General features: G+C 45.1%; 1 long non-coding RNA gene across 1 annotated transcript; it reads left to right on the top strand.

Annotated features, from left to right (window-relative positions):
• Positions 1 to 38161: 38161 nt before the first annotated feature.
• On the top strand, positions 38162 to 39897 carry LOC134477524 (uncharacterized). Its single transcript, XR_010049548.1, has 2 exons — positions 38162 to 38795; positions 39516 to 39897. It is a non-coding gene; the product is annotated as an uncharacterized LOC134477524 (long non-coding RNA).
• Positions 39898 to 72089: the final 32192 nt, after the last annotated feature.

The raw sequence follows: 72089 nt of genomic DNA, 5'->3' as shown, positions 1-72089 counted from the left end.
TGTACCAGGAGTCCTGGTAAGACCCATGACTTACTTGTTCTGGGGCTTCTCTTGAGGCATCCAGAAAGCACGTTCAATACGTCTACCGTGTCGTTCCCTCACACATTTGAGTTCCGCTGTGAAGCGCATCAGGTTTCTTTTCCTCACTCCAACAATCCCGGATTCTCCTTCTCAATACTTACATAATTCTCACTCCATGGCGGCTTGTGAGTCCATAGACTGCACAGCCAGTGCCCAGCAGAGTTCTGGCACATGGGAGACAGTTAATCAATATTTGTGGGATGGATTAAAGACATGGTTTGAATTCTCTTATTTTTCTTCTCTTCGGCCTCTGAGAACCCTGTTTCTCTGTTTACCTCTTAAAGTTGCGTTGATCAGTCGCCCTATTGCCTCTCATGCTTTAAACCAGGTTGGCAAGCTTTTTACTCTAAAGGATCAGGCAATAAATATTTATAGTCTCATCAGTTCTAATTACTGAACTCTGTCCTTACCTTGTGAAATAGCCATAGGTACAAGAAAGATGAATGTGGCCATGTTCCAATAAAACTTTCTTTACAATGTGGTTGGCCACATTTGTCCTGCAAGCCATCGTTTGCTCCTGTGGACATCGAAGTGTGGGGAATTCAGACTGGAATTGGATTTGCTTTTGAAAATAACCTTGTCAAAGAACCTCTGGGGTCAACACCCAAACAAGGAGCGGTGAGCAGGAAAGAGCCCTCGGGCCTTTTATGGCAATAGCAACCAACCTCTGCAAGAAGCAGAGTAGTTTCCTGCAGGACCCAGCACTGGCGGGAGGTCAGGCTGAGGGCAGTGCTGCAATGCTGGTGGGAGATGGCTCAGTGCACCTGAGGGCCTGTTTCTGCTGAGCTAGGTACTCCATGTGCAGCCTGGCACTATGGCGGTTGTGCTCACGGGTGCTTTCTTCTGGTACCGAATCCCACACACCGAATCTCTTGTTAGCTGCCTTCTTGTCCTTTTTTCTTCTGAGACAGGGAATATCTTGAGGGCAAAGGCTGCTTTTTAAAAATCTGCTTCTTTATAGCACTTAGCGCAGGGCTTGATACTTGGTAAGGGCATAATGCTTTAGTTTAGGTTTAATTAAATTGTTAAGTTTAAACCAAATTGCGCATGGACATTTAATACAGCCATGGGGTTTTTAGTGGGGATTGTGCATGGCTGTGTTTACACACAGAGATGGCTGGTGTGGGTGTGCGTCTCTGCATTAGGACGTACACGAACAGATATGGAGTTATTGCACAGCATATACCCATGCACATGTAAAATGGGGCTTTAGGGTGCTCATTTGAGATGTGCAGACAGAAGGGAAGACATTGAATTATGATCATGGAGTCAGATTGGGATCTTCTATGGTGTGACTATTCAGGTAAATTATTATGATGTATTGACATGTGATATACACAAAGATAGGAGATTAAGAACTTGTGTACATGGGATATAAATATGTAGAATGGGCTGCAGTGTGTGTGTGTACATGAGTAGTCTAGAAATGCATCTAAAGCCTGAATTAAAAATCTGCCCTCAGAGAGGCGAGAGGCTGGTGAAAGTGATGCTTTATGTGTGTAACACACACAGGGACTTGGGGAATACACATAGGGAGCGTGTACATAGGTGCTACATATGCAGACAAGGGCTGGCTATGGCGTTTGCATATGCAAGAGTGTGCATCATAGGCGTGCGTTGTTGAGACTGAGTCTATCTGGAGTGTGTGCATGCAGGTGTGGCCTGATGGAGGTGCACACACATTGGAAGTATGCAGGCAGGCTTTGGTTGTTGGTGGTGTGTATAAATATTGGGGTGTGTGTACAGTAGGGGGCAGTTTTGAGGGTATATGTAGGATCATGAATGTTAACATTCACACTCAAGGTACATATCGATGAGAACACACCCAAATAATGGCCTTTTGGAGATGTAGTGTCTGAAGGGGATGAATACAGTTAGGGCCTAAACAGGGTGAGCATAAAGAGCCGCACTGTTGAGATTACAAAAGTCCGAGATGTGTCTTGCAGGCTTGAGAGTGCATTTTAAGAGGGCCCAGAGAGGGTTGTATTGTGGACTAAGTATGCAGCTGTGAGATCCCTCGAGTGCAAATATTCCGAGCACCCAGTTTGAATGTGATTTAGGGAGTCTGTTTGAAGGCTCCCTGTGGCTGCCAAGTGTGTGCACAGAGATGCAGGGCTTGGGAAGATGTGTGCAGCTGGGTGGGGTGCAGTCACACAGGCTGTTGAGGGTGGTGCACACTGGCAGGCACCAGGCTGGGCAGTGGAACAAGGGTGGACACCTCAGAGTGTGTCCACTCACATAGTGGAACCCACACTTGGCAAGTGCTGTCAAGCGACCTGCTTCCTCTTTCCTCAAGAAGCAGCTCTCTCTCTCTCTCTCTCTCTCTCTCTCTCTCTCTCTCTCTCTCTCTCTCTCTGGGTTGCTACTGTTGTGAACCTTGGATTCTGGCAGAGACAGAGGACAAAGTCCCAGCTCACCAAAGGCAGATGAGTGTTCAAGGCAGAGACATCTCCAGGTGTGACTTACCAGGACAGTAATTCAGAATAAACAAATAAACATATTCTCTGTAACCCTTTAGCCATGGGGAAGCAAGAAGGTATAGGCTGAGGGGGGAGAGAGGGACTTTAACGAAAAAAAATACAAGGGAGGAAAGGAGAGGGGGGGCAGAGCGAACGGATGAGCAATTTAGTTGAGCCCGAGGCGGGAGAGCCGTTGTGGCGGTGGCAGCAGCTAGCGGGCTGACAAGTTGTGTGTATTTTACATGCCCATTAGCTCACTCACGCCATAAAAAATGCATAGTTCTCACCGCCTGGATGTGCCACTGCTGGCAGAGGCCTGCCCAAGCCACTTGCCTCCAGTCTGTGGTCCTAGGGATAGCTGAGGCTGGATCAGGGACCGTCAGACATTTGGGAATAAGTCCCCAACCAGCAAATGAGAAAAAAATTAGGCAGGTCCCAGGGGAAATCGGTCCCCAGTGTTGCAAAAGTTTCCATTGGCCCTAGCTCTCTGCAATAGTGCAATATTAACTTCTTAAGGGCACCATTGTGGGCTAAGAACATGCAATATTCTGATGCTTTAAGTCCAGAAGTGCTGAGGACCAGGGGAAGACATCCTTTGGTAAACCAATCTTATTTACAGAAGGAACTCACTGGATTTTCAGAGCAATCTGCAGCCTTGGTGGATTCAGTGGAAAAGTGGGGGCTGCTGGATCCATGATCTCTGCAAGGGCCAGGGAGAAGAGGAGGAGGTATTGCACCAGCGTGGAACTAGACAGGCTGGAAGCACTCACAGCTGCTGGAAGCGAGGCCTCTTTGTCTGCAACACTAGCAAAAACGGGTCCTGGATTAGTAATACTTAGCTCTCTGTGCTCCCAGAGTGACAACCTGTCCGACCCTCTTGTTATTTACCTGGGTACTTAGGCAACTGTTAGGAAAGCCAGCCCTGTGGGGAAGGGGAAGCAATTATCACACCCCATGCCTCAATAGGAGGATAGAACAAATCATCACAATAATGTTACCAGTGATGGTGAAATCACGTGCACTTCGTGTTTAGTATGGGCCAGCCTCAGTCTCTTAAATACTTTAAATACGGAAATCCTTACACTAACCCTGACATCAGTACCATTATCATCTTTTTTTGTGTTTGTGCAAATGGAGGCCCAAGCATTAGGGAAGGTGCCCTGATATCCCAGGAAATCATGAGCTAGAATCTCTCCTTCCTCCATGCAGGAGTCTTTTACAGGCAAAAACCTATCTTCATGTCCCTGGTACAAGTCCAAGGACAAAGCCCTAATTCATACTTTAAAGGAAAATAAAATGTTGGAAGAAAACACATTCAGATATTACCATTGGTTGATGCAGGTTATAGTGCCCCCTTCGACTTCTGTATATTGCCTATATTTTCTCAAGTAAATAGGTGTGTTTGGAATATGAAAGAATGAAAGTAAGTTTTATTGAAAGAGTAGAATCACCTCGCAGCCTTCACACAGGCATCCAGGACGATCAAGACAGAAGGGAAGCTGGGCCGGCAGGAAGGCCCTTGGCCCTGCTGCTCTGCCCTGCATTAAACAGCTCCAGTCAGTCTAGGTTGCTGTCTGAAGTCAGAGGCCAAACTTGAGACTGAGCCTGCTGTCACCCGAGGGAGTTTGCTGGGAGCTTCAGGCAGAAGCTGCCACGGAGCGGATACTGCAGCCTCCTGGCCTGCTTTCTGTACAGAGCAAAGCCCCGAGAGCCGTCCCGCACCTGGCTCCTACCCACCTGGAAGGCTCAGAGGCAGATCTGGAGGAAGATGTATGGGTCTCCTCCCACCTTGGATTTGCCTGCTCTGTGTGCCTCTCTGATCTAGTCTCAAGGCCACCACTCACGGGAGCCTCCAAGGACGTAACAGACCTGGAAAGGTCTCGGAATAGAGGGGAGCAAGGGAGCTGCAGAGGAAGTCCAAGCAGGCTGGGTTTGGGGAGCTAAGAGGAACACAGCTGACCCCCAGGTCCCCTGTTTCTTCCCCTGACTGCTAGGCTCTCCCATCCAGACTCAGCCTTCTCCTGGAGAGAAGGGAGCTGTCAGAAGCACAGAGACACCAGTGACACAGAAATAGGACGCAACCATCATAGAAGTGGGGCAGTGGGGAGCAATTAGCACCCAGGGCCTGCGGGGCTGGCAGCAGCTGGAGTCCTGCGGGGCTTGGGGGCAGCCTAGAAGCAGGCCCAGGCTCTGACTCTTCACCTCCTGCCCTGGCAGGCCCTCCCTGGGGATGTCCTGCTCCAAAGCCCGTCCTGCAGTGGGAGAAAAAGATGATTCCAGGACTGGGAGGGTTTCCTTTGTCCCTCTTGACCTCCCAAGTAGCTGCTCTCTCCAACGTGCAGTGTTTATTATGCCTGGCTAAAGATCATTAAAGCCTTTGTGGAGGGGGTGCTGACTGACAAGGAAACTGGATTAATATTAGAATACCCTGTCACAACCGGTGAAAAGGCGGGATTGATTTTATAGGGAGTTTAGTCAGAACTGCGTGTGAAACCCCTGGGGTTGCTCTGGAGTGTATCCATCTCCTCCATTAGGAAGGCCCTGTGGGAATATTCAGCTGCAGTGTTTATTACGACCAAAGCTGCGTATCATAGATACAGCATTAGACGCTTATTCAGCTCCCTTTCTCTCCACTGCCCAGGCTCCCAGGCACTCAGTCTTGTGGGCCAAGCAGCTGCCTGGCCAAAGGTGCCAGTTCTGGGCTGGACCATGAAGATGCGTGTGTGTGTATGTGTGTGTGCACGCGCAGGTGCGTGTGCAAGCTCAACCCTGTGCCTACCTGCATGACTGGCTGGCTTGCTCCTGGAGGAAGGAGTAACTCTGGAGCGCCCCCTTCTGGGAGACAGTTGGGAACATCCTTCACTGTTCTTGGGCTCAGTGGTTCTGCATGAGGCTGAGGACTGAGCTAGCAGAAGGAGGTTTATCCTCCTTGGACAAACTGAGCTGGAGTTTAGGAAACTTGCATCTCTAGGAAACTGTTTGCCCTAACGTTCACTGAGTGCTTCTTTGAAATAGATACCAGAGTAATGATTTTGGACTGGGTGATGGGACAGAAATCAGCTCTGCCCTTTGTTAACTGTGACCTTGGGAGAGTGTGTTAAATTCTCTGAGCTTAGCTTCTTCTTGAGAATAAAAAAACAGTACACACGTTAGTGAGATTTAATGATTACTGCAAGCAAAGTTTCTGGTAACTAAGAAATACTCAGTGTTAGTTAAAGCTATTGTATCATTAGCTGACAATTTCAATGTATTCTAAATGGGATTCGATTCACAAACTCTTAGTTTAGACAAAGACTTTTTGGAACACCTTTAGCGGAAAGCATGGCTACCTAAGGAAGCTGACGGATGAGGGAGGTGATGACTATCAGTTCTTGTTCCAACCAGGGGTCTCATAAAGAGTGAGGAAGATGCCCAGGGCCACTCTGTGGGCCACTCTGATGCCAGTTATGCCTTTGTGCACCCCACTCCCTGGGGGCAGTGAGCAGATACTTTACATCCTTGCTCTGAGGTGGCACAAGCAGCATCTGGGCCACCCCAGAGAGGGGACACAGGCAGTCATTTGGGCAGCTGAGTAGCACAAAGCAAGCTGGATGTATGTCTGGGTCTCATGCAAGTCGCCAAGAATCTGACCAAAGAAACTTATAACTCACTTTGCAGAGCTTCCACGGTTCCTGTATAAATAGCTATCACAGGGCTCAGCAGGTGGTTCTATTTTATTGTTTTTTCGTAGAACACAATGCTCAAGACTGATTACCTGGGTTCCAATTCCTGATCTGCCACTCGCTTTTTCGTTGCTCTTGAAGACTTTATTGTCTGTGCTTCAGTTTCCTATTTATTCAAATGGGCATAATAATACCACTCACATACAGGGTAACAGGGGTAAGTGAGATCATACATGCAAAGCATTTGAAATAGTGCTTGGCAGTAACAAACCTTCAGTGTTAGCTACCTTCACAGTAGCCAGCCCCAGTCTCCAGGGTAAGGACCCGGATTTGAGGTTTCCACAAGACCTGGCCCATGATGAGCTCTTAGTGGATGTCTTTTGAACAGTTGAATCGAGTGAGATAAAACACAGTCACACCTAATGTGTGGAGGAGACCAAACTAGAGCAGCCAAGTCAGAGATGAAAGAAAAACAAATATTAGCTGCCAGGTGGGGTATTGCTGGATTAACAGGGCTGAGATTAGGAGCCGAGCAGGTGCAGAACTTCTGTGTCTGGTGAGAGCTGAGAGGCAGAATCTGAAACTAAGGGGCAAATATAGGAAGACGGCAGAGACTAAAGCCTAGCAACACCTGGGGGCAGCCCAGGTAGGGAGGGGCACTTTGTACTCCATCCTCCGCAGTGGCTGGGAAGGCTGGTGTGGGATGGCCCTACATACAGGGTCTGAGGATGAAGATTTCTGTGGGTTTGCATCTGCCTAGACACCCCAAACCTGGCAGGTTTGGGGACAAAGGGGAAGCATAAAGGCAGGGAGAGTGCACCAGGTTGTAGTAGTTGATGGGAAAGATACAGAAAAAATCCAAGCTATCAGCTTATAAAGCCAGAACAACCCCACAGCACTTATGAGCCTTCCCTGATAACAGATACTACCGGATCGTTTTGTAAAATATTTAAATAAGAACCAGAAGTTCAAAGTAACCATTAAAACATTCCAAATCCCACCTATATGAGATAATCGCTGCTAACATTTTGGTGGCACCTGATGGCAGCTGGAGGTGTCCCTCCCTGTCATTCCACATGAACACCCATTCTGGGGTGCGGGGAGACTTGACGACTGGCTAGCAAATGCAGCTTTGAGTTGAGAACCCAATCCTTGTCCCCCTCTTCTAACCAGATTGCAACCTTTAAGCTCCTCCTATCTGAAGCCAACAATGCTTCAGGCATTTCGTTCTGTAAGACACACGCAGATTTGTGCATACGACTTTACATAAATGGGCTCAGACTTGCATGCTGTTCTGTTATCTGATTTTTTTTTCCCTTTTCACTCCACAAAATGTCAGAGACATCTTTCCAAGTCAATACGTATAGAGCTGCATTATCATTTTTAATGATCGCATGCTATTTTGCTGTTTGTGTGTCTTGTGATTTTCTTAACTGTTCTCACTGACTGACGGGCTGTCACTAAGATTTTGCTATTGTAAATAATGCTTCAACAAACATTCTTGCGCTTACAAGGATAGCTTTTCCTACTTTGGCAACCACCCCCAGAGCAAATTCTTAGAACTACTAAGTGAACAATTATACGTAGTTTATATTTTGCTACATAAAACTGTATAGGTTTTACCCTTTGGTCAGGTGAAAGATTCTATTTCTTGACCTAGGTAACATACTAGATTTTGCCAGTAAATCTGATGTGTAAAAAATATCTCCTTTTTTGTCTTTGATACTTTCTAAGGCTAAATGTTTTTCATGTTTATTGACCATTTGTATTTCTCATTTGTGGCTTGCTTACGTATTAGGAATCACGAGAAAAAATTATAAATATAAGAAAATGTCATTTGGAAGAAAAATGTTGCTGGAAGAAGATATTTACAATATATTCCAAAGTGTTTAAAGGACAGACTGCAGACTGTTGCTGCAGCATAATATATTTTTTAAAAAGTATAGATAGACAAAGATTAAAGATTTAACACATCCTAAAAGGTTAATAGACCCTTAAATATGTACAGTTAAAATAATAGTTAACAAAACAACCATACCAAGCTCCCACAGGTTAGTGGAGATTATCTGTGGGTTGTTTGAGAAGCAGTTATTTGTTTTTAAATGCTCCCTCTTGGTTTCCAAGATTTCTGGAATTAGAGTGATGACTTTTATAATTTAAAAAAAATCCCAAGATACATTAATGAAGCCATAAAATATCTTTTGTGTAACCTGCTGCTCTTTATCTGTAAACACTCATAAGGTAATAGATTCTTAAAGCTAAAAAGAACTTTGAATACAAACCTTCACCTTTCTTGTTTAAAGAATGAGTTAACTGCAGCCCACAGAGGTTAAATGACCCGCACTGTAGGCTGCAGTAGGGAGGGATGAAGATAACATCCCACAGGTCAACAACTGCTGAAGGTCACCCCACCCCCAGGCCGCCCCTCTTCTTCGGGGCCTCTTTGGAGGACCAGGACTATGTTTAAACTACATCAGGGTGGATTTGCCTGGGTTTTAGATGTGATCCCGGAGGAGCTGGTAGGATGGGTTGCAGAAATCTGGAATCTGGAATCCTTAGAGCTCAGGAGAGCAAGTGTCTGGTGAAGCCAGGAATAAAACCTGCCTCAGTGTAAGCGAGATGGAGAGGTGCTTTCTGGGTCCCGGGATTTGAAGTCCTGTACAACAAGGAGAGCTCAGAGAAACACTGCAGGGCCACCAGGTCCTTTAGTTCGGGCTCCGCTTGTCCTTTCCAGAGCACCCTGGTCCAATAGCAGAGTGGACACAAGTAGGGGTGCGGCCCCATCCAGGAGCCCAGCCCAGCACGCTCTTGCCAGTCTCCAGGGCTTCCAGGCTTCCGCTCCGCACTCCCTGGAGACCTCAGAACCTGGGTTTCATTTTGGGATTTGTGACTGGTTTCTTTTCCCTTCCCTTTCTTTCAGAAGGCTGCCTGGGATTCTGCTCCACGCAGAGGCTGGAAGGCACAGCACGACTGCCTCTGGAAATCTTGTTTCCCCTGCCACATGACATCAGTGGGTTATATTGCAACTTTCCACATGGCTGCCCAGACACAGACAGTTGTGTTTATGAAAATCCTCTTGGTACTGGCTCGAAGCTCCCTGCACTCAACACTCCTCTCAGACTGTGCCATGCACCGTGCAGAGCAGCAGCTGACAAAAGGTCCTGCAAGGCCAGCTTCTCTGCCAAGGTGCTGCGGGCTCCCCTTGTGTGTAGGAGCATCTGCTTACTCCCCAATATGGTTTACTCCTTCTCCATTTTCTTTTTTTTATTTTTTTATTTTATTTAAAGAAAGAATAAATAAAACAGAAAAAGGGTAGAAATACTACATAATTTCAAAGGAAAAATAAACAGTAAGAAATCACTAGTTGATAATTACATATTGTCCTCTTACGAATAGTTGTTCAAGATACAAAAGTGAAACATACAAAGTGGGGATTCAAACAGCGGCTGCAAACGGTTCTGTTCAACTATCCAACAAAAACTTAGTAATATGATTAGCAATCCTATACACTTAGACATACATGCAGTTATCCATATCTTCATGTATGTTAAGATTAAACAAACCAAAGCAGACTAAAGTCACTCTGAACAAAGAATAATAGTATTGCTGGATTTCATATCATGACACTACGGAATCAGCACTGGGTACTGTAGTGTCTCTTTTTCTTCAAAGTAGTTGTTCATTTCATCAAGCGTTATAAGATCAGTTCTTGTAAACTGTTTATAGGTTCTATGCATGCATGAGTCTCTACGTGTATTTCTATCCTTTCTGTATTAGAGGGAGAAACAAAACAAAGCAAGACAAAACAAAACACATTCCTATAAACACATGAAATGAGAAAGTCATATAAAACCACAGTACAAGGTATTCTACAGTGGTTACTGCGTTCTCTCTTGTTATTTTCAATAGAATTGTTTATATCATCAGGCATAGTATTATTGAATATAGCATTACATAACAATATTAATTAAAAAACATTGTAGATAGTGTAAAACTTCAAAAGCAGGTAATAATCAAACCAGAATGGGTATCATAGTGAATCTTGTCAGCTTTAGTGTAGTTACCTGTACTCTCAGACTTGATACATCAATCATAACAGTTTTGAATAAAATCCATCGATACCAAACAGCAATCCAACAAACCAGATTCAACTAAGATGAGTCATGGTAAAACAGTATCAGTTATACAGGGCTTCAGATTAAGTTAATATGGAATTAAGGATGATTACTGTACTATATCCTGCTATTTTGGGGATAGCTGTCTGTGCCCTCAGATGTAGTGCAAGTAGACAAATTGGGACAGAATATAATCCATTTAAACTGAGCAGTGTGAGTAATGTGGGTTTTAAATCCTGATACACTGTTAACAATATCCTCTGCCTTCTTTTTTTAGATTATTCCTCCCCTTTCACTCTCACAGGGACTACTGTGCATTTTTGGGTCCCACCAACTCCCTCAGTTTTTAGATTGAGAGGCAACCTGCTATTTACCTAAGTGGTTCCGAACCTTCTCCTTCCTGGACTTGATCTCAAGTTGTATTCCTTTACCTACAAAACCTGTCTTTCCAACCTACCTGCAGGTGCTAGTCGAGCTGCCCCTATTACTCTCTGGTTTCCTGTCACATAGAGTATTGTTTTCTCATATTTGATTTTCGGTCCATAAACACTTTTTCAGGTTAATTATATTTCCTATATGGAGCATCTTGGTGGACCCTGCCTCCTGATCTACTCTGCCTGTGTTTTTTTTTTTTAAGTGTATCAACGCCATCTATATTAGAGATTATAGCCAACCTTCTCTGCCTCACTTCTGTTGTGCTATTTTTCTGCCATTAGTTGTCTGCTTTTCTCCTTCATTCCACTTTCTGCTCCATTCACTGAGACCTGTCTGCCATTGTTCCTGAAATCCTGGTGCTTTTTCCTCTCTCTAGAATGTCCTTCAGTATTCTCTGTAGGGTTGGATTGGTGGTTGCAAGTTCCCCCGGTTCCTATTTGTCTTGGAAGCATCTTGTTTCTCCATTAATTTCTAGAGACAGTTTTTCAGGGTACATCAATCTAGGCTGGAGGTTATTTCCTTTCAGGGCTTGAACTACTTCTCTCCAACTCTTCTTGATTTGATGATCTGTGTGGAGAATTCTGCTGTGATTTTGATGGGTTTTTCTTTGTAGGTGATCTGTTTTTTTCTCTGACAGCTTTTAATATTCTGTTCTTATATTGAATTTCTGGGATCTTGATTATTATATGTCTGGATATAGCTCTGTTTTGGTTGTAGGTGACTGGAATTCTGTATGCCTCATACATCTGAATATCATTTCCTTTTCCTGTGCTTGGGAAGTTTTCCTTAATTATTTCTGTGAATAGCCTTTGTAGTTCCTTTGTTTTTACTCCTGCTTCTTCATTCATATTCTTTATTCTTAAGTTATAGATCCTCTTGTCATCTTCTAGCCTTTGTATTGTTACTGCCTGCTTCCTTGTTAATTTTTAAGAGATTTTTACTTTCATGATCACACATTGCAAAGCTGTCTTCAAGTTTTGATAGTCTATCCTTAGTTTCTTTCAAGCAGTTTTGCCAGCTTTCAATGGAGTTTTTTATTTCCTGGTAATCTCTTTGAACCTGCTTCATGTATACTATTTCTTTATATTCTTCATCAAACATTTCTCTCCTTTTTTTGTGTACCTTTATATTTTCTGTCTGTGTCTTCTTGAGAGGTGCTTAGCATTTCTTTTATTAATCTACTTATATCTTGCTTTACTTGATTAAATATTTCACTTTTAAGCTCATCTATGGGGTCCTGAAGATATCTCTTTATGTCCACTGATGCTGTGTCTGATATTGCATGTTTGCTGCCCTCAGTCTCTTTTGTATTTACCTCTCCTGGATCAATGTTCTCAGGGTTGGGGGCTGGAGGCTTTTTCTTTATCTTGTCATGTTTTTGGTTTCTTCCAAACAGGTGTGTAGAGGAGGTCCCAGCTCCTTTCCTTGTTGGTTATGGTTCTGTAACATGCTGGCTAGGGTTTTCTGCCCTCTCCAGTTTGCTATTGGTCACTGAGGTGCAAGCAGGGGCAGCATACGCTGGCTCCTCCCCTCCAGCTCAGTCAACCACGAGCAATGCAGGTCCCTTGCCAGCTGCATTCTCCGTTGGTCTCGCTGACCTCCAACTTCAGCACGACCAAGATGAACTCAATCTTTTCCATGAAAAAAAATTTTAAAAATATATCTGAATTTTAAAAGAAATCTGAGCATACTGACGGAATACATTCTTGGGGACAGAACTCCCTCTTTCCCCCACTCCCAGTGCCCACAAGGGCTGCCAGGATGCCTGCCATCATGGACAGCAGAGGATGGCAGTGGTTTGGCAGAGGTGGCCTCTGCATGGTGAAATCTTGGTGGAAGCAGAAGGTGAGGCCCCCTTCTCAATTTTCAGGCTCTGGGATCTGGGATTCCCTACAGCAGGATCAGTGGGGCGTGGTCAGAGCCCCAGCAGGGTTGGTTCTGTCTCTGACTGTAGTGTGGCTTTAGATAACCCATTTTACCCATCTAATGGTTGACACCTCTGATCCTGATGCTTCAAACTAGGAAAATTATCCCTGTTCCTCCCAAAAATGATGAGAGTGGGAACTCAGTGACAAGGTATAAATGAATATATTTGGTAAACTCAGGAAAGCCATTTCATCTCTCTGAGTTTCAGTTTTCTAGAAAACAAGGAGTTAATGCTACTTGCTTTCTAAAGCCTCTCCAGATCTGATAAATAAATAAACCAGCCATGGTTTTGTGACTTCTCTAATGGTTAGCCTCTCTCGCTCAAAGATCTTCTGGGTGATACCAATGATCAGAGTGCCCTAAGGAATCTTGACTATAAGTTGAAACTTAGAGGGTTAATTTAAAGTAAATTCATAGAACTGTGGTGCCCTCCTCTTTAACATGGGAATGCTGGGGACATCAGTGGTCCTCCACAGGCGCTGAAGGTTTGTGGGGTTAGAAGGCAGATGTCTGGCTCCTTCCTATCCTTCCTTGCCTGGCCCCTTCTTTCTCAGTGCTCTTAGTGCTCACCTGGGCTAGAACATGCTCTCTCTGTGACTGGTCTCTGGGCTCCTAACCAGGCTGTAAGTACTGTCATGTAAGAGCCAAATTTTGGGAGTCTTTGCATCCCACTCACTGTCATGCTCAGTGATGTTCATTCATTCATTCACGTATTCCTAGGCCTGTGGTGCATATGAATCACATTCAGCATTCTTTCAAAATCCTTCTCCCTCAGCCCTCTCCAGGTAATAACAATGAAATGAGAGCAGACGCTTGCACTGATTGATTTCAAACTGTGTACCAGTTCCTACTCTGAGATCCCTGTGGGTGTAATACTCACAGTGATTTTAGGAGGCTTGTGTGTCTCCTGTACTTTATTGTCAAGGAAACTGAGGCACAGGGAGGTGAGATACTTTGTGCGAGGACCGAGAACAAGAGATGGAATCTAGACAATCTGGCTTTAGGGCTCAGGGATTCGGCTGCTGCACTAAACTGTCAACTGACCCAAAGGCTAAGAGAACGAAGAGGCAGGGTGATCATTTTCCAGGGAGGACTGGAGAAGTTTCGAGGAGTAGGGGCTGTGAGTGAAGCCTGACAGTCTCTGGTGTAGACATCTATTCTACATTCTGCAAATACATTTGATCAAGGATTTTACCTCTGGCCAAGGGTCTGCTGGCGATGGAGTATCTGAGTTATTTTCTTATCACTGGACACAATAACCAACACTCATAAATTGAAGGAGGAGAGGTTTATTTGGGCTCATGTTTTTGGAGGATTCAGTTCATAGTCAGCTGGTCCAAGGTAGGAAGACATGGTGGAAAAGCAGAGCAGAGGAAAAGCTGTTCTTGTGATGGTGGCCAGGAAGCAGAGCACGAAGTAAGGAAGTGGGAAGGGAGATGCATCCTGCAAGTTGTGCCCCCGTGATCCGACCCTTCTGACCTGTTCCCTCCTCCTAACCGCACATTTAGCTATGGCACCCTCATGGTTCAATCACCTTCAAAATCCCTGCCTGTGCCTGTGAGTGCTTGTGGCTTTAAGGGGACCTCTAGACATAACCCCTAACAGGGAGTCAGCAGCTCGTTTGCTTCTCCAGTTTCCTTTGCCTCTGCCTTTCCCAGACAGTAAGAGGTGAGGTCACAGGAGGAGCATCCAGGAAACTCTGACCCTTTTTCAGAAGGACTGTAATCACTGCATTTTTACCCCGGAAGTTCCCATTCCCTACAACACATTGCATTTGAGGATGAACTTTTCTGAGTCCAGCAAAGGGAGGGAGAGAGGCTCTGCTGGGCCATGCTGGGAGAAGGGGAGGGAGTCTCCATGTTTCCTCACCTCCTGGCTGCTCTGTTTGCCTGCCAGCATCCCCACTGCAATGCAGCAACACTGTCCTCTGGGGTGATTTAGCAGGGGTGGTGCCGAGCAGTCATCCCTTCTTAATGGGCCTGAGTCATAATTCTCAGCAACCATCCTCCTCTCCTGCTCCCTCTCCCTCTCAGGGGCTACAGCTCTGAGACATTTAGGGCAGATTTAAGATCAAAATCAGAGCAGATTCACCAAACAAGGTGTCAGGCCAGGCAGGAGGGGCTGGGGCCTGGAGTTATAGCCTGGAAGGCCTCGCAGCTCCTTGGAGACTATTAAGTGAGTATATTTTATGGCCAGACACAATGCTGAGTGAACCGTCTATAAACCAATTACAGGAAAGCTCCCCACACATCTCTGGGATTCGTGGAGCACAGCACGGTGGTGATAGGGGAGCCCGTATTTGTACCCACCAGGCATTTCAGAAGGCCCTGCTTGCTGGGCAGGCTTTGCAGCTCTCTTGGGTGGGACATGGGTGGCACAGCACCCCAGGGTGTGGCAATGTGCTCTGTGTTTAGAGGCTTGCATTCTCAGGAAAAATGGGACTTGTCTCATTTAAGGAAAAACTGACTCACATGAAGAGTCCTTACTGCACTCCTGGCACACAGGACTCCTGACACACAGAGAACTGAGCTGGGGACTCCCGATGGTGCCAGACTCCAAGCTGAGCTTTCCCCTGGCTGCCAGTGCTTCCTGTGCAAAGCAGATTCCCACAGGCCTTGCCTGCCACTCAACTCAAAAAACTGTTTTCAGGAACCCACAGAATTCAGGCTAGGTGAGGTCACCCATGCTAAAGGAGGTCACATCTCCTTCCTGGCATCTTCCCTAGATACCTGCCACCCATTCATGTCCCTAAGAACTAAAGAATGCCCATCCACCTTACTAGAACACCCATCAAGTCACCTCTGTGCCATTTAACAGGGGACCTGGAACACAGGGAACAGTGAATTTTATAGATTTGTGCACTGAAACCACTGCCATCCGCACACACTGCAGCAAGAGTGACACACCAAAAACTGGGACCCACGTCTCTGTTGCCTATGCCCCTGCTGTCCCTCCTCCCCCAGCAAGGGCCCTTGGATCTGCACAAAATGATCTAGAGTGAATTCTCCATTCTTTTCTGCTATAGTTTGGCTGTTAATTGTCTCATATATTTGTGTGGTAAAGGCTTTGTCTCCAGGGTGGAACCATGGGGAGGGTACTGCAGACCTTTGGAAACTGGGCTTTGTGGAACTGGAGGCAGTTGGGTCACTGGGCACATGGTGTCAAGGGAAACTAGGGGGCCCCAACTCCTTTTTTTCTTCTCTTTTGCTTCCTTCCTAGTTGATGGGGTGAGTTGTTTACTCTGCCGTATCATCTTCACAGGGGGGGCCATCTTCAAAACTGAACCAAAGTGAACATTTTCTCTTCATAAGTTAATTATTTCAGGTATTTTATTGTAGGGTTAGAAAGCTGACTGTAACATCCTTCCACCAGGAATGGCCGCTTATTCCATCCATTCTGGCTAGAATAGGGGGCTGAGATTCCACTTTTGAATAAGTGAGTTTTTAGAGGAGGATGGAGCATACTGGAGTAAAGCTCTGGTGGGGACAGTGATCTCTTTCTCCCTTTGCAGTCGCAAGGACTTCCGCTAGCATCTCCTCACTCCCAGGCCCCCAGTCCTCCTGGAAAGTCAGTGCTGAGCTTGTGCAGGGAGAGGCTCAAGGGAAGCAAAACCCAGGGGACCAGGCTGCTTTCCTGACAGGTCCAGCTGCCCCGAGAGCTGACGGCTTGACAAGTGGCATTAGCATAAAAACCTCCATAGTGGCAGCTGCCGGCTCTGTGCCAGAGCCCTGGGCATTCCTGCTTGGTGCCATTCACTGTCACTGGGAGCGGGCATCTGCCAGCTGGAGGTGCCTGGTTATTTTCATCCTAGCTCTCCAGACTCTGGGCCTCTGCAGCCGGAGGATCTCTCAGTACCCCAACAGGCTGTTTGGGCACCTTCCTGCCTCTGCCCCTAGCTTTCACCTGTCCACCAAAGGGCCCCAGATTGCCTCAGTCCCCCACTCTACACTGACTGGACAGTTCTTATCTCTGTCCTATGTGCCATCTCTTCAAATTCTCCATTTTCTTTGACCTGGGATGTCCTGTCTCTACCTTTGCCTTTTTCCTAGAGCGGGGGCAAGAGAGGGCACAGTGCTGCTGGGGACGAGGACCTTGGTTTTGTTCATGGGCAAAGGAGCAGCCTTCTGGTGATTACTTGCTTGCCCAACACCTCTTCCGGTGATGTGAAAGGACAATTAAGTTTAATTTTTTCATATACAGAATGCAAAAATCGAATCATATCCTAAAGTTTTGTATGAAATCCATTAGATTCTGCTTATATCTCTTTTCATGCTCCAAAAACAACCACTTCCTGTTCATGGCTGTTACTTCCGGTAGCTAGACCCCTTCATTTAAATAACATATTTATACATCTACTTTCCCCTCAATACTTCATTGTAAAAAAATCCAAATACATAGAAAATGTATGAATGAATGAATTTGCAATGACTATCCATACACCCAGCACCTCAACTCTACAATTAACATTTTGCTGCATTTATTCCAATGACATATTTTTCTACTTTTCCATCTTTTTGTCCATCCACTCACCTATTTCATGTCCTCAAATACTTCATCATGGTCATCATCAAAGTCCAGTGTTTGCTTGTGGTCCCTTCTTTTTTTCTTTTGAAGTAAATTTTACATGTAGTAGAACATGCAAATATTAACTGTACCACCTGTGAGGTCAGAGAAGTGCGTATAACTACGTGATCAGATTGCTGACCAAAAGCAGAACTTACTATTTGGCAGGGCAGTTCCTTTACACACCTTCCCTGAAACACAGCTGCTACCCACAGAAGCAGGCGGCGGCTGCTCATTTTTCTTCTTTTTATCTTTCTTTCTCCCTCCTTCTCAGTTTTGATGGAAGAATTTTTGACCTTATCTACCGACTTCTTATTATGACACAACTCTTAGCTCAGAGCTTTGCTAACTTCCCTATAATGTACTTGCATTGCACTTTAAAAAATTGAATCAATATCTTCTTACACAACAATAAGTAAAACTGCTCACTCCTGAGACAGAACAATACAATAATTATGCTTCCTCTCCTGTACAACTTTATGCTCTTCCTCATTTCTGGTTTGCTTTCTTTTCTAAGCACTTCTCATAATTTTTCTTTGTGATTCGACAGAAGAGGAAAATTCCCATCAATCTTGTTTGTCCCATGAGCTAATACATCAAATAATCCATAATTTACTTCCCTCCTTCCCCAGGGAAACTGCTTTCTGATCAGCTGGGGTGGTTCTGCTTCTATCTACTCTTGAGGCTTTTTATGAGTTTCTCATTTCTGATGTCTGAGATATCATGATTGTATAGCTTAGAAGTTTAATAGCCTTTTCAGTCTGCAGATAGACATCTCTCAGTTCTGGGAAGTTTTCTTCTATTATTTCTTTGATAATTATCCCTTCCACTTTCTGTAAACCTTTCTAGAATTCCTATCAAAGGACCAACAACCCGTACTGATAATTTAGTTTTTTCATTTTCTCTGCCATGGTCTGTCTTTCTCTGTCTCTTATTCTTTTTCTTTCTGATCACTTTGGAAAATTTCATCTATTTCACCTTTAAGGCTTTAATTTAAAATTTTTGCTTATCATTTGTAATAGTCAAGACCTCTCTTTGGTGATTTGGCTGTTATATGTGACATTGTCTGTCTATCTGTCTGTTTCCCTAGTGCTTATAGGTGGAATTTCTGATTTTCTATCTGTACCAATATTTACAATATATACTTTCTAAGTTATCTCTGCCCTCAACTTTACCCCCATTTCTTCTGAGCTCCTTTTATCCTTTATCCTTTAGCCTCTGGGGTCATAATGGTGGGGATGTTTCTACATTGCTGACTGAGTCTTAGTTTCTACATTTAAGAGTGTGAGTCATCATAAAATCCTGATTGGCAGCTCTGTGGATGTAACCGAGTCTTGCTAGCTTGTGGACTTCATCATTAAGTATTCAGACCAGGAGTACTTTTTCTTGGGAAGATACATACCCCCAAATCACTAACTTTTCCACTGCTTCAGGCCATTCCGTTTTTCTAGGACAATTCTCGCACCAGTGTGGGGTGAGGATTGGGACTGTACCAACCTGGCTGTTACAATCTGAAAGCTCAGCTGAGTAAAGAAGCTGGGGACTCCTTGTCCAAGGCAGAAGTGCACCTCCTTGTCCTGTGTTATATGTTCGTATCTTCCTCCCGTTCTCAGTGGGCATGGAATTTTCCAGTTCTTCATTTGCTTTCTTTAAGGATGTGCCCTGCCCCTGTCTGGCCAGGTTGGGAGAAAGCGGCTAGCCCCACTACACGGGCCAGTAAGAGGACTTTGAGGTTCAGTCCCAATCCGTTCTATCTTTTGTCCACTCGGCCCATCTCACTTTCTGCCAAGCCTGGTGTCCCAAATTCCCCAGGATTCCTCGACATCACAGGGCCATGTCTTCCCTCTCAGGGACATCTCCTCTTGCAGGTACCTCAGCTTCTTCCTGTCTGTTGTTACAATATTTGTCCTTATGCATTTGCTTTTCATCTTCCTAGAATTCAAAGTCATTGTTCCTCTTCTTTTGTCATCTTTTAGCCTTTTTTTTTTTTCTGGTGTTTTTTATGAATTGTATTTCATGTGAGTGTGATTTCAGGAGGGAACTGAGATAAATGATTGCCATCAATCCCTCGTGTTTAATCTGAAGCCTTTTTCTTGAATGTCTGCCTGTCTTGTAGCCTCTAAGAGGCCCACGATGGGGCCCCTACCTGCTCTGTTTCATAGCTCTCTTAACACTTAGCAGAGCCCCTAACATCTACCAAGCTTTTAGGAAACAGGTGTTGACTCAATTCAAAGTTTGGAGGTGGAAAGGTTTTAGAGGCTTTCTTATCCAGCAGTGTCTACTTCTTTGGATATGGGGCCCTGTCTGCTCTGCGATATAAAGAGTCTGGATTGATAGGGGCTTAGCAGATTTGGTTGGTCATGCCTGCAGTTGCACAAAATCACAGGTGAATAATTTCTTGGTTCCATCAACTTGACTTCTAGAATTATAAATATTGGCTCCTCCCGCCCTCCCGGGGAGCTGGAGTAGCTGGAGAGCCTGGGATGACAGAGGAGAGCCTGACTCCAGCCCCGACCGACCGGAAGCCTCCTCCCCACAAGGCAAGAGAGAGAGAGAGGGAGGAAGACAAGGAGCCTCAACACTGCGCCCAGATGCTGGTTGATGAGCTAAAAATACAGCCCGAGGTTTCCTCCCCACCACTGTCTTAATGCGGTTTTTAAAATAAGGCAGCCTCTTTCTAGTTCCCCCTTTCCACTGTCATTTATTTCAGTTTTTATCTCCACAACAAAAATTCCTTCCAACTTTTTTTCCCCCACTCTCCCTCTAATGCTCTTCACTTTCAAATGCTAATAATCTCCAGCTGTAAAAGGCTTAGAAGTGGCTCTAGATTGTTTGATCTTTGGCCTGTGATCTGCTTTCATCTTTCTGCTTTCAAATGTTACTTTAGATTTACTTTAACCTATTAACATGCTTGGTATTCATAGGCACGCGCTCCAAACCAGCTTCCCGGCACCCCCACCGCAACCCTCCCCATTATAACCGCGCCAGGAAAGTGAAATTCCCAGCGCAGACAGGAACTTTGCAGCGTGGCTCTGGGTAGGAGGAGGCCTTGAAGACCGGGAAAGGTGGAGGGGAGCCAGAGGTGGGGAAGTGGGGGGAGAGCAGGAAGGGAGGGAAGCGGGAAGGCCAGGGAACAGGAGGAGAGGAGAGGGAGCACGCAGAGGCAGAGGATGAGAGAGGAAGGAAGAAAACAGGAAACAAAGGCAGAGAAATGAAGGGCATGGACGGAGAGAGGAGGACAAGGCTCCGGTGGACTCGCCGCCTCCTGGCTGTTAGACACCGTTAAATCTGCTCTCCCCGGAGCCAGGCTGAGGATGAAGGGACGTTGAATTAGTGCTTAAGATTTCTTGCTCCTGCCTTGTGCTGGAATGTCTGGCGTGCTCGTTTCCACAGGAAACGCGAAGCATGAATATGGATGAAACTCCTCACTGAGACCACAAGGGTACGGTTCAATTATTTGCCATATAAAGTAGCACATGAGGATTCTTTGCGCTTGATCATGCCCTCTGTGTATGGCTCTGTGTGTGTGTGTGTGTGTGTGTGTGTGTGTGTGTGTGCGTGCGCACGCGTGCATGGGTGTTACAGGGTGTGTGGAGGCGTAGAGAGGTGGCTGGGGAAGGGTCCCCAAGCCCACTCAGGAGGCGCCTTTGAAAGGCATCTTGTCATCTTGGCATTCAGATCCTTGCTGTGAGTTCCTTTTGTAGCTAAATGCTTGGAGGCAGTTTGGGAAAAGGAGCCCCCACTTTTCCTACCTGCTTGCTCCCAAAGACACACACACACACACACACACACACACACACACACACACACAGGGGCTCATACGCCTATACTGACCCTGTGGTGATTCCCCAGCCTCCAAACTGGTAAAGGACAGAGATTCAGAGGAGGGTCACCGTGCTCAGAGCACCTGGGAAACCCTGAGCAGGAGCCCTCCTGAGATGGCCAGCTCCTCCTTTTCCCTGAGGTTTCTCTTGTCCTTGGGGAAGGCTGACCAGCCTCCCGTCTGGAGGGTCACAGCTCCTTCATAAAGCAGGAAGGAGGGGCTATCTTGAACTGGTCACTGAGGACCACTAGAAGGCCAAAGTACTGGACAGATCTCCTGCAGAGGAAAAGCCTGAAAGCCACTGGGCAAGGGGACTGTGGAGCAAACTCACTTGGCTTCAGAAAGGAGTGAGCCCAAATGTTATGCTGGTGACTCAGCCCCTCTAACCTCAGTTTCCTGGTCTATGAAATGGAATAGCAGCACTGCTTATTTCAAAGGGTAGGGGTGGCAAGAATAATCCTAGTAAGGATTATAATTATAATTCACTGAGCACTCATCATGTAGCAGGTACTGTTCTAAGAGCCTTATAAATATTAACTTGCATAATCCTCTGTTAATCCTTGTTTAATCCTCATTTAACCCTATGAGGTGGATACTATTATCGGTCTCATTTCATAGATAAGGAAATGGAGACAGAGAAGGTTTAAGTAATTTCACAAGGTCACACAGCTAGGGCTAGGATGTTCATTTTTGACTAATGAGGCTACTGGGTCATGTGAATTCCTCAGTTATTCATTTAGTTCCTGTTGGGATGGAACCACTATGCCCTGTTTACACAAGAGGAATAGGCCAGCGATGCCCGGTGAATCTGGTCTGCCACCCAAACCCACTTGATCATGTTATACTACAGAGATTGCAAAAGGCTAAAAATGTCAGTGCAATGCACAGATATTGGGGTCTGCTGCTGAAGGGGTGAGGTGCTGCTCAAGCAGAAGCTTCCCTCTGGAAACACAATAGCTCAGGGAATGTGTGTGTGTGTGTGTGTGTGTGTGTGTGTGTGTGTGTCCCTCTTAACAGCTGCTGTCAGGGGAGGCTGAGGTCTCTATCACAGATCCTGGGACAGGCTGCTGTATTTGTGGTGCTAATAAATCTTTCTGCCTCCATCCATTGTCTCTGAATCTTAAATCAACCTCACAAAGGGTCCCCAGTAAAGGTGTTGCCACATCCAGGAGCCTGTTCATACTTCACTCCTACCCTGTGAGTCAGGCTTCCATCCACATCACCACTTTGCAGATGCTGAGATCTTTGAATGCGGTCAGACAGAGTCTTCTCAGTACACCCCACTGACCTCCTTGGTATTCTGAAGCTATAGATTGATAACATCTGAGTTTTAGGAAAGTGGCCCTGTGCACTGAAATGTTTATGGTATCACAGTCCCTCTGAAGGTCCCATTTTACCATGCACCTGGCTTCCTGGGGCTGGGCCTGGGTCTGTTCGTGACCTGTTAGAGCCTCAGCTTAACACACATCTGCTTCTTCCCTTCTGAATCCTTTCATCCTGGCTTGCTTGGGGTAGGGGTGAATCCTGCATAGCTTTTGCCTCTGGGCTGAGACAGGCGCCAGCAAAGTTTGAACTTGGCTCTTCTGCTTATGGAGTATGTGCCCTAGACAATCAATTTATCCTCTTTGAGCCAAAGTGTCCCCCTCTGCCCAATAGTGGGGTGGTCCTAATGAACTATGGCTCTTGAATGATGTGGCCCTCGAAATGCAGTTCCCTTATAGGGGTCTCTCTCTAAGTGCTATCTTTCTGCATGGCCCCCTGGATCATGCTGGGAGGTAGGGGAGGGATCCATAGAGAGCAGCGAACTTTGGGGCTTAGGGAAGGCCTGTGCTTTGCCATCAGAAAGAATATTTTTATCTTGTTTTGCCAGGTCCAGGTGTCTGCCACCATCTGTGGAGCACACAGTCTTGACCACTAGGGGCAGTTTCCAGATCCACTGGACCTGAGAGCTTGAATCCTGAGCATCTGCTGAGAGGCCTCCCACTTGGATTTAGGAACCTTTTCTTCTAGGTTGCCATGGGGTGAGGGGTGAAAGGCGAGGGTGAGGGATCAGGGTTCTTTGTAGCTTCTCTGTGCCAGGCTCAGCAGGATCCCAGGGAAGCTGGGAGGGGCCGTGGGCCCTGAGTAAGAGTCCCCCCTTCTTCACACCACCCACCAGTCCTTAGTTACTGGAAAGAGCAAATGCAAATGGACCCAAAGCACAATACTCAGAATACACTGCCATGCTTCCTAGGGGCTCACTCAAAGTTAAAGCTGGGCTCCTCCTGGGGGCTGACATTTTCCCTGGTTCAGACAACATCTGCGCCTCGCCTAGCTTGGCTAAAGGTGAAAGAGCCAGTTACTGCCACTGCGGACTCAAGAGAAACAGAAAACCTAGCTACCCAAGTCCCTCCTACCCTCAGGGAGTGTGGCCCACACATGAACCCACACACATGCTCAAATGCCCCTCCATGTGCACTCCTGCTATTCTCTGAATGCACATACACACAAACACATGCACACTTGTGACCCCCCCAAACGTAAGCACACTCATATACCATACAGGTATATTCCCTTGCATGTCCAGATCCACAGACAACACCCTTTCATGAACCCTTGAGTGCACTCAGAAATGCACACATTTGTGCATGTGTGTGTTGACAATGCATTACACGCAGATCCCTGTAATGAAAGAGGCCTCGGGCTTCGGCCTCCCCACCTCATGTCACACACACGCTCCCTCCACAGCCTCCACCTCCAGGAAGAGGGGCAGAGCCCTCAGAGGCTGCAGAGGACCTGAAATAAATGCGTCCTTAGGAGAAGGGCCATCTTCCCCTCCAGGCTCCTGGCCAAATCTCCAAATGATGAAATCAGGCTGGGGAGAAATGAACAAGTGAAATGCACAAAACAATGTGAAGAAGAAACTCTGAAGATACGAATAATAATATATAAAAAAGGTGAGAGTTATTTTTCAGCTCACTGGCTTTCTGAAAAGTAATATAAAGTTGGGTAGCGTCTTCTTGGAATCGACCTTTCTGAGCCGAGACCCAGGCCACACGCACATCTCTTTCCTCTCTTTCTATTACCCGAAATTTGTATGGTTTCATCTCCTCTGATTTTCTTTCATTTGTGCGCCTGTGCAAACCCCTCGTGTGAGGGGCTTGTTCCTAACCCCACAGCCCCACCAATCTGGCAGCTGCTTCTCCCTTGGCCTCCTGCGGGGCTGAGAATTGAGAGCCTCCCTCAGCTTGGCCCCCCTCCCATCCGAGGAGGGGCTGCAGGCCTCCTCCATCCCTGCTCCCGCACCCACCCAGCATCCCTGCCTTCTTTGTTCCTGAGAAAATTCTCTTGTGCCTGCACTGTTCACTCCTCCAGGGCTGGAGAGGAGAGGCTGATGAACTGAGGGGACAGATTTTATAGCCTGAGCTCAGCCGAGAGTCAGCTACAGGCTGGAGCAGCACAAATATTTAGTGACACCATGAACTGGCAGAGAAATCAACAGGTGATTCTGTCTTCTTCCAGCTGTGGAAGGAACAGTTCCTATTCCCTAATTTCCAGGAAAAAGGTCCATGAACCAGGATGGAGAATATTTTCAACAGTAGTGAGATTCCCCATGGGCTCAGTCAATCCTCCTGCAGGAGCGAGATGCCTGTCTTTGTCATCTCTCATTTGAGACACAAGCACACTTGCAAACCCACATGTGCACATATGCACAAATACATGTGAGAATATACCAAACACCCACACACACAAACATGTATCCCTCAAACATGCAAATTCATATTTGTGACTATGTACATTAAACGCAACCATAAAAGTGTACACACATGCAAGTCTCAAACATGCATGTGTGTGTGTACCTCACCCATCCCCACGTGAATACACATATGCAGTCCTCAAATACACAATAAACACATACAAGCACACATGTATTGCAGAGGTTAAACTTGATTGGCCTGGGAGCCTTGTAGGGAGGTGATAGGCCACATTCCTGAATGTGTCCATGGAGGCATGAGCTTGGTACCGACTATACCTGGTCCCTAGCCCCTTTATTTCCATCACTATTTCTCTGTTATGCTTCCTGGGCACCATGAACTAAGCATGTTTACTCCACAGTGCTTTTCCACCCGTGATGTTTCTACCTTGAAGCCAGCTGAGCATGGACTGAACACCCTGAAAGCGTGAGCCAGGCTAAACTTCTTTGCTTTTACATTGTGGGTGTCACGTGGGGTCTCAGTGATGGGAGTGGTAACTTATATTTGTACTCTGCTGAGCAGACCTCAGATACGCACAAACCTACCTCTCAAAAAGCATGCACACACAGTGATGTGTCGCAAACACATCTACATAGTCACACACATGCACGTAGGTGGATATGTATTTTGTTTTACACCGTTGCCTTTTAGGACAATGCCAGTGTCTTTTCTGCGACCTGTGTCAACTCTCAATTTCTTCCTGTCCTGAGGACATGGGGTATCGGATGGTCTGTATCCCTGTTGACTTTTACAATGAGTTCATCAACTTAGGTGACAGTGTCTTGTGGCTTCTTTGCTTAAGAAATGAATTAAGGTTACCTAGTTTATAGCAGACTAGGGGTGTGGTCATTTTCAGAGACCAATCAGGCACTTTCTTTGCATTCACCCAGAAAGCTTATGTAATCTCTGAATGGATGTGTACCGAGGGGAGAAATAGGGGGGTGGAGGTGCATTGATTGAATTTTTCCCGAAAAATTTGAATGCCCTCACCTGATGAGTTACTCTTTGGTCAGTCAGTAGTCAAGGCATAAGATGAGATGTATGAGGGGCTCATGACCTTGCTGGAGATGGACTGATGGTGACCAACATCATCAGCAACTCATGTTACTGTATCCTTGGTTGTTTGAAAAAATATTTCCTCCTTTGTATCATTTCTATCCCCAGAGTCACCTTGCAGCACAAATGGAATAGGTGTTAGTTAGAGGTATATTTTATAAGTGAGGAATCTGGGGCTCAGGTAAAGTAAGCAGCTTGTCCTGTGTAGTAGTTATGGTAAGCGAATGCTTCAAAACACTCCCAGGTCTCAGCAAGGTGGCTCAGAGCACTCTGCCATGCTCCTCTTCAGTGAGGTGAGCAACATGCCCCACTTGATCCAGGAGGCCTGGGACCTGGGCTACTAATGTCTTGTGACTCTGCTGTGCTACCAGTCTTTGAAGTAGCTTGATGAGCAGATGTGACAACAGTGAGGGAGGTCTATGCACAATGATTTTTCTGGGCCAGGCCTGGGGATGGTATACTCTGCTCACATCCCAAGGGCCAATCAGATGGCTACAGCTGACAGCAATAGAGTGTGAGAAATGTAATCTAGCTTGTGGTCCAGGGAGAGGAGGAGAACGCAGACATTGTTGAGCTCTGTAAGTCTCTAGCACACCCGGCAACACACAGCTAATCTTAGTGAAATCCATTCTCAGATTCAGGACTTCCTGCTCCAGGCCTTCCCATTCTAGACTTAAGTGTTTCCCATCTTGACTCTTTGAAGTATTAAGCTTAATGCACCATTCTTGCTCCTTGCTTAGGTCTGGAAAAAAGATAAAGGTAATGGCACTAGTATGTAATGATTTGTTGGATTCCTGTTGGTTGTGTTATGCATGCTTTCTCATTTAATATGTTCCACGGCACCACAGGATATACAGATAACCCTGTCTCCTAAGTGAGGAGATAGCAGCTCTCTGGATCCATTTCTCCATGTTTCTGATATGCTGTAATGGCTCCCACTGGCCATGCAAGGTAGGACAAGAAGAGATTCAGCCTTCTTTACCCAGGAAAATACACTTCTCCATTAAATTTAGCTAACGTGCTCATGATACTAGGAGGGAATGAACAGAGCCCATTTGCTCAGGAAGACAGTTAGAGCCCTGGACCATGGGAGCTTATTTTAGCTGATAATTATACACCTTCAGATACTGGGAATTGATCTCTGAGAGACTGGGAATTGACTTCTGGTTATAGGGACCTTCCTACCTCTGGCTATTTCTCAGATCCATCTGTAATCACTTTGATCATCTTCATCTTTGCATCATGCAGTGTTTCCCTCCGAGGTTCTCTTGGTGCTGTGGTCTCTTTAGAATGTTTTGTCAAGTTCATTAGACTGCAAGATTCCTGGGAGTGAGACCTGAGTCCTGTATAACTTGCAGCCTTCAATGTAACAGCCCTCAAGAAAAAAAAATGATGCACAAAAGAATAATCAGAAGTGACAGATGGGCTGTATGCATGTGCAACGGGAAGACTGGTCTGAGAGATCACCACTGAAGTTGCTGTGATGTTTTCTGCCAGCCAGTGATCAGGAGGCAGCTGCCATCGTTGGCTGCTCACCTCCTCTTTTTCTATCTGAAATGCTACATGAATGGACCTCAGATTCTGTATTTTCTTTGCCCACATGGTGGGGGGTAAGCCCAGGTGTGATGCGGGTTAACCTGTTGGTAGAAACAAGCCGGGTATGTGTCTTTGGGGAGCTCTTCAGGTTGCACTCTCTTGGCTTCGTGCCCATAACTGGCCCCTTCACACCAGACTGAACTGTAGGCTGAAGCTAGTGGAGAGAGTAATAGATTGGAACCAGGCTGCTCAGGTTAAGTGGGCCGCTTTGTGAAGCTCATCCATAATCCTGCTGGAGCCCAGAGAACAATACGTTAATTAGAGCCGACGGCACCGCTCCTATCAGCCATCCATCCTGCCCGTGTCTGCGGGGCCTTCCCCATAGACACACCGGCCCACTCCTTACTCTGAAAGAGATTTATTCATTATCAATGTTTGTCTGCAAGAGGGACTGGTGGGGAAGGAGGGGGAGTCCTAGAGGGGAGGAGTATGACAGTGGCTGAGCCCAGTCTGCCGGTGGTGGATGATAGGTGTGTCGGGGGCTGGAGGTAGGGTGCCCCCAATTAGAGGGACGAAGCAAGTCCTCCTGTTGAACAGGTAGAGAGGTGAGCCGAGTAAAATGAGAAGAAACTCAGTAAATATTTAACAAGAAGGAGTCTTTTTAGGGTTTTGGCTTTGAACCTAGCTCACTTTAAGCGCCAAATGATGGGAACGAGAAGGTAAAAAAGAGGAAATCCATTTATTTAGTGTATTTCACACTCCCTGTGCTTACAAAGTACTGAAAAAGTGCTGGTTGAGAGAATAAATAAGTGACCTTTATGGAAGCCAGAAGGATTTAGGCAGATATCATGAGCGACTCACTACCAGCGAGCAAAGAGAAATAAGAACTACAAGACCAAGGATAGGTCTAGAGACTTTCACCTCAGAGTCCTCTGAAAGGAAGACATATTTACATTTTCCTGGACTTTATTACCTGTATGTTGTGTAGAATTATGGAGGAAACAAGAAAAGACCAGCTTTCCTTAAGGTGGAGTCACAGCCTTTAAGGAGAGAAACCACAGATCAGAGATGGCCAGAGGCCAGGAGGACTGTGGTCCACTCACCCAGGCTCCAGCGATAGCAAGGCGGAGCTGCCCAGTTCCTAAACTCATCTCGAAGGAGGCCTGAAAGGAACATGGAACTTTCTCCATAGCCTCTGCTGCCCCAGCTCCCATCGCTCATTTATCCCAGAAACTTGTTCAAATTGTGCTGCCCGGGCCAGCAGGTCCCATCATCTAAGAGCCTGGTGAAAAATATAGAATCCTGGGCTGCCTGCCAGAGCTGCCAAATCCAAATAAGCCTTTTAACGAGATCTCCATGTGATTTTCATGGGCACCAAAAGCTCGAACAGCCTGCCTGCCCCATCGTATGCCTAGTGCTTTGAGAGTAACATGGTATTTCTGGGATGGAACCGGTAGGTTGAACTGGAAGTTCTGCCCTGATTCTCCATTAACTGGCTGAGTTATTTGGGGCATATCACTTTTCCTCCGGGCCTTCCTTTGCTTAGAGAGAATTGAACCATATCAGTGACTCTTAAACCATGGCAATTATTGGTTATCTGGGATGAATGGCAGCATCTGAAGATTTACACTTCCAGTAGGTCTTGCACGCTGCTGATACCGCTGGCTCCCACTTTGAGAAGTCCTTGAGCATATAATTTCTAAAGTTCCTTCTGACCCAGATACCCTATGGGTTGGTCATTCCCACTTGAAAGCTCTACCTTCAAGGAGCATCTTTGGTGAGAAGGATCAACTCCCCAGTGCAAGCTTCCTCCAAGAGGCCCTGGTCACCCCTGTCCTCTCTGACTTCTTCTGGGCTGGGCAGTTAATGCCATCTTGCCAGCACATTTGGGATTGATGAGCTAAATCTAACAAAATGCACAGAAGGCAATACAGGCAAAGAATTATCAGCAAGATTTAAGAAGAGTCTTACGGAATACAGCAATAAAACCTGGAAATAACTATCCATTTCCTACCAACAAAATGTCTCATTTCCGAGTCCATAAATGCTCCCCCCTCCGGATCCCAGACCCATCTGTTTTGTAAGCATGTATAATTATTAGCATCATAAAGTCAGTTTCTAAACCTAATGTAATTATCAGGAGCCACAATCACATCAGGTAAAGGCGGGGGAGCGAGGAGGAGGCTTGTTCACTGCAAACTCAGACTATTTCTTTAAACAGAAAGAAGTAGTCACATGAGAAGATAACGATTCTTTATGGTGATATTATACTTCCTATGGAGGCTTCGGGGACAGCTTTGCAAATAAGACTGAGCTGGCTCATCTCAAAGCAAAGAGCGGTTTCCTGGCATGTACAGTGGGTTTAGTCTCTACTGGGAGTGAGGAATTAGGATCACTGTGTTTCCTCTGTGCCCAACCTTGAGATTCTCTGCAGGCCCCAGGAGCTTGGCCTTCCATCTGGAGGTGCGGCTGAAGTTAGTTCATTCTTTTTCCCTTTGCACTGGCCCTGGAGAGTCAAAAAAAAGTTTACAAAACCACTTTGAGATATTAGCCAGTAGGGAGTTTCTGGTTCTGAATCAGTTCAGGACGATCGTCTTTGTGTCCCGTCACAGTGGCTGTTTGGAGGAGTTAGTGGCCTAGTGACCCATGGAATGAGTGAATGAGAGGATGAAGAAGTGCTGGATGGAGAGAGAAGCTACAGAGGATGGCAGAAATCACTCTGCAAGGAGAAGGAAAGCACCTTCTCTTCGTATGCCTTACTTGTAGTAGTGTGGGGGCAGCCTGCAGATCTGGCAGGGAATGCAAAGAGGCTGACTTGAACTTACTCTGTAATATACAAAATAACATTGTTATCATGCAGCTGTCTGGATGGAGGGGGTCTCTGCACAGTGGTGAGATCCCCATCACTAGAGATTTTCAGACAACGGCTCCCCATGAACCTCATCCAAGATGATGGAGTGTTAAGTAGAAATACAGTGCGGTGTAGGGTGGGTCATTCACTCAATAAGCCCCCGAGGTAGATGATTTTATTGCTCTTTTAAAATAAAGAACATAAGCTTGGAGATTTATGGAACAAACCCATGATACCCAGCTGGGAAAGGGTAGAGCTAGGGTCCAAAGCTAGTGTTAGAGGTCTTCACTGTGGCTTGAAGGACTGTCCAGATGCTCGGTGCACTGAACTTGACATGCTTGTGACCTGCAAAGCAAACACTGGCTGTGGTCAGTGGCTGACATGCTGGTCTGGCTTTTGGATGCATCACTAATTTGAAGCTTTCTTAAGAGGATCCGTTAGGTATGCGTGTGTGTGTGTGTGTGTGTGTGTGTGTGTGTGTGTGTGCCTAACTTTTCAATGCATTTGTCCCTTGTTCAAACGTGCTTGTTAAACTTCCCCAGTGTCTTCTTGTATGTATGTTTTCTTGTCTGTCACTACAAATTCAGCGTATGATGCAGTAAACTGAGTATTTCATGGCTCCTTCCCAGCCATCCTCTGCCAGTTAGCACCACACTAGGCCCTTCAGTGCAGGCTGGAGGAGCAGTTCAGCCAGGTGAGGGCATGCCATTGGGGTGCAGGCTGCTATGTTGCCCCTCATTTCCGTAGCATGGGCGAATTCTGAAGTGTTGCGTGTGCAGGGTGGAGAAGAGTGGAAAGGCAGACTGCTGTGCCTTCCAGAAGCATCTCCGCAGTCTTGGGAGGTGGCATTGTGTGAGCGTGTTTCCCTCCTGTTCCCGTCCCTTGTTCTGGTGTCAGCCTCCTCTGGGCCTTCCCTCCTCCCGGATCCTGTCCTGCTGCTGTCTCTCGTCTTCTCTTGGAGTTGCCTGCCAGGGATTCCTTTTCTCCTGTGCAGGGGGAGCAGGTAACAGGAGGGGGGTAAGGGACAAAGGAGTACTGGCTGTTGGTGCCAGACACTACCTTTCCTCTCTGAAGGCTACCTGCCCACTTCCTGTCACCCCGCCTGCCTTTGCCTTCAGTGCCTTCCAATTCAGCTTAGCACTGTGCTAGGGTAGGCCCCAGCAAGAGAAGGGCACCAGCTGGGCCTCTGGGAGGGCATCTGCTGCTGCTGATAAGTGCCCCTGTCTTTCTCCTCCCCTGTGGCAGGTGGAGATGCCCTCCCCCACGAGCCAGGGAATTAAAGCAGAAACTGGGCTTTGGCAACTCACCTTCTCACTGGCACCAGGCCTGCACTGTCTCCGCGGATTTCTCTCTCCAGGACTCACTGTAGCCTGATTAAAAATGATTCTTTCTTGCAAAGCAAAATAGGGTGTTGTCAGGAGTCCACCCCACAATGAGATGGAAAGTTGGAACTCCAGGGGCTCCCATCGCAGCTAAGAGGAGAGGACCTTGGGGTACGAGAATGGAGTCCCTTCCAGGTGAGGAGGAGATCATAGAGCATAGGGTAGGACAGAGGTCAAGCTGGCCTCTGTGGCTCTCTGTCTCATCTGACCAGCCCAATGTTAGCATGCCAGGGTCACCAGAATGAAGACGGGCAGGGTGGCTGAGAGCACTGTTCCGGAGGGTTTGGTGGGCTTGTTTTTTTTCTGAGGACTGTGAGAGAGGGATCTGGTCTAGATCTGTCTCTCTGGCTTGCAGACTGAACCGGGCCTTCGTCTCTCTCTGTCTGTTGCCATTGTCTTCTTTCTATGTGGATCTATGTGCCACACTCCCTCCTTGCTAAGGTCATCTGCTGCCTTAGTGTACTCAGGCTGCCATACTGAAACACTACAGACTGCATGATGTAAGCAACAGTAATTTTATTTGTGCACAGTTTTGGAGAGTGGGAAATCTAAGATCAAAGGCTGGCAGAGTTGGATTTCTGGGAAGGACTCTCCTCCTGGCTTACAGAAGGCTGCCTTCTCTCTGTGGCCTCATGCAACAGAGACAGCAGGTGGTCTGTGCCTTTTTCTTATAAGGGCTCCAGTCCCACTGGCTTAGGACCCATCCTAACGACCTCAGTCTTACCTGACCACCACTCTACAGACTTTATCTTGAAATACAGAGATAATTTGAGGCATGGGGGTTAGTGTGTCAGCCTGTGAATTTTTAGGGAACACAATCAACCCATGATGCCCATGTTTGACAGGTTTGACTCTGAGATAAAATATGCAAGAATGTCTCCCTTCTTTGGCACTGCTAGGTTTTCTGGGAGCTGGGATGGGCAGAGTCCGCTCAGGCAGTCCTTTGGCTTAGGCTGGACACCCAGGGCTCCCTGGGCTCTGCTCAATGGCCCAACCTTGTGAATGGATGGTGTGGTAGTCTGGGGTTGTACACAGAGAACAATTCAGATCAGGACATGGAGTTTATAATATTTTTATAATGATCACCGGAAGTTAACACAGGAGAATGCAGGAAATCTATTCTCAATACCAACAACATAGATTATTTAGTCAAGAGTCTAAACCCCACGGCAATGTCCCACATGAGTCCAGATAAAAACCCAGAGCTCAGGACAACACCTCCACGAGTCCAACTGGAGGTCCAGAGCCCACAAGAAGGATTCATGCCAGTCTCTTTTACGGATCCGTGCCAGGAAGACCCAAGGGTCAGTGGTGGAAGCCAGAAAGTCCATGCCAGCGGGGTGAAGGAGCTGTGCTAGTGGGATGAGGGTTCTACACTGGAGCCGAGAAGACACACTCACAACAAAGAGCAGGGTTGTCCTGAAAGGCGCCACAGCTGTCCTCAGCGACACGGAGGCCCCAAGCTCCTCCGACGACAAGCACAGTTGGGTACTTGCCAGGAAGCAGCGTGACGAGTTCATCCTGGAGACCAGGCAGCACATGTCTTCCTCTCCGGAGCCAGGAATCGATGCTTGATGTGAACCCCAAAGCTTCTCCAGGAGAACCAACAGCTCAGACAGCAACTCGTAGGAGAACCCACAATGCCTCCTTAACGCCTCAATCCCCCTCTCTACACCTCCCTTCTTCTCCACCGATTTATCCTGGCAACCCTCCTCAGGTGGAGCATCTTCTCTCAATGCATGCTGATGTAATCCAGCTGGCGTTAAGTTGACCACCCCAAACCATAACAGACGGCTCCACCACAGCTGCCATTTCCCCCTTTGTTGGCTTGCTCAAGCATGCAACGCTCTCCTGGCTGGTTCATGTCTGCGTCACCACGTGGTAAAGAACCCAGCACGCAGGGGGACACTTTAGGTCTGCTTCAAGATGTCCAAGCAGAGCCAGTGAGGGGATAAGAGGAAGGACATTTTAGGAAGATTCTGGAATGGGATAAGTGGGAGAGGTTCAGAGAGGTGAGAGATGGGAGAGAAGCAAGAAGACATGAGTGGAAATTAAAAAGATTCTCTTTCATTCCAAACGTGCCGTCACAGCCAAGGAGAAAACACTTTTACCCACACCTTTTTACTTTTTTTTTTAACCATAACAGGATTATTCCAAAAGCATTTCAAGCATGAGAAATGCTGCTTTTTCTTTGAAATCTTTATTTAAAGTACACAAAGATCAGAATTTTTATTTCCAGGTGAAGTAGCCCTTCTGTCTTTATTGTTCATTCTGCATTTCCTTCTGGAGACAGAGCGTGCAGCGCTGTGCTGTCAGCAAAGGACCTTTAACCCGTGCTGCGATCCTGAATTACGGAACTCAGAGATGGGGTCAGGCATGGGGACTCCTCTTCATCCCCTTCAGCTGACCCGCAGCCTACCATTGGGTCTCACGCTCCTGATGCACCCCCGGCCTCTCGGAGTTTCTTAGCCCTGTCTGTGCTTACTCTCCCTCAGTATCATGGTGCAAGGAGAGCCCAGCTTGGGAGTTGTACAAACTTACTTGTCACATGATCTAAGCAGAAGGAGAAAAATATACGAGAGTAGTGAACTCACATGGCTCTGGCCCTGGGGGCACCACCCTGACCCATGTCCATGAAAAATAGCCACATAGGCCTCCCTGTCCTTGTCATAAAAGCACAAACTCCGAGGTGGGAAGGTCTTTGGAAAATAGAGAACTCTACACCCTACCGGGTTGGTGGGTGCTGGTTGGAGCCCTGCCCTCACGGCCCAGGGGAAGGACTGCTCCTCCCTTGTCCTTCCAGGCAGCTCATGTGCTGGAACGTGTTAAGTAGGATCCTTCTGGTATTAGTCAAGGTTCTGTGGAGAAACAGAACTAAGAGAATTTGTTATCCATATCCATATCCATATCCATATCCATATCCATATCCATATCCATTTCCATGACTTATTAAGAGGAATTGGATCACATCACTGCAGAGACCGAGAGGCTCTAAGTCTTCAGGAGGAGGCAGCAAGTGAGAGACCAGAGAGAGCTGAGAGTGTAAGCTCCAGTCCCAGGGCTGACAGCTTGAGATCAGGAAGAGTGGATGTTGTGGTTGGAGGCGGGAGAAAGTTAATATTCCTGATCAAAGCGACCAGCCAGGCAGAACTCTTTCTTCCTAGAAAGGGCGCAGATTTCCTGTTCTATTCCTGCCTTTTTGTGCTTCGGTGAGGCCCACTCACACTGGCAGGGCAGTGCTTTTACTCAGTCTCCCAGTTCAAGTGTTAGCCTCACCGTGAAACACCCTGGCGGAACACTCAGAACATCGTCGGACCAAATATGTGGGCATCCATAGGCTATCCAAGTTCCTGTTTGAAATTAGCCATTGTTCTTCCTTTGTACCACTTTTCAGTGAGGCTGGTCCACCTCGTCTGGTCTTTTGGCATAGGGGAAGCCCCTCCAGGGGACCCACAGAGTTTGGTACCCTGATTACTGCCGAAAGGGGTCCTGGCACCCCAGCTGGAAGACACCTCCATTGCATTGCCTCTCCCTGCAGTGCAGCGGCCAGCTCTCCTGCTGTGGTCATCCCTGTCCCTGATGCATCCAGGCGGTGCATGGCTGGTGGAGTCAGGACTGCCCTAGCTGGAGAGGGCAGTGAGGTCATCTTGTACTTGGTTTTCTGTTCCTTTGTTTTTTCTTTTGTCTTTTTGAGACAAGGTTTTACTCTGCAGGTCAGGCTGGCCTTGAACTTGCAATGATCCTCCTGTATCAACCTTCAGATTTCGGGGATTACTGGTATGTCTCACCATTCCTGGCCTAGTTAGCCTGTACTTGGATCTCTGGGAATTGGATGCTAACGGCCTGGTCCTCTACTTCTTGGTAAGTCATGGAAAGCAGCCTCTGGGGCCGACAGGAACCTCTACTCTTTTTGAAAGCTCATTCTCATTTTCATCCACTCCCAGGAGGCTATTCGGAGAGGCAGGGAAAGGGGGCACTTTGCACATATCATGTCCTTCAAGCTGCAGGAGCAGCCAGACAAGCAAGTCTCATCTCCATGTAACCACAAGGACACTGGCACAGGAGAATCTAAGTCAAAAGCTGAGAATCACATTCCCAACTGCAGGCGCTGAGACGTGAATCTGTTCCTGATGTAGTTCAAAACCTCCTCTTTCTGCTGTCTTGGGGTTTATGGGCTGTGCCAGCTCTGCAAGCTGTATTGCCCAAGGGGAGAGGGGAAATGGGCAAGCCTCGCATAATTTTAAGGTGCCCATGGAGCTGGGTTAGTGGCCAGCCTGAACAGTCACTGCAGGCTCGACATCTCTGTGTCATCTTCAGGAAACAGTAAATACAGAGGCTGGAGGAAGTGAACACTATGGGCGCCCTTTGTGAGCTGTAGGATCCCAAGGATAACGCCCTTTCATCTGAGAAAGGGGGCTCCTAGATTAGGGGGCTTTGAGGTTTCTTTATTTTGGTAGCACTGAGCATAAAGCAGAGAGGTGGGGGAAGGAGAGATCGGCAGCCACAGGGTGCTTCGCTGGCCTGTTACTTTCTGCCCTGTTCCAGGAGTGCAGAACCTTCCTGGGGTGGAGGTGTAGCCCAGAGGCTTCGCAAAGGGCACAGCCGGAGAAGAGGGCAGCTTCCTGTTTGTCTGGGACACTGCCAGCCGTGTTCTGCAGAGACTTGGAAGAGGAGAGCAAACAAGAGGATTTTCAGATGGTCTTTGTACGCCTTCCCCTTTGTTTTCTCTTGGAGGGAGAGGCGGCTACCGCTCTAAATCTTGGCCTGGAGGAGCCGGGCGCGGGAAGCTGGAGGGGAGGACGGCTTATGTGAGATGAGGAGGCTGAAGCCCTGCTAAGCTGAGCTAGGGAGCAGCTGATCTGCGCCTGGCTCAGCAAAGCTCCTGTTTCTCTGGAGACAATGCGAGCTGACCTTTCTGGATCCCCTTGCTCCTCTGACAATGGACTTTAACAGGAATTGTCATCCCTTTGGAGAGGCTTGAGGCTGAGGCAGGTGGTGGCCTAGGGCGGTCCCACAGACATTCCTGGAGTACCTGCAGAGAAGGGCCACTCATCCTCCCAGGGCAACCCATTTCATTTTTCCCAGCTCCGTGCTTGGCAGTCTGTCTCTTGGAAACTTCCGTTTGCCATCCCAGGGTCTCCCAGGCCTGGAGCTCTTCTTCTTCAAGCCTCATGGCTTTGCCAACCATGACACTTGCCTCTGACCCCACGTGTGCACTTGGAGCAGCCTCGCTCTCTGCAGGCAGTGCCAGCACTGCTCCGAATCAGCCGTTTCTTTTCCTCAGCTGGGCTTTAAGCTGCCCTCAGCAGGGACCAGCTCACCCCTATCTTTTATATCCCACATATTCAGTAGCAGCGGGCTGAGCATATGGCAACTGTTTAATCACTGCACGGTAGAAACCGGGAAGGAAGAAAGGAGAGGAGGGAGAAAACAAAAGATATCCTTCTTCTGTTTTTGGCTGCTAGACAATGGCTCCCTACCCAGGATAAGATTCCCTTGTGATAACCAATTGTCGCTTTTGAGAAGTATCTTGGTGAGGAGAGCAGTCCCCGGCTGTGACCTCAGTCCTGGGTTGCAGTTCTGGTCCTTGTATTTCCTAGCCAGACAACACTGGGCCTGTTGGCTCTAAACCCCAGAATCCGTCCATAGAAGGGACCTCATATAGGATCGTGCACCTCATAGAGGATCAGATCAGATCAAGAAACCTCATGCTTTGTGTGAACTGGATTTCCTTAGGTATGCAGGGCAATGGGATTCCAACAACAGCAGAGTATTATTTGATTAATTCCTACTTTGTGATACCTGCATAGATGTTTCTGTATAGATGTCATCTTGGTGCATGGCTTATAAGACAGGAAACTTACAGATGAAGACACAGAGGTTCAGATTGGTTCAGTGACTCAAAAAGCCACCATTTGAACCCAGGTCCTCAATGACCTCCTAGCTCAAATACTTTTGCTACAAACTGCTTCCTGTTAAAGGCAAATCAGAGCCAATGCAGGGCAGGGGGTGCGATGTGAGAGGTGCTAGTGGGCGGTGAGTTTTAGATGCAGAGACCTAAATCCTATGATTTAATCATTTCCTCCATTTAGTAGGGCAAAGCAAATACTCAAGGCTCATTTTTTTCCTGGCTTGGCTTAAAACCCTTTTCCTCACCCCGAGTGTCTCATTTGCAGTTGGATTTTGCTCTGCTAGCCAGGCGCCACTTCTTTTCCAAGGAACCAGGGACAGCAGCATAATGATGTGGGTTTCCAGGAGCACTCGGTGGGGGATCTAGAAACCAGCAGAACAAGGCAAGGAAGATGCTGTAATGAGTTGATCATTTGGCAAACTTTATTGAGCATTTACATGTGCCAGGAGCTGTGTTAAACCCCCGGGCTTGAGGAAACCTCTGGCTCAGATCTCCAGGAGCTTACAGATTGGTGAGGAAGAAAGGATTCAAGGCAGATGGAGGCTCCTTATGCTGATAGATGGGCAGAGGAGGGAGGGGAAGCTGGCAGAGGGAGAGTGTGCGTGTTCTGAGAAAGGACCAGGACTTTACCCAGGGGAGAGGAGGAAGGGTGGCCTGCCTGGGTCCCTCCTGCAATTCTCTGCCCCAGCAGCCCTCTCAAGCCTGGTTCTCAGTTTAAGTCAAATCACTTTGGTCCCCAGTTGCCTCCTGCCTGCCAGGTTCCAACTCAATCATTCTTTGAAATTTGGAGCTGTAGCTAAAACGCTTTTGCCCTGTAACAGGATTTTCACAGTCTCCACAGCAGCGGCAACGTCACTCATCACCTGCTGTTGTAATCTGCACTGCTAAGCCTGGGGCTCCAGGCAGAGAGCTTAACTTGCTTTGCTGATTCTAGCTCACTCTTCCTGGCACTGGAGCCTCACTTCAGGCGGGAGAGCTAATCCAGCCTCAACTCCACCTACATCTCCAAGGAGACACCAGTGGCAGAGGGAGCCCCAACTCCTTCTGGAGGAGGGAGGTCAGAACCAAGCTCCCCCAGACTGGATGGCCACGAAACATGGCGCCCTGAGTGGGTCTGTGAGGGCACCGGCTCTGTGCACCTTCCCCTAGGGGAGGTTGGCAGGAGAGATTAAGTGGCTGATTTTCCTGACAACTGTTTCAAGGACTGGCCAAGCCTCAGTGTCTGCATTGAGAGTGACAGCTCTGTTACAGGAAATACACAGTGAGTTGTGAACAAGACTTAGGAAACCTGTGTGCGCATGCGCCTGTGTGTGCGGTCCCTCAGGCTTCCTGATTAAGTACCTAGCATCTTTCTAAAATTGTAGTCATTGCTAGTATTTTTGCCTTCAAACTCCATCTAACGTTTTACGCTTTGGAGGGCAAAGGCCCAGAGCACCAGTGTTTGACACAAAATAGGAGTGTGCTTCATGCTTGTTGAATGAATGAGAACTGACAGTGGAGCTCAGCTTTGTTCCAGGCACTCTGCTGTGTGCTTAAGCACATGGTGAACAGGGAACGGAGGATCTGGTCACATAGGCAATAATTGGAAAAGCCAACTGGAAACAGGAAAAAGCTGCTAAAGTCCTTGGAGGTGGAGGCTGGGCATGCATATAAGCATTCACTCGTCCCTAAAACATTTGCTGAGTCCAGCCAGCAGTGGCCAGGTGTTCTTTATAGGTGTTGGGGAGATAGCAGAACTGTCCTGCTTCTGGTGGAATGTTCTGGCAAGATAATAAACAGATTTGGGCTTCACTTAGCCAATGACTTTGTGAGAAGTGGGACTGCCCAGCAATGCAGCATGGAGCCCCGTGAGGTACTGAGCTCCTCTTCGTTGCTAGACAAGTTTGGGCAGAGGACTTGTGGGCAAACCCTGGGGTGCAGGAGAGGGTGTTACAGGTGGTGTGGGTGTCTTCTCCGTATCCCCATTCTTCTGTTTATTCAGTGCAGGCTGATCCGTCGTCAACTGCTAGCACCTGTGTGTCCTTCTTGTGTGCTCCCTCTGCCCGCAGAGTCCACTGTGCTGCCCACTCGCAAGCAGGAAGTATCAGGGAATCGTTCGCACTGGGAGCTACCCTCAGCTGATGGAACCAGTGTACAGATGTCCCAGTTCCTTTCTCCCTTGGATGGCATCACACTGAGACCAGCGTTCCCCACTGTTTCCTAAGGCCCCAACAGGACTAAGCTCTGGTTTTCCATAGCAGAAACTTGCTTAGTAACCTCAATACTGAATACCTCACTGGCCGCCTTCCCTCTTCTGTGTCTCTTCCCCACCTCCCTCCTGGGAGTTCCTGATGTCACCTCCAGAATGAATGACTTGCACTTGGTCTCTGTGTCTGCTTCTGGGAGACCCAAAGGGTGATAAGGGGACCCTCCCCCGTGTGGGGAGCTGGGTCCGTTTCTAACACTCGTAACTACCAAACACTGACTGAACTCAGAAATGGCCTCGGAGTCAGCCCAGGTCTTCCTGTCCTAGCCAAGGATTTGGTACCAGACATTATCCACTCATCAGAGACAGCAGAGTATGCCAAACCTGCCTTCTTACCAAGTAAGGAGATGCCCTTAAAGCAGTTGTTATAAGCTCCTTTTGGGATGAACCTCGTATCTTCTGTGCCCCTCAAAGGACAGTGTTGCATACCCAAATGCATAATACCCAAGAACCCTGTGTTTCATACAGCTGATGAACCAGGGGCTGACCAGACCTAGTTTGAGGGACTTCTCTATGTCACCGGACCAGTGGGCGTAGAGCTGAGCAAGCACAGAGCTACGCGACAAGGTCTTGCCACTGATTGGAACCTATGCATAAATGCCCATAGATGTAATATGATGAAACCTTATTTTCAAGGTACAGGAAGGGGAAAGGTGCACACATATTCTGTAGGTATAGTGGAACCTGTGACTGCCACCTATCTCCCCCATCAGTAAGGGAGTTTCTGATGAGCTACTGGGAAAGTGGTCAGTATTTGGCCCTCTCAGAGAGCACCTCCAACTGCATAGATCCTCCTACCCAATGCTGTGCCCTCCTCAGTTGACCCAGGTCTGCTAAGAGGTCAATACACAGATTGAAAGGGCTGGACAATTTGACCGGACTTGAGAGCTCCACCTCTGGGCTATCAGAAAGATGGATTCCACCCTCTACTTAGGTTTACTTCCTGTCCATCTTAGCTGCTTGTACGGACACTATGATACTGTTTAGTAAACACTTTCCTGGTGACACTCCACCTTAGAGGCTGCCCAGGGGCCTCATGCAGGAATAATGAGATATTGTCCCTCTGGTTCAGTAAAGCCTCTGAATCAGCTTTCTAAAACCTAAAATTGTTCTTTATAGTGAGCACTTCCCACCTTAAGAAGTAAGACGTAGGCCACGTCTGGGTAGCAGTGTGCATGGGTGGGGTGGGATGGTGGGTACCAGCTGGATGGAGTAGGGTACCTGGTTCTGTGGATCATATTTCTTGCCTCTAACACACACACACACACCACCTGAGGTAAGCGGATGCCCCAGCCCCTGCACACCCAGCCCACCTAGACGGGGGTCCTGAGGATGATTAAACAGCCCCAGGCCCCAGGCAGCCACATCTCTGGATCTGCACTGCATCCCTGCAGCTGCATTTGCAAGGGGAGCTGGCTTTATTAGATCCCATTATAAATGGATGATTTGCCATCTCCGAAGATAAATGGGAAACTTCATGCAGAGGTATCCTGTCTGGGGAAACTGGAGAGTTATGGATGTTAGCTTTGTAGCTTTGTGAAAGCACTTTCTTATGGAAACTGAAATGACCAAGATTAGATTGAATTAGTATGTACTAGTATGAGATTTTTCTCCCCCTATCTATCTTGATTTTTTTTAAGGGAAAAGATTTGCCTCCTGTGTGAGCATTTTATAAAAATGTAAATCCCAGGTTTGAGTTTGGTAATTAGCAGGGGTGCCTCCTGATGCTAATGAGGCAGCTGCCCGGCTGGAACGGTCTTCAGCGGTGGTGGGGAAGGCGGCGCCCTCTGCCGGCTGCCCTTGGAAATGTCTTCTCTTTTCCGTCCACTCTGCTCCCTCTTGGGTCACGTGCTCGTTTTGGTTGTCTTTAGTTTCCATTTCTGCTGCTGGGCTCCTGGCCACATCTGAGGTTGGTGCATCCCCCTCAAACACAGACCCTGCTCTCCATGATGGTGTCCTCAGCATTAATTTCAGACGCAGCTCCCAGAGGGGAGGTAAACTTCCTTCTAGGGGACAGTTCCAGCCAGTAAATATCTGAGCACTTTTGGTACTGGACACAGTGCCAGGCACTGGAGCCTCCGATGAAGATTCTAAGGCTCCTGCTCTTCAGGAGATCAATCTAATCAATTGAAGTAATGCAGATACGCATAATTTTCAATCCAGCCCCGCTTCATGGGTGGTGATGGAAGTTCCCCAAGTCTGTGCTGTGCAGTGTGGCTCCCTGGAAATAATTTGAGAACAAACTTCTGCAAAGGGATCCCGAGCTGGTTCCTTGGCTGATTGCTCTGGGATCCCACGTAAAGCACATTTGATTTGAATCTCAGTTTTATCTTCTGTAAAGTGGGGTTTGTACAACCTGCTCTGCCTCTCTAGAATATTAGAACCGAAAGATCTACCGCTCCTCTGCCCCACTTCTTCTCTTGATAGAAGGGATCTGTCACACCCTCTTAGCAGCAGGGAAAGGGCAGAAGCTGGACCTTAACTCCTAGCTCCTGGCTTTTGACCACAGCAGGCTTCTACTAAGGATGTGATAGGAGTTAAATTTGAAACGAGAAAAGAAGATATTAAGAAATATTGTTTAAACTCCTGGATCTTTTAACACTATAGTGCTTGGCAAAACCTCCCATAAGAGCCATCATAGGCTCAGGACCAGGTCTGTAGCTTGGCCAATATTTGAACTATGGAGAACTCATTTGTGATATTACTCAGTAGTCTAGGCCCACCACACACCCCACCGTTGAGAGCCAGACTGCAGAAAGAGGAGATAAGATGGTGCTCCCAGAGGCAAGTTAGGGACCCCAGATATCAGGAACTCTGGAGTCCCTCAGACTCCACACTGGATTTGGGGCTGACCTATTGCGAGCCCAGCATCCCATTCGACAGCACATGGAGTATGGCACTGTGGCATCTGGAGCTATATTTGAGCCAAGGAACTTTGCAGACATGGAGAAGCGCTGGGGGAAACACTGGGATCAAGTGCAAGCCTAGCAGTAGACTTACTCCCCACCACACTACGCACGTTAGTCCGAAAACGGAGTTTGAACAGAGCACTGAAGCGGTTAATCTCAGGTGGGCTGATATAAAATGTAAAACACAGACTGAATAGTTTCCTTTTTATGATAAGCACTGTGCCTATCCCAAGGCCCAGGGTGCTCTGGCTAGGGCAGTGCCCAACTTTGTGAGTGCAAGGGCTCAGCTCACCTCTGCTTAGCAGTCAGCTTGGGACTAAGGCCAGGAGCCAGTCGTTCTGTAGTGGGTCCTCATGGTGGCTCATAGAGTCACAGGCTTTGCCCAAGATCTTCCAACCCCCAGCTCCATCCAGTAAGGATACTAGTGGGATCGGACCTGAGCCCACTTTCCCTTTCTTTGGGAGGTACAGGTCAGATCTTGCTGTGGATTAGATGAGCTCCCCCGAATGCTGGCTGCCGGGTCTCTTACTGGCTGAGGCAGGGACAGGCAGGGGGAACCCTCCGATGCCAGATGACTTCAACTATCTCCTTTCTCTTCCTTCCTCTTCACAATGGGCGAGGACAGTCTGCAGTCCCAAGGGAAGGAGGTGGCAGCCCAAGTCACACAGCTAATCAGCAGGAACACTGGCACTGACGTTCAGGGTAACTTGTGCATTAGGTCTTTCATTGCACAGGCTTGTAGCAAATGCTGTATATATTCTAGGAACTGTGTCAGCCGTGGATATAATCGAGAACAGGAAGACACGGGCCTTATTTGAGGGGTTTGCCTTTGCAGGGGTGGGGGTGTCAGGGGAATGTATAACCCAATACTTTTAAGTGTTATGAAGGAATATAACAGGGTCATATGTCAGGATGGAAGATTACTCTGGAAGCTAGGTGGTCCCAAAAGGCTCTTCTGAGAAACCAATATATCAAATTGAGTATGGAAGACTAACAAAGAGTTGGGCAGAATTTTGAAGCCTTAGTGTCCCAGGCAAAGGGTGCAACCTGCACAAAACCCCTGAAAGAAGAAAATTACGTGTGCTCAAAGAAACAAACTACCACCATCACCAAAGAATGCAAGCATGATTGGGCAGGGTGAGCAGGAGAAGCAGTGGCAGGGGCTGAGGGTGGCAGGAGGAGGCAGAGCCTTCCCTAAGTCACATAAAAGAAATTGGATTTTATTCTCATGTCCACCCTGTGACCTGAGTGAGTGCAGCTGTGTTTAGGGAGCACAATGTAGGGAGAAGACGCTGTGGCCAAAGACAGCCTCAGCATCTGGGGAAAAGCAGGAACTTGGCAGTGAGGAGGAAACACCAGAGCTGCTAAAGCAGACTCTGCAGTGGGGGTGATGCTCAAGAGGGCACAAGCAAAGGGGCTTGGAGGAGGCACTGATGCTGGCCCAAGAGGCTACCAGGGAGAGGGCAACTTGAATCCACAGAATTAGTTACATCCAAAGACCCAGAAGGAAGAGCCCAGACCAGGGCCCATGTGTACCAAGTAAACCCACGATTGGGCTAGGTGTCTGTGACTTATTTCTTATTGCTGGGTCCTGGCTAGAGACACAGACAGCAGGTCTGTGACGCACAGTGCTGACAAACCTCTACCTGGAGATGGGAGCAAAAGGTCCATGTGGGCAAGGGGACAGGGCCAAGTTCAAAATCTGATCCTGTGGATGCAACAAGTGGGGAAAGTAGGGGAGAGAAATGATGGATGGCTTAAATGAATACTGTCTTCCTTTGGTCCGAGGAGGCTGTGGGTAGAGGAGCTTTGAGGCCATAAATCAGCCTGCTCCCTGATCAGATGAGTGAGATTGGCACAACCCTGCAAACAGGCCTCCCTGTGATGGCCCCTCTGGTGATCATCAAGGCTGGAATTCCAACTGTGTTAGCATGGTGCCCTCCCACAGGATGCTGAGCCTCACTGAAGGACACGAGACACGAAAGCAGTCAGCACAGTGCCCAAGACACAGTCAAGGCCAGAGCTTTGCTGTTAATGCAGCTCTCTTGACCTTGATTGAGCTCCTTGACCTCCCAAGGCCCACATCCTCTTGTCATTAAGAGCAGATGACATTGCACAAGGGCTTCCATTCTCCTTTGGTGCTGGTCCCCGCAAAACCTCAGCCAAGTCACTTCTGCTCCTGCAGCCTCTTCTCTGTCGATCGATGAGCTGGTTCTAAATCTGAGCTCTTCTGTAGGTGAGCTGTAGCACACTGCTGAGCCACAAGTAGGTGACCTTTGTGGCAGGATGTGAGTTCCTCAGCCCTTGATATGCCCAAGTGGTCCAGGCAGGACCAACTGGGAGTGGCCTGTGGCATTGGCTCCATAGTGCAGATCAAATATTACCACTTTCTCTGTATGCTATGATGTTAAAAGAAAATAAAAGGGTTGAGAAGCCCTAGAAATCATTCCTGAGGAATCATTCCGAGGTCTCCACTGGGATAGCATGGCAAATGTTCACTGAGACATCTCCTGGCTTCAACACTCACCTCTTTCAAGAAATCTGCCCCCGCATCACTGTTCAGTGGCATTCCTTCATCTGGTCCCCTCAGCAGTTATGAACTGCATTAGCCTGGAATTGATTAATTTATTTATGCTTCTTACTATGCGACCTACAGGGTTGTTTCCCATAACGACAATGAGAAACTGCAGCTGCCACTTATTGTGCATATAGGTGCCAGACTCTTCAGTAAGTGCCCTGCCACAATTGTGCTGTGAGGACCGCGCGTGCTGCTGTGCATGGGGAACCCAGCATTTCAACAGCTTAAAACGGCTGTCTAGAAAGTCGGTTACTGGGTCAGGATTTCAGCCCACATCTGTCTGGTCCAATCCAGCCCAGGACTTAGCCACCTAAGTGGTATGTGCTCCCTCTCCCAGGTATACTGTGGAGTCTCAGAAAGACGAAAGTGTTCTGTGTCTTCCCACACCTCAAAACTATGCTCAGTATTAAAGCTCAGTGACTATTGCTTGGCATGTAAAGTACATTGGTGGAAGTGGGGTGCAGAAGGGCATTCCCCAATTCTCAGACAGAAGGCACAATTGGCCTGCAGCATTCCTTGGTTGTGGGTGAGCGTGTGAAGTCTTACAGGTGTCATGGCACAGAAGGGAAAAGCCCCAGGCAGTCTGGTGGGTGGAATTTCGGGGTAAGACACCCCCGCTCTCCCCTCCTCAGAGATCACTGATTGAGCTTGTTGCTCGAGCAAGGTGTCACCTAAGAGTTGGTCTTGAGGTCCCCTGAAGGTTTCCCAGTCTGTCTGTGCCTCTCTATGGGAGGCAGAAATAAGAGTCAGAGACTGGCATCCAGATTAGTGGGTCCTAGAGTCCTGGTGTGAGGTCCACAGAGCCAAGCAGCCCTCACCCAGGTGCCCCAGACTCCTGCCTGCAGTGCCCTCGCCCTCCTTACAGTGCCCAGGACTTCCTCACCTTCCTTCCTGGGTCACATTGGCTTCCTGGGTGGTAGACAAGCCCTCACCTGGGTAGGCATCTAGTTAGGTCCCCTGACTAGATGGACTCTTGGTCAGTTGTCTGTGAGTGGGCAAGGGCAGCCTCCCTCCCCTCCTTCCTTTACCTGACCATCAAACCATACATGTCCATACTTCATACTAAAAGTACAATGATTCTAGATTTGACTGTGCTCCAACCCTAACTGGTATGTAAGCTTGCACTAGATTACCAACATTTATTCAAGGACTATTTACTGAGCATCTACTAGGTGCAACATATTATTCTAGGTACTGGACATGTGATGGTATAATATGTATTAAATACAGGCAGATGTGCATAGTAGGACTAGAGTGAATTAGGATGATTAGGAAGACAGCCAAGTAAAACTTCTTTAAGCCAAAACCTGAGTGAATGAGCAAGAAGAGATGGAATGGAAGAACATATTATGGGGAAGGAATAGCCAGTGCAAAGGCCCTGAGATGCAAAGAAGAGAACACATAAAAAGCCAACAGATTGCTTGCTTGTTGCTATGTGGACAGCAGGTTGCAGGGCAAATTGGCGCATGGACGGAGATCAGTTTGAAGGCTACTGCCTTGCAATGGTTCACACCCATGAGGGTGATTCTTGGGTTGAATTACATCAACTTTTACTAACTTCACTGAAAAAGATAACAGAGCACCTTATAGGACAGTGGTGGAGATTAAATGAGCAAACATTAGCATGCAATAGTAATTACAAAAGACTAATAATATAGCATGAACTCAGCTGGATGTGAGACCCCCATAAAAGAACCGAGCTTACCTTCTTATTCTGCAAGTCCAGGGATGCAGCCAGTGAGCCAGGGTCAGATGCCAGCAGCCCCTTTCTGGCTTACTTGTCCCAGGCTCCAAGGGGACTGCATCTCTTAGAGTTCAGAAAATCCTGATCCGGTCACCATGCAGAGCGCGGGACCGATGGTGATCTTGGGAGCAGGCAGCCATGTCTCTGTGCAAGGGTGCTAGCGGAGAGGACACCTGGGCTCCCGGCTCCATTTCTTCCTGGGACTGGCTAAGGGTGAGCGCTCGCTCCATTCAGGAGGTCTGCAGAGTTTAGGAGGGGCTGGAAACGGATGAGAGCCAGCTGGGAAGGGAAGAGGGCTAGAGATGGCGAGGAGACAGGAGCCTCTTGGTTCTGACCTTCCGCGATGCAGGGCAGGAAGGTGGGAAAATAGAGGGAAGAGAAGGAACAGGTGAGAGGAATCGTCCCCCAGCTCTCCATCATCTGAGAGGACCAGATGAGAGAACCTGCTAAGACCGATTTGCTTAGACTCTGGCTTGTGCAAAGACAAGCCCTGGACCTCTGGGCACATTTCTGCTCCAGTGAGCAGGGTCTCCTCTCCTGCAGAAACTGGGCGCTTCCAAACAGTGCTGGGGACAAGCTTGTTGAGGGCCTGGAGGGCCCCGTTGACCTCCACCCCCAACTCTGACTGTTCTAGCTGTCTGCAGGATGGTAAAGGGGATATTTTATGAGCTCTTCATCCCTCGGGTCCCGCGGGGATTTTGCCTTGCTCCAGACCATCTCGGATACACACATATATCTTAAAAGAAAAAAGAAAGAGAAAAGCTATTTTATTTCATTGCCAAACTATCCACTTTAAATACCCTTTTTATTACAGTATCTGCATAGTAATACTAATAATAGATCTTGTTGGCAGCTCTAATGAGGCTGGAGAATATAAGGTTTCCAATAAAGTTAATTGTTGCCTTTAATATTCTCATACATTTATACATGGTAAATCTTTAAAGGAGAAAAAACACTCCATTTCATCCCTGTTAAGCAGCTGGTCCTACACTGCACGGAGACCAACGACAGCAGTGACACGCACTTGACTTGTGGAGAACTTGTGTTGTGATCTCCAAACTCCTCCCCAATCTGAGGGGCAGGAGTTTTGAATCAGTAGGATCTGGATTTTCAGGTAGATGTTGCTGCAACCTAATTTTGTAGCTAGATCATGTTGCATAACCTCTCAACCTCAGTTTCTTAGTCTAAAAAATGGGATTCATAATAAGTTTGTTAGCACAATATAGTGCTTGGCATATTCTCCGAGCTCCATGCATAAAAACTGTTATCACTATTTTAAACTATTTAAATACAATTGATATTTTATCCACCTACCGGGTATATCATTAGCTGTGAAATAAATCTGGGCATTAGAAGCCTTGAACCTGAATTTCAGAGTTAACTAAAAGACACTTCTGTCAGTTAATCAGTTTCACAAGGTTACCCAGTCCCTCCTGGTCCCTAGCAACTCCCAATATCTGTCAGTGCTGGGCAGCCCTGACCCCCACACCCCCGGCCCCCAAATTCATAGTATCATCGGCTCACCTTAGATTGTACCCACCTTTTAACTATATCCAGGTCTATCACACCTGCCCTGGACCAATCTTTATTACAATATATGTGAAAGAGGGCTGTTTCTTCCCAATCTTGGGGTGGACATTCCTGCCCAGCCACTCCCTACGGTCGTAAATTTTCTTTGTTTTCACATTTTCTTGAAGAAAGATTTCATGATTTTTTACAGTCACAGAACAAAAAAGAATGTGTGTTTCACCATTTATTCCATCACCAATCTCATGTACTTTTGACAGCTCCATCACATTTCTGACATTTACAATGGTTTTCTCCCAGGGGGGTAAGTACTACAGGATGTTTATCCCCGGGGGCCCCCACCCCCATGATCCGGGAAAGGAAGAGCTGAACCAGGATGCCCCAGGTTAGGGACAGGTCTATGCAACCTCGCATTTCAGCAAATATAGCACAAATATCCTCCCCCGGCCCCCCCACCCCGACCTCCCCACCCAGCCAGGGTTCTCCTCTACACATCAACGCCTTTCCTGCTGGCAAGTGGTAAGAAATACTATGTGGCAGGATGGTTGCCATGGCAACCCTCATTTCCAGTTAAACAACCGGGCACTGATGAAAGGAGTCTCGTTTGCTTTGGTTAAAGGGTTTGTTGGGAAGGGTGTGGGGCTCCTTCTTCCTTGCTCTCCTCCTCTGTCTCGCTGCCCACCTTCTGGGCTCTTTCTCAGCGAACGGAAGGAGCGCTGATGGGGCGAGGCCAAGGAGTGCCCGGGCTCTTGGAAACCCTAGTGTAGTTTCAGGCTGGACCTAGGCAGCCAGCACGGAGTCTGGGCCTCAGAGCCACGAGGCGCCTCCTTCGGTTCCAGCCTGGTTTTTCTCCCCCTCCTGCCTGCCTGGAGGCCCAGGGCCTCCCAAAGGAAGGACCTGTTGGGGGAAGAAATCGGCTGTTGGAAGACCCTGTGTCCCAACAGGTGGTTGGGTAATTAAGTGAGCTTTATGCACACAACACTGTTTTGCCCGATGTAATTGCAGTTTCCATATAAATAATTCACGGGAAATTATTAGAGTGAGGACATTGCCCGCCTCCTCATAATTTGCTTAACCGAAATAGGCTCTTTCATCATCTGCGTTGATTTGCCTTAAGACCATGCACTCAGCATCCTTCATAGGCTGCTCCTCTGAAAACGAGAATGCAGAATTTAATTAAGTTATGCAAATCGAGCGTCCCCTGCCTAGGGAGAGGCGGGGTGTTTGCCCACATGGCTGTGAGGTGGTACCGGCAAGGCAGGAAGAGGCCGGGGTGTGCCCCAGCTGATTGGGGAAGGACGGGGTGGGCCCCAGAGAAACAGCAGCGCTGGATGCTGAGCTGGAGACCTGGGCTCACAGATGGAGTGCAGGAAGCTCGGAACTTGAATTCTAGGGTCCACTGTCTGGAGAGCAGCTGTGTAACTTCGGGGAAGTGCTTAACCTCAGGAAAGCTCAGCATCCTTCTCTGGAAAATGAGGGTCATAAAGGCACTGGTCTAGGGCTGATGAGAGGAATAAACAGGAGGATCCTGTGAAGTGCTTAATGTGGTTTGGCCACAGGGCTTCATAAGCACTTGTGCCATTCCTTTATTATGATTGGTGTTACTGCCATCAGATGGCTTCTCCTGTCTGTGGCTGCCATTCTTTATCACAGAAGTATCTGGTTGTGTCCATCCTGTCCTTCTGCCCCAGGGAGGGTTAGAGCTCTGACTTCTTCTATAGATTACCCCATAATTTTTGAGGGTAGTTGGAAAATTATAAGAGAAAATTTGACATTTTGGAGGCAGACAGATCAAAGTTCAAGTCCTATGCTTACGTAGTTCCAGCAGTGGACAAGCCACTGTACCTCCATGAGCCCTGGGGCCTCTCAGGCACAGGGGAGAGAGGGTTATTTTCTCTCTTGGGGCCTGTGAGGAGTAGGAGGAAATAGCCCCGCATACCTGCTGCAGAGTTTATGTTCTGCAAACGGTCAAACCGATCTTCCTGGCTGGACCCACCATGCCCTCAACGATCGAGGCAGGGCCTCTGCAGCCTGTGTACCCTTCACCCTCACTTTTTTGTCCTGGTGTCTTTTCCCCCCTTCCCTCGAGGTCCTCTGTTCTTTCCTGGGTTCTGTAAAGGATCAGGTGATCCCATGAACCCTCTCACCCTGAGGTGTAAGTCCCCTCTTCCTGAGGGGACTCTCATTGACTCAGGTTTGAAAGACTTAAGTTTTCTAAATCTGCATCTAAAATTTGGTGGCTTTAATGAGGACCCATAAAGCCAGAAGGGGCTTCTCAAGTCTCTACTACGAAGTAACGACTTTATTGCAAGTGAATTTCTGGATCTGAGAACCTCCCCTGATGGCTAGTCTGTCTCTCTGTCTCTATCTGTCTGTCTGTCTCTGTGTCTATCTGTCTCTCTCTGTCTCTGACTGTCTCACTCTCTGTCTCTGTCTGTCTGTCTGTCTCTCTCTCTTTCTCTCTCTGACCCTGTGTTCTGAGGAGGCTCTTACCTGCCTCAGAAGAAGAGAGGGACCGTCCTGCTCGTAGAGGGAGGTGGAGAGAATTTTGGACTCAGTTTCAGAAAAGGTGCTTTGATACTAGTTGTCCTGAATGTTCTTTGTGAAATTAATGGCGCTCAGCATTAGTGTCCTCTCGTACAGTACTATTTATTGTTGGCCCCTCCTGAATCAGTCTGCACTCTTTTTGGTCCTGCTCTGGACCCCAGGAAACCGACCTTTGTATTCTCTGTGTTAGTCAGCTGTCTATAGCTGTGACCAAATGGTAGAGGGGGAAAAAACTTAAAAATAAGAGGTTTGTTTTGATTCATGGTTTCAGAGGCTTAAGTCCATGGTCACTTGGCCCAGTTCTTTTGGGCCTGTGGCACCACTGCACACCATGATGGCCAAAATGGGTGATGGAGGGACACTGTCACCTCACAGCGGCTAGAGATAAAGACGGAAGTTCCCAGCAGCCTCTCCCAGGGCTTACCCAAGGACCTAACCTTCTCCCATTAGACTCCACCCCTTAAATGTTCCTCCACCTCCCAACAGCACCACCAGGAGACCGAGCCTTGGGCGCAGGGCAGGCGGGAGCAGAGTGCACAGTTGGATTCTTTTCCTGTCCCTGTGCTAGCGTGGAAGCTGGAGGCCAGCAGTGAGGTTCGGGTACTTAACCTCATTCCACCCCTGCTGGGCAGGAGGGGTTGGATCCCTCACTAAGAGACCACTACCCAGTGTCCTGCTCCTCTCCTTCAGCTCCCGAGTCAGGTTTTGGCCACAGTTTCCTTCTAGGGCAATCAGCCTAAGAGGGACTGTGGTCCCTAGCTACTGCTAATCCTGCCATGCTGCACCATCTGTCCCTGGTCACTGCTCTTAACCCTGCTACATCTTGGACAGCCCGGCCCCTGTGTGTTTGATAGTTAATTTTATGGTAAACTTGACTGGCCCATGAAGTGCTCAGACATTTGTTCAAATATTTGGGCGTGTCTGTGGTGGTGTTTCTGGAAGAGATTGACTTTGAAACCAGTAACTAATAAAGCAGGTCGCCCTCTCTAATGCAGTGAGCGTTGTCCAGTCAATGGAGCATCTTAATAAAGCAAAAAACGCTGACCAGAGGGAGCTTCTCCTGACTGTCATTAACCCAGGCACAATTCTCCTGCCCTCAGACTGGAACTGATACCATGTGCTCTGCCACATCTCTGACTTGCCAGGATCAGATCCTCAGACCTCTCGGTTTTCATAATTTTGTAAGCCAATCTCGCGTTCTCTCTTTTTCTCTTTGTGTCTCTGTCTCTCTCTCGCGCCTATTGGTTCTATTTTTGCCAGCTGTCCTGTTTGTCAACTTAAGAAAGAGGCAGTGGAGGGGGCTGGGTATTGGGTAAGAGGCCCAGGGAAGCATCTGCTGTCTTGGGGGTGGCCCAAGGCCCATGGTTCTTTTTTTTTTTTTTTTTGTCTTTTTCGTTTTTATTGGTACCCGGGATCGAACTCACGACTGCCTGCTTGCAAGGCAGGCGTTTATGCTGCTGAGCTAAATCCCCAGCCCCAGGCTCATGGTTCGTTCATCTTCATTTTTCTCCTCTCTCCATTGTCTCAAGGTCTTGAATGAAAAGTTAGCATCAGAGAAAGGGAGGAGGTAAAACATCTTTTTTGCTAATACTCCTGTGCCTCTTCATGAATCTCTTTACCTTTATTTTCATTTTATTAAAACATAACTGCCATATAATAAGTTGAACATATTTAAAGTATACCATTTGATTAGTTTTGACATGAGTGCATTCATGATAACGAACATATCCATCATTCCCTGAAGTTTCTTTGTGCCCCTTTGAAATCCCTTTCTCCTGCACCCCACCTCCCATTCCTAGGCAACCACGGATCTGCTTTCTGTCACTATAGATTCATTTGCATTTCCTCCAATTATATAAATGGAAGCCTACAGTATGTACTCATTTTGCCTGCCTTCTTTCACTCAGCATAATTATTTTGAGATCCATCTGTGTTGTATATATCAATGGTTCGTTCCTTTCACTTGTGATAGTATCTCATTATACGAATATGGCACAGTTTGTTCATCCATTCACCAATTGATGGATCTTTGGGATGTTTCCAACTTTTGGCTATTAAACTGTGAACATTTGTGTAGAAGTCCTGGTATGGATATCCACTTTCACTTCTTCTAGTAAATTCCTAAGAAAGGAATGACTGGATCATGTAGTAGGTGGTTGTTTAAATTTTTGAGAAACTGCCACACTGCTTTCCAAATTCGTCGTACCATTTCACATTCCCCAGTAGAGTCTGAGAATTCCAACCGATTCACACCTTTGGCAACACTTGGTGTGTTCCTGCTACTCAATGTGAGTCATTCCAAAACACGTACAGTACTATCTCCTTGTGGCTTTAATTTGCAATTCTCTAGTGAATAAGGATGTTGAGTGTTTTCACATGTTTCTTTTCTATATGTAGATCTTCTTTGGTGAAGTCCAACCTCTTATCCGTTTTTCCAGTGAGTTATACTCTTATTTTTGAGTTGGGAGAAGTATTTATATATAATAGTTGCAAAGTCTTCACCAAATGCATCGTTTAGAAATATTTTCTCCCGGTCTGTGGCTTGTTCTTTCATTTCTTTAACAGCATCTTTGGAAAGTAGAACTTTGAAATGTTCATGAAATCCAATTTACCACATTGTTCTTCAGGCAGTTATAGCTATGAAATCTTTGCCCAAATTTGTAAAGATATTCGGGTATGCTTTCTTCTAGAAGTTTTAGTTTTTACCTTTAGATCTATGTACCTTTCAAGTTAATTTTGTATGTGGTACATAGAAGAGATAAAAACTGGATATTTTATTTGTTTAGATGTGCATAACCAATATTTCAAATGCTAGTTGACAGACTAAACTTATACTGAATTGCTCTCATAAAACTTTCAATAAGAATATACATGTCTATGTCTAGACTCTTATCTTGTTACCTGAATCTATTTTTTTTTTTTTTTTTTTTTGTGGTACCAGGGATCAAACTCATAACCTCACACTTCCCAGGCAGGTGCTTATGTCGCAGAGGTAAATGTCCAACACGTGAATCTATTTATTTAGTCTTTATATCTATAACACCCTAGTTTGAACTCTACAACTTTACAATAACCATTAAAAGTAGGGAATGCTAACCTCTCGACTGCCTTTCTCTTTCAAAGTTCTATTGTCTGTTTAGCTTTTTTGTTTTTTCATGAAACAATTTAGAATGATCTTTTCAGTGTCTAGTAAGAAGGATGTTGGGGTGTTTGTTAGAATTGCTTTGAACCTATTGATTACTTTTGAGACAACATTTTAACAATACAGTATTTTTCAACTCATGAATATTTGTTTAGGTGTTTAAAAATTTTTCTCAATGGCATTTCAGTTTGTTTCATGTATGTGTCTTTCAAAAATCTGGAGACTTTTTCCCAAAATACTTCATATTGTTGATGCTATTATAAATAATATTTTTCAGCCGGGCGTGGTGGCTCACGCCTGTAATCCCAGCCCTGGGGAGGCTGAGGTGGGAGGATCGTTGCAAGTTCAAGACCACCCTGGGCTATACAGTGAGCTCAAGGCCAGCCTCAACTGCATAGCGAGACCCCGACTCAAAAAAGACCAAATAAATAAATACATAAATAAAATAATATTTTCTAAATTTTTAGTTTTGATCATTCATTGTTAGTATAAACAATTGACATTGGTATATTCATATCATTCAACAGATTCATTACCATACAAATCTAGTAGCTTTTTAGAGCTTCTAGTAGATTTTTTCTTACATGAACAATCAAGCTGTCCATGAATAAAGACAGTTTTCTTCCTTCCTTCCCAATATTGAATTATTTTATTTTTTTCTTACTCATATTATTGTCTAGAAACTTCAACAAAATGTTAAACAAAAGAGAATAGCCTGGGTTTTTTTCTTTGTTTTTGTAGTTTATGGAGGACAGGATTCTTCTTTTGTATAGATGCTTTTTATTAGGTTGAAGAAGTCCTTATTTTTAAGCACATTTTTATCTTGAACAAGTGTTCTCATTTGTCAAATGCTTTACCTGCATCCACCAATTTGATAGGGCTTTATTTTTTAGACTTTGTACCTATAGTGAATTGCACTGATAAATTTTGAATTTTAAGCCAACCTCGCATTCTTGGGCTAAATTTCATTTAGTTTTAATGACTATCATTTCAATATTATAGGATTTACTTTGCTAAAATTGTGCTTAGAAATTTTCACCTAGGATAGTGATGTGTAATTTCTTATAATGTCTTTAAATTTTGATATATGTCTAACAGTAGATCCTTTGAATGTGTTGTGAGCTATCTCATTGTCTTTAGTTACCTGTAGATGTTTGTAAAATTGGTATTGTTTTCTTGAAGTATTTGCTAGAAGTCACTAGTGAACCTATCTGGTTCTGAATTTTTAGTTGTCATAATATTTTAACTTCCAATTCAATTTCATTCATAGTCATAATTTTATTGCTTTTCTAATTTGCTATACTTATTGGTATATAGTAGGTGATGATCTGCCTTTATTATTCTTTATTATACAATCTGTGTGGTTATAATGTCTCTCATCATTTATATTAATAATTTGTGTCTCTTATTTTTTATCAACTTTATTTGTATTCTCAAAGAAGCAAATTTTGCAGACTTTTTATGTTTTCTATTGCATTGATTTCCGTTGTGGTCGTTATCATTAGTTTTTTTCTACTGCTGACTATGTGTTTAATTTACTCTTTGTTTTCACATTTCTTAAGTGGAACATTGAATTCTTTGATTTAATAATTTCCCCATTTCTTCTTTGATATAGATATTTACTGCTACAAATACCCCCATTTCCTCATCAAATACCACTTCAGGGGCTTCCCACAATTTTGTTTAGGTTGTGTCTTACTTTTGTTCAACTAAAAATATTCTCTCACTTCCATATTCTCTAGCCTCCGTCTCCATGTTCCCTGGATTATTGAGAAGTATTTTTGTAATATTTTATATTATATTTATAGTTGGAGATTTTTCAGAGATATGCATGTCATTCATTTGTAATTTAGCCCACTTAAACTGAGAAAACGTTTCGAACGACTTGGACTATTCTACACTTGCTGCAACTTGTTTGTGGTACAAATGCGTGTCATGTTACGAAGCATTCTTTGTAAACTTGAAATAATTTTCAGTGTGCTGTTGTTAGGTGGAATGCTCTATAGCTTTATTTTGCTCATTTTGTTTCATAACGCTATTGAAATCCTGTATGACTTTCCATGTATTTGTTTCAAAACTACTAAGAAAACATGTACTATGTGATGGTATTTTGGTCGATAATGGAATATATATGGTGACGATCCTATCTGATTATAACTGAACTGAAAACTAGCTTGGGGTGTTGGAGGCATCATAACGTTGTATTGCAGGGAGAAAAATGATGATAGGACCTGGAATTGAGGCACCTGGAAAATAAAAACACCTAGAAAAGAAAAAGAGCTCCAGGAATCAAGAAAAAATCTAGGAAATCTAGAAATCACAGAGAAACAGGAGAAAGTGAAGACATCACAGAAAAGGCAGTTAGAGCTAAGCCTGCTTTCTGGGGTGAGAGACCTGACTCTGCAAAGAAAAGGTAAGTTCAGAGGGCAGCCCCAGTGACAAGCACGCCAGCAGCACTAGCCCCAAGAAGACCCGTGGTTATTGTAAGCTGCTAACATGTATGGGGTTTTACTTTGAAAGTGACTTCTTCAGGATAGCAGTCTAGCATTGGAGAAAAAAAATTCACTGTAGTGTCCACCATATTTGCAAATGATATAATGGAAGAGGCTGTGTCTGAAATGCTGGAATTAATTCCAGTGGACTGCTTGACTCCCCCCTTGTTACTGACCTCCAGCACAGAGCTCAGTGGTCTCTTTGCTTTCCCATCTCCCAGCATGATTATGATACGCCTTGTCTTGGGCACTGGCCATATCCAGGGTGTATGGACAGAGAGGTCTCTGAGAAGAGGGCAGGCTTGTCACATACCCACAGGCCACAAAGCTAGTCGGAGATGGCAGTGACTCAGGACACAAGGAAGGACATAACCACCAAAGGCTACCGGGGTGAATGCATCCTTGAGGCAGACAACACAACACTGATTGTCTCACCCTGCACAAATAGTGGGGTAGGACTTAGCATTCACACAGTGAAAAAAAGGGGTTCAGAAACACAATAGACCCTCGCTGTGACTCACTACCCCTCCCTCAGATCTGGTGGATTTCAATATCACAAGCTCTGGAAAGAAACTACTCATCCAAACACCCAAACGTGTGAAGAAAGTTTTTCAACTCATGTCTTTTGTTTATTTATTTATTTGTTTGTTTCTTTTGCTCTTTGGTTCTTTTTTTCTCTTTTTCTTGTATTCCGGTTATTTTACCTAATTCTTTTCTTTATTTTTTGGCTATTTGAAGTTCTTTATCTCATTTTTCTATCCTCCTCTTCTTCTTTTCTTTGTTTAATTTACTTCTTTCATTTTTCCCTTTTCCTATCCCCTCCACTTTATTATTATTACTATTATATTTTAATAAATTTTTAACTATTTAATTTATGCTATTATTATTGATTTTTCTATTATTAATAGATACATAAATACTATTATTATAGATACATAAATTCTATTATTAATAGATACATGTTTTAGTATATGTATATGTATTTACTGTACATTTGTATTTGATTTGTCTTTGTGTTTAGAATTGAAAATGATAAAATCAGAACAGGACCACCAAGATCCAGAGGATCATAAGAAACTTATTTTGAAAACTTATATTCTAATAAATTGGAGAAACTAGAAGAAATGAAAAAAACTCCTAAACACATCTGAATCACCAAAATTAAACCAAGCAGACATAAAAACTCTGAATAGACCCATAAAAGGCAATGAGGTAGAGGTAATCAGAAAAATAAGAAAAGCCCAGAATCTAATGGATTCACAGAGAATTCTACTAGAACTTTGTGAAAATCTGATGCCAATATTCCTCAACTCTTCTAGGCAACCAAAAAGGATGAAACACTTTCAGACTCATCCCTGGAATCTAGGATTACTCCATACCAAAACTGGACAAAAACATAACAACCACACACAAAAAAAAATACTACAGGCAAATCTCCTTAATAAACATAGATATGAAAATTCTTAACAAGATACTGTCAAACAGAGTGCAACAAATCATTAAAAAGGTTATATACTGAGCCCAAGTTGGCCTCATCCTGGGAATGCAAGGATAGTTCAACATATGTAAATCAGTAAACGTACATATCACCTAACAGAAGCAAGAAAAACATCACATGTTTATATTAGTGTATGTAGAAAAAGCCTTTGACAGAACTCAACAACTACTCATAATAAAAACCCTGATAAAAATACGTATGGAAGTATCTTGCCTCAAACTGATAAAAGGCATGTATGACAAACCTACTGCCAACATCACACTACTGGATAAAACCTGAAAGAATGTTCTCCAAAATCAGGACTATACGGGTGTCCACCTTCACCTCTCCTGTTCAATACAATACTTGAAACTTTAGCAATACGGTAAAGAAAGAAGCAAAAGAGATACGTACAGGAAGAAAAATGAAGAAGCCAGGCTGCCCTCATTCACAGATGGCATGAATGTTCACGTAGAATTTCCAAAAACTCCACCAAAATCCTCACAGAACTAATAAATAAATTCAGAAAAGCAGCAAAACACAAGATCAATACAAAGAGAAATCAATAGCATTCCTGTGTACCTACAATGAACCACTGAGAGGAAATCAAGAAAACAACCCTATTCAAAATATCTTTAAAAAATTACAAAATATCTTCAAAAACCCACCTAAGGAAGGAAGTGAAAGGTCTTTGTAACAAAAACTGCAGTATTCTGAAAAGAAGTTAAAGGGAGACATTAGGAAATGGAAAGACATCACTAGTGCCTGTAGAGGCAAAACCAACATTGTCAAAATTGTCATATTCCCCCCAAACCATACATGGATTCAATGCATTCCCAATAAAATTACCAACAGCATCCTTCATAGAACTAGGAAAACAATTCTAAAATTTACATGGTGCCAGAAGAGATCCAGGATAGCAGTAACAATCCCAGGCATCAAGAAGAAAGCACGCACGAGGCATCTCAATCCTAGGTTTCAATTAATATTATAAAGCTACAGTAATAAAACAAAACACAAAATAATAAATTGGCACGGTACTGGCACAACAGACATATTGATCAATGGAGCGGGATTGAGAGTGAGAAAGAAACCCCAGGAACCTCCAGCCATCTGTTCTTCAGTCAAGGTACCAAACACACATGCTGGAGAACAGATAGGCTCTTTCACAAATGGCCCGGAAAACTGGTTATCTACATACAGAAGAATGAATCCAGACCCATATCAAATCAAATCAAATTAAATCAAAATGAAGCAAATACATAGATTTAAAACAGAAACCCTGAATCTGCTGGAAAATCAAATTGGTAAAGCTCTTGAAGACATAGACCTAGGCAAAGACTTTTAAAACAGAACCACAGTGGCATAAGAAATAAGAGCAACAATCAACAAAATGGGACTTTATAAAATTAAGAAATTCTGTGCAGCAAAGGAAACAACACAGTGAAGAGATAACCTAGAATGGGAGAAAACTTTGCCAGCTACTCCTCAGGCAGAGGACTAATATCTAAGATACACAAAAAACTACCAAAGAAAACAGACCCCCAGGCTGGGGATTTAGCTTAGTGGCATAAGCACCTGCCTTGCAAGCGCACAGTCTGAGTTTGATCCCCAGTACCAATAAAAAAAAGAAAGAAAACAGACCCCCCAACATTAAAAAAAGCAATCAAAACATGGGCAGAGAAGTGTACTAGACACTTCTTGAAAGAAGATTTAACATGGCCAATACGTACGTGAAAAAGTATTCAGCACTTTGAAAGTACGGATTTGTCCTTTGCTCTTTGTAGCTCTATGCATTTTGGCTTTGTCATTCAAAACTTTGCTTGTAGGCATATATGCACTTACAATCATGGGTTATCTCATGAATTTACCCCCTTTTCATTATAAAGGAGCATTTAAAATACGAATATCCTCAAATATTTTTGCACTGAAATACACTTTATCTAACATATGATAAGCACTCCAATTTTTTCCTTTTCACAACTTTTTGGAGACTTCTTATATAATATAATTCACCCAGTAGAAGGGTGCAGTCTGGTGATCTGTAGCGTATTTACTGAATTGTACAGCCAGCATTATAATCTAGTGTTAGGACATTTTCACCGCCCCCAAAGGAAACTTCTTACCTATCAGCAGTCACCCTCTTCCCTTCTCCTCCCGGCCTCAACTGTAAGCCACCGTTTTCATTTTTTATAGATTTTCCTACTCTAAAATATTCATATAATGACGCTTATACAGTAAGGGAGTCATTGCATTGGGGGATCTTACAGCTATTTTTAATTGAAAATTTTATTTGATATAATTATAACCATCTATAGCTCTGAATGTATTTTAAAGAAACAGTATGGAGCGATCCCATGTACGTGCTAACCAGCTTCTCTTCATGAGAGCATCTTGTAAAATTTGAGCACACTATCACCACTAAGGTACTCACACAATCAAGATACAGAATGTTTCTGTCACCAAGGGTCCCTCATGTTCTTTCTTAGTCACATCTGCTTCCTTCTTTCCCCCACGTCCTCCTTAACCTTTGTTACCCACTAATACAATCTCCTGTTCTACCATTTTGTCATTTCAGGAAGGCTCACACAGAATGGAGTCATGTACTGTGTAACCTTCTGGGACTGACTTTTTTTCAATGCATCATGATTCTCCTGAGATACATGCAGGTTGCTCTGTATAGGAATCATTTTGTTCCTTTTCATTGGTGAGTAAAATGGTAAGAGCAAACCACAAATGTTCATTCATTCATGTATTGGAGGACATCCCAATTGTTTCTGAAATTTAGCTTTATGAATATTGTTGTACAAATAGGTGTTCGTATGAACATCGGCTATCATTTCTCTGGAATAAATGATCAATAATTCAGATTAAATTGCTAAATTGTGTAGTAGTTCCAAGTTATTTTTGAAAAACTACTGTTCAGCAGTTGGCCAGGGTGTGTGCATAATTTCCCATACTACTAGGAATGTATAAATAATCTAGGTCCTCCATGTCCTCACCAATATTTGATGTTCCAATTTTTAAATTTTAGTCATTTAGATGGGTGTGTAATGATATTTTACAGTAGCTTAAATTTGCATTTCTTTAAAAAGTAATAATGTTAACCATTTTTATGTGTTTAATTTTTTCTTTTTTCTTTTTCTTTTTTTTTGGTAGTGGGGATCAAACTCATGACCTCACACTTACCAGGCAATCACTTGAGCCTGCTGAGCTAAGTCCTTGGCCCATTTTTTTTTTTCTTTTACCCGTTTTCTAATTGAATTTTTAAACTGTTGCATTGAAGGTTCTTTATACAGAGCCTGCCCCCCCCCCAAATGAATATATCAGGAAAATCAAATTGCATATATATTTTAATACGAAATTTAGTGAGGCATCATGAGATTAATACAAGTCAGTTTTGGCTTCAGCAGTTATAAGAGATACTCAAGTGGTGGTTTTGAGCCTCCAGGCATTTATTAGCATAGTGAACCGCTGAACAACATTTTGGTGGACTCTGTATAGTCTAGATAGGGTCCTTTGTTGTAGATGTGGTTTGAAAATGTATTCTTACTCTGTAGCTAACCCTCTCAAATTTCTTTATAAGATCTTCACAAAGGAAAATTTTTTTTACTTTAATTAAATTTAATTTGTCATATTTTCCTTTTCCAATCTGCTTTGGTATCGAAAACTCTCTGCCTGGCTGTACATTTTCTCTTTCGTCTAAATATTTTTATGGCTTTACATCTCACATTTAAGTCTGTGATCCATTTCAATTATGCTTGGTACCAGGTATAAGATTTAGGTCGACGTTCTTTTCGTTTGTCTATGGGTGTCCAATTACTTCAGCATAATTTGTTGAAAAGGCTATTTTTCCTCCATTGAATTGCTTTTGCATCTTTCTCATAAATCAATTCAGCAGATTTGTGTAGGTCTATTTCTGGATCCTCTATCCTGTTCCATTTATCTTTGTGTCTATCTCTCTGCCAGTATCACACAGCCGTGATTATTGTGACTGTATTAGTACAGAAATCAAGTAGGCTGATTCCTCTTCTTTATTCTTGTTCTCCAATTTTTTAAAAGATATCCTAGTTCCTTTTTAGTTTTATATAAATTTTAGAATAATCTTACTTAAATCTACAAAAGCACTGCTGGGGTTTTGATAGGCATCTCGTTGAAGCGTGTCTTAATTTGGGAAGATCATCATCTTTATTTACTTTGTCATGTCTGCTAACTCTCAAACACTGATGTCTCTCCATGTATTTAAGTCTTACTGATTTATTTCAACATTAAATAGGTTTTATCATGTAAGTACTGCATGTGTTGTGTTGGTTTTATGGCATTTCCTCTTATGAATGATTTTAAATAGTATTGTATTAGAATTTTGATTTTTGTACATTCATTTTAGTATATAGAAATATAATTTATTTGTGCATATTTATGTTCTATTCTATACTCTTACAAAACTTTTTGCTGCTAGAAGATTTTTTAAGTAGGTTTTGGGATTTCTACATACACAGCAGACCGTCTATATAGAGAGGCAGTTTTTTTCTCCCTTTTAATGCCCTTGATTGTCTTATTACATGGGCTAGAATTCCAGCACTATGTTGGATGAGAGAATTGAGAGTGGATGACCTTTCTTTGTATCCAGTTGAGGGAGAAAACACTCACGGGGCCAACATTTAGTACAAAGTGAGCTGTTTAGCTGAGGTTTTTATGCTCTACATATTGTTGAGGAAGTTCTGCTTTATTCCTTCATATCTGAGACTTTTAAAATGCAAGTATATATGGACACAGAATTTTGCCAAGTGCTGTTCCTGCATTGATTGACATAGTCATGATTTTTCGTCTCAGCCTGTTACTATGATGGCTTACACTGATTGAACCAGTCTAGTGTATGTGGAATAAACCCATCTTAGACATGATATATAATTCTTTTTATATGTTACTGAATTCTATCTGCAAATATATTTTTAAAGATTTTTTTTGGTCTGTATCCTTAAGGAATGTAATCTGTTTTATTCTGGTATTGCTTTTTATGATTTTTTTATCAGAGTAATTTCATTAATATATTGAAAATATTCTTTCCTACTTTATTTTCTGGGCAAGATTATATAAAATTGTTATTAATTATTTGTATATTTGGTCAAATTGTACAATGAAAGAATTTGGCCTTTCTTGGGAAACTTTTCACAGATTGAATTCCCTTAATAGTTTTAGAGATATCTAATGATGCAGGCCATATTGGATAAATTGTGTATTCCTAAGAGTTGGTTCATTTTGCCAAAAAGTTGTCAGATGTATTTGTAGAGTCATTTCCAGTATTGTTCATTGTACTTTTAATGCTTGCAGGATCTGAATCCTCTGTGTTGTTCCTTTTATTTACTTGTTCTGACAACTGCTGAGAACAGAAGGTTGAAGTCTTGAACTATAGTTGTGTATATCTGTGCATACGTGTGTTTTTCTATTTTTCCTTTCAGTATTACACTTTTGGCTTTAAAAACCTCTTGTTTAGGTCAGATCCATTTAGGATTGCTAGGTGTTTAAGTAGATTGCTATTTTTACATAGTGCCTTTTTTTGTCCTTGGTAATCTACTTTGAAGTCCACTTTATCTGATATTAATTAAACACTTCTTCTATAATAAAATAATGTTTATATGTATAGTTTTTCCTTCTTTTACCTTCAAATGACCCATATCATTATATTTAAAGTAAGTTTCCTGAACACAGCATATAATTAGGTTGTGTTTCAAAATTCTCTCATTTAATAGGTATTTTATACCATTTATATTTAATGTGATTATATTTCAAAATTTAATCTGATTTTTTCGTATACTATTTGGTCTCATTGATTTTATTATTTTTCTTATCCTGATTTCCAGGTGGGTTCTTTGAAGTTTTTCAATTTCATCATAAAAATTAACGTTGCTTTTTAATGTATCTGTTTATACAGCTTTCCTAGTACTTTCTCTAGATACTGTGCAAATGTACTTATCAATCTGTTGATATCCACCATAATATCATCCAGTCTTCTTAATTGCTTTATTTCCAAACAGAGAAGTCTCCTGTCGTCTATCTGAAACTTGTAGAGGAGAAGGTTTGTAAAGGAATTCACCTGTCACTAGTTGCTTAGCTAGTTATCAATATCATGAGGTCTTGAGGTCAGAGGTTTGTGTCCTAGTCTTATGTGGTCCTCCCTCACAGGATTGATTTCATATTGTTGGGCTGGGATTCTAGAGCCAAGATCTGGCCAAGCACTCTAAATCCCATTGAGTACAACCATAGAAGAGGCGGGGCTGAGCTTAGCTGGGCTTCTTCAGCCCCCAGGAGTGAAGTTGGAACAGGCAGTGCAGCTGACAAGGAGATGCTGGATGGGAACCGGGCATCACTGGCCCATGGAAGGGTTGAGTTTTTCTCCTGCCAGCTTCAGACAGGAGAGGCTGGTGGTTGGCAAAGTTTAGCCGGGATAGCTTGCCACTGCCTTCCTGTAGTCTCCTTATACCTTGTGATTCCTGGGCACTCAGGGAATGGAGATGATCACTGAGGCTTGGGTCTTCCAGGACGTCCCTGGAGACTACCTATGCCCTGGGAACTGAGTGTCCCCGGTGCTGCCCTGAGCGAGAAGTCTCACTTTAATGAAATTTTAAAATGTGTATGGAAGCTTGTCTTGCAGAGTACCATCATGCTGGGTCCAGTGCGTGGGAAAGAGAATGTGGAACAAGGTGAGCAAAAGGAAAACGCGATGTGAGGAGCATGAGGACTTAGGAGTCTGTCTTTCTATTGACCTCAGGAGCCATGTGGATTCTTGAAGAATGTTGGGTAGGTGAACTCAGTAGCAAGTCAGTGGACGTTTATCAGCCGGCCTGGGGTCCTGGGACTGTGTGAAATGCATCCACAACATTACAATGACGTCTATTCTTTACTGTTTTGTTCAATTTTATTACAACTGATGATATAGGCAATTCTTTTTAAGATAACAAGAGGCATTATGGTAACCATTGTTGATCACCTTGTATTTTGTTTTTACATTATGTATTATGTCCATCCTTTTGATTTGACTGACTCTGTCCTGTTATGTCACATTTGGTTTTACTTTCTTCAAAAAAAAAGTAATAAGAAGTGTGGGAGTAATAAAACCCAAAATGTGTAATTGTCATTGTACAAAAGAAAGGAAAAGAAAGTGCTCTGAAGGATATAACTGCATATATATTTAAGTGTATAAGATAGATAACCATATTACTGAGTTTTGTTGGATCATTGAACAAAACTGTTTGTAGTCTCACGGTTTGAAAGTCCCCTCTATATGCTTTAATTTTGTAACTTGAACAACTATTTCTAAGATGACAATATGTAATTAACTAGTGATTTCCTACTGTTTATTTTTTCTGAAATTCTGTATAACTTGTACCCTTTTCCTGTTTTTTTTTTCCTTTTTTCTCCTTAAATAAAATTAAAAAAAAAAAAAGTCCCCTCCTGCATTTTGCATTCTTGTCCCACCCTATACATGAGGCTTCGCAGCAGGAGTTGCCCAGTGACTTGCCCAAAATAGTGAGGATCACTCAAGGCCTCCTGCACTCATTGTTACCCCACAAAATAAGTGACTGAATGGGTGAAGGCATGAATGGAAAACACACATCCATGCAGGCTGCACTAGTGTCCAAATGAGCAGTGAGGGTCTGAGAAAGGGAAGATGCTGCTGGATAGAGGGTGTCAGGAAGGGGTTGGCCGGGAAGAGAGAGAATAGACCTCCGCTTATGCCGGGGTGATCATTTATTTGGAGGAGAAGGCACACAGGAAAAGTGGTAGAACAACATGAACCAATAAATGCATCAGAAAATATGAGTAAAGCCCCACACAGATTCCAATGGAGCAGCGGAGCTAGATCCAGCCTCAAGGCACGGTCAGAAAGCGTCAAGAGTGGATCCTCGAGGAGCGAGCAGGTCTTTGCGCAGACAGAAGCCAGTGAAATGCTTCACGGCCGGGGAGCACTTCCTGGGAGGGAAGTTTGATGACATAGGCAGGTCCTGGTACTGGGCAGGGATGCTGCAGTACCATGCTGGGTACTGCATGTCACAAAGAAGGGTTGGAGAAGGTGGCAGGTAGAGAAGACACTGTTGGGTACGAAGGGGTCTTGAGGGAAGTGCCATGGTTTGGATCTGTATTGTGCCCTAAGGCCCATGTGTTAAGGACTTGTCCAGAACATGACATTCTGGGATGTCGTGGAATCTTGAGGAAGTAAAGTTTACTAAGAGAACTTGAGGTCATTATAACCATGACCACAAGTAGAGTTGCTGGACTCTGGTCCCTTTCTTTTCTCCTTTGGTTGCTGGTGATGAGGTCCCTGTCCTATGCTGTCTAGCCTAAGGCCCAAAGCAGCAGGGCCAAACAAGTGTGTACTAGAACCTCCAAAACCAGGAGCCAAGCTGAACTCTTTCTCTTTAAAGTGATAGCTGCAGTGTTAATGGTGACACAAAGCTGACTATCCAGCCGAGCTGGTTGAATCAGCCCGGGGCACTTGGCACTTCCCTAAAGCCCAGAGGTAGATTCAGATGCAGACTAGTCATGGATAAGCTGCCTGCATCCTGAGTGGATCCCCTCCTTGCCCAGCATCTTCTTGATGCACAGTATTTTTACTCAAGGATCTTGGTGGCTCCCAACTCCCATCCTTGACTCAGCACTTGCTGCTCTTCAGGCTGTGGCCACAGCATCCTGGATTCCCACGCACCCCACATCTGCTGCTGAACAGTGCTCCAGTCTGCACATCCTCCAAGGGGGCACCAAGACTTTCCTGTTGTGGGTCCACTGCTTGGCCTGCCCTTTGCCCCTGACCTTCAGCCTGTGTGTTTTTCTTCCGTCTTTCCAAATCCTACTCATCCTATGAGACCCAACTTAAGGTCTTCCTCTTCCAGGAAGCCAACCCTGACTCCTGTAGTTTAAGGCCACCTATGTCTTCCTCAAGTTCCTATAGTCTTTCCCCACTTAAATCATAGCCCTTGTGTTGTACACTGTGCAGCTGTGGAGCAAAGGTTACTGGACTTGTGCCCTTTGGCTTCAGTACCTGTGTAACTTTAAGATGTTAATAAATCTTCTGGGGCTCTGATTTCCCTGCAGCAGGTTATTGTATAATAATTCTATTATGAGAATTAAAATAACTCATTATGCAGGATGGTTAGCAAGTGGATGGAGCCAATAGATGCATATGGAACAAACACATGGTTTTCTTCTCATATGAATGTCTCCGGATTTGAGTTCCAGATACTGTGGTCAGCTGTGGCTGTCTTAAATCCTTAGGACTTGAAAGCCCACATGGAACTATATGAGACACAGAGGAGGCCCTGGCTGACTTGCTGAGTGACCAGGTCCATAGGGCCCTGCATTGGCCACTCCATTGTTCTTGCTTCCCCTGATCCACAACACGTATAGGTTCAGATTCTGGCCTTGACATAGAGCACTAAAAAGTTGTGGTTCACCCCACAGATTATTGCCAATCACCTCAGAGCTCATGGGCCTTGGGAATCTGTGTGCTGCCTTTCTAGAGTCTTAAACAGGTTCTCAAGGACATCCCCACCCCCAGGGATTTGTTCCCCTCTTTTGTTGGTCACTAAGAGCTCTATTTTCCTAATGAACTGCTAAGGAGCTGTCAATTATGGATGCAAATAAAGAAGCCAGAAACCATTACCAGCCCAGAAATGAATTGAAGGCGGCAGCTCCTGCCTTCTCTGGGAAAGCCAATAGGAGCTGACAGTGAGGCCAGCTTGCTGGGGGTGGGGTTGGGGTGGGGAGTGTGCGGAGGTGGTGGGGGATGCTGTGTCCAGCAGCAATCCAAGATTCCTCTCTATTCTGATGTTTGCCCTTCAGAATCAGGTCACATTGCAAGGATTGTTCATATATTCAACTTTATTGTATATATTAGCTATTTCTTAAGTACAAATATATAGCTATTGAACATAGGTAGTAGACATTTTGTTTTTCTAAAAATTGTTATTAAATTTTTTAAAAAATTTGACATATATGTCTCCTGTGAAATCCAAGGGCAGTAATTGCTCCATATACTTGCACCAAACAAAGCTCAGTGGGAGATACAGGAACCTACTGGTCTGGGATAAGTGGAAGAGGAGGTGACCCTGAGTTTATTTTTGTGGCCTCAGGCTGTCAATACTCTATCATGCACTGGCCAACTTTCTGTTGCAGGGAAGTTACCTGCAGCTTGAAGAAGTTCATGTTGGCTGATATTTCCAAGGTTTTACTCCATGGTTGACTGGCTCCAAGGCAGAAGCACCAGGGCAACATGGCAGGAGGAAGAAAGCTGCTCACCTCTCAGCATCTGAGAGGAGGGGACAGAGGAGAAGCCCGAGAGAAGAGGAGATACACTAAGATCACTCAGAAATAAGCTTTACTGATCTCCAGTAAAGCTTAGGTGTCTCCCAAGACAATGAAGTTGACAACTAAGATTAATCAAGTCATGTCCTTAACAGGGCCCCCCACTTCCTCTGCTTCCCAAGAACCACTTGTTTCTCACCTTCTAAAAAGATACAAGATGTTTTAGTAAAATATGTGACCAGGACATACCATGGGAAAATTTAAGGGCATGGAGATTGGTATCAGACTGCCTGGGTTCAATGCTGTCTGCTTTCCTGTTTGGTAAATTAACTGAGCTCTCTGTTGCGGTTTCCATACTGATATAGGCAGATGTATGGGGGAAAAATAACCTTTTTTTCCCACTTTAAGTTTGTGACTCAGGCACCTAACGCAAAAGATAGGTTAACATACTAAAGCATACTAATTTGTGTCAGATTGTTTTCCATGACACAGATCCTTCAGAAGAGAAGATTCAAAAAAGTAAGGAAACCTGTATGTTTTTATGCTCAATTTGGTGAGAAGTCAAAGTTGTGTAGAAGTAGGATCAGACCGGGGGGTGTGAGATATTGGTAGTAAGCTAGGGAAACTTAGCCAGACCTGTTTGTTCAGATTTTGCTGTGTGCCTGTGCATGAGAAGACACTCCTTTCTTATTAGGGTGGTCACATGCCGTACTTTGCAGGAAGACCAGAAACTCCAGGTTTCATGATTTGCTCTGGAAGAAGAAAGGATTGGAGAAATGTCAGAGTGAATTTCCTGCTTTTGTTGTTTTCTCCAATATTAAGGCATCCTATTTTGAGGTAGTATATTCTGAACTTATCATGGAAAATCATAGCACCCCTCAAGTAAAGCTCTGTAAAGATGAAATGACATTCTGTGTGTGAAGAGTTCAAGGGCACCCAGCCTCTAGTAAGACTTCAGTCAATACCAATGAGCTCCATGACAATCACAGTAGCAGGACCTCACGGCAAGCAGAGTTGCTGTCTTTCTCTCCACCCTCACAAAGATCCTGGCAGAGAAACTCTATGCTTCCCATTTTTCCACGAAGAAACTAAGGTTCAGAGAAATTAGCCTGTGGCCACTAGCAAAGGGTCCAAGTTTCATTATCTGAGCCTAGCAATCCTATTCTTTCCATTAGGTGCAAACTGCTAAACCTTATTGTGTTCATTCTCCCAAGAGATTTGCATCCTAATGGTGGCCAGAGGTCCTATGTTAATGCAAGAAACTATGAATATCTAATTGTGGAATCTTAAAATACCACCTAGTGGGGGGGGTAGGGTAGGGTAGGCAGTCATCAGGGTGTTAGGAAAGGGGGGAATATGACTTTTAATAGCAAGAAGAAAAAGAGAAAAATCTTACTGCTTTTGAAATCATCACACACAGACATAAACTCCTTGCTCTGAACTGATTTAGAAGGAGGAAGACTTAGATAGGAAAAGAAGACTGAAGTGGTGGAAATTGGAGGCTGCCAGCACCATCCCTCTTGGGTCTTTAAAATTTGGATAAGCTTTTGATGATCTGAAGTCTGGGGGGCAGTGCTTAGACCATGAAGCTGGCAAAGGAGTCTGGGAAAATACTTTCTACTTTCCACCCTCGGCGCTAAGGAAATCACAAGAAGGGAGGAGACAAGCTGGGTATCCAGAAACAGCCCTCTCTCAGTAGTTCTCCTGCAAGAGTTGCAGCTGTTGATTTGGTGTGGAACAGGTGCTTACCCCTGGAGCCAAGTCCGAGGCTGGGATCTCATACACTTTCTAAAGTCCACCTGAGTCACAAGGCCCCTTGAGATCAAAAGCATATTCAATCCTTAGGAACACTTGGACTAAGGATAGGAAAGAGCATCTTTTGAGAGAAAATATAGTGTATTACTAAAGAAAGTGTAACTGATACTCAGGAGACAGAAAAACATCCATTATAATTTTTATCTTGGATAGACAATTAAGGTTTTTTTTTTTTTTTTTTTTTTTTTGTCTTTTTGAGACAAGGCCTCACTATGCAGTTCAGGCTAGCCTTGAGCTCACTTTGGAGCCCAGGCTGGTCTCAAACTCCCAAGAATCCTCCTGCCTCAGTGTCTTGAGTGCTGGGATTACAGGCGTGTGCCACCACTTAAAATTTAAATTGCTCCTGAATGCAAGAGCAGAGCGCTATTTAGTTAATAGTGCTGGTATAAGAGGCATTAGTAATAAATGCCTATGCTGCTATCAGTTACAGAATGAATGTACAAAATACTAGTAGGTATTCTTTGTCTATTTACATTTATTAATTGATTCAATAAATATTATCTGAGAATTGACCATATCTTCAGTACTATGCTATATGCTAGAAATCAAAGGTGAATACGATGCAGTTTCTAATCTTTATTAGCTCAGAATCTAGGGAGTAAGTAAGATAGTAGATAAATAAATACCGTCATCTCTCAGTGTTTATAGGGGATTGACTCTGGAATTTCTCTTAGATACCAAAATCTCTGGATGCTCAGGTCTCTTAATTATTTGCATATAATTTATGGAACCCTCTTGTACGCTTTAAACCACTTCTAGATTACTTAAAATACCTAATACAGTGCAAATGCTACACAGATAGCTGTTACACTCTTTTGTCTAGGGAAAAATGGTGAGGGGAAAAGTCTGTACCTGTTCGGTTCAGATGCCATGTTTTTCAAATATTTTCAATCAACAGATGGTTGAAAATGTGAATGGAAAACACGGGTACAGGGGGCTGACTGCACAAAAGTGTCAATTAGCATAATGCATTGTAATGCAAGGCCTCTCTTTTCTGATATGTAAATACATTGTGATGTATGTACAATAACAGTTCGATATACATGTAATACTGTAGCACGTTCAGTTAGGACATGCTGGGAAAACTGCTTTCAAGTTCCTGTCATTTTTGTCCTGTTTTCCTTGTGTCTACCTTGCACACTGGAGCTGCCCACAGGAGACGGTTGGGTCACTCATTCCTTGCACCTCCTCCTCCCTCCCCCCATCTACGGTCTCCGTGTGTTACTTACCTTATCATTTCATAGGCAGGAACAAAGAGCAGGCTATTCCTGAAAACTGGAAAAACCAATAATGAACCCCTCTGTTCTAGCTCCCTGGTCCTGTTCTCTGCTTAGTTCTGTCCTTCCATCTAGATGGGAGTGTGCCTGGTTTTGGTGCTTGTGAAAGGTTCTTGCTCTGGTATAAATTACTATACTATTATGGCGGTGGTCTAACGTGGCAGAAGACCAAAGTGGGAAGCTTACCACTTCCTGCTTCTTTTTCAGTCCTAATTGCAACTCCCCTTCCTGTTTGTAAGCACAGAGAATTCCAATTGGTCCCTCACATGTCATTAGTATCCGCCCCATATGCCACTTCCGGTCAGAGATCATATAACCCTCTGCCTCTCTGTATCTGGTCAAAGGAGACAGCCCAACTGCCATGGACTGCATGCTCCTTTCCACATCAATTCAATAAACCTGTTCATTTTGTACTTTTTGTTTCTCTATTATGCCACATACTCTAACAGCTTGCAGAGTGTGGAGTCTGGAAAGCTGCTGGGCTTGGTTCTATCCTGCAAGAA

The sequence above is a fragment of the Cavia porcellus genome, unplaced genomic scaffold, assembly GCF_034190915.1.
Source record: "Cavia porcellus strain 051 isolate PalLab524CR breed Dunkin Hartley unplaced genomic scaffold, mCavPor4.1 scaffold_9, whole genome shotgun sequence".
In the NCBI taxonomy this organism is placed as follows: domain Eukaryota; kingdom Metazoa; phylum Chordata; class Mammalia; order Rodentia; family Caviidae; genus Cavia; species Cavia porcellus.
Note: the sequence above shows the minus strand (reverse complement) of the source record. Positions and strands in the feature narration are given on the sequence as shown.